Below are 60,948 nucleotides of genomic sequence, written 5' to 3' on the forward strand. Positions count from 1 at the left end.
TATAGTCTTAACAACAGATTTCTGATGGTAGTTCCCTTAAGAATAGAGGTGCTCCAGTATTCAGATCAGGCCATGCCTATGCTGGGAACAGTAGTGTATTTAGGTTTTGTTCTGCCCTAGGCAACACAAAAATTGGCCCCCCCCCCCTTCGCAGAGAGACCCTGACACCGACCAACGCCCCCCTCCCCTACGAAGGGAGCCTGACATTGACCAACAACACCCCACCCAGGAGAGCCTTCCATTACCACCGCCCCCCATACAGTGGTAATCTCACCCCACCCTGGTGAGTGAGAAGACACTCCCCTTCACAGTTTTTGAACAAGAGTCAGGCTCTGCATACACCATCAAGCAGCCCGCAGCCTCACTGAGATCCCACCTGGTCCCCATGCTGCGTGTGTCCCATCTTCCATCCATTCTTTCGGGGGCAGCACTGCCTCCCTGAAAAATGCTGCTGCCCCCCTGAAAAATGCTGCCCTAGGCAAATGCCTTGTTTGCCTTGTGGTAAATATGCCTCTGGCTGGGAAGCTATTGTATATGTGACAGCTTCCGGCACAGGGCTGCATCCGCTGCTCATTTAGCTGTCAGCCAGAAGATTTCCCAGCCGAAAGCTAAATATGAAGCTGAATGTAAACAAAGGGCAAGGGATAAAGCTGCTGTAATTATTCAAATACGGCCAATGCCCATATTTGGGAAATGATCCGTCAATGAGTGCCCAGAGTCTGATGAGGAACTGAGAGACTAATTCCCCATCAGTTTCACTTTTGATTGCCAGAACACAGCAATGGGTGGATACAAAAACCACTATTGGACTGCATAGCAGCAGTGGATCCATCCATTCCCATGCACTGTCAATCAAAAGTGAAGCAGACCTTAAGGGGAACTCAGTTCCCCATCAGGCTCCACCCACCCCTAATGCAAAACTCTTTGGCCATGCTCCTGTCAGTGTGACGAATGCAGTGGACAGGGAGGACATGATTGAGGACACTCCTTCCTCAGTGCAGACACTGACTGTGACAGGTACATGAATTGGGAGCAAGCACTGACACTTTTGGTGCTGCACGCCAGCAGAATTCTAAATGGTGTCTCCGTAGCAAGCTGATTGTTTTGATCTATAATGTGCCTTTGTATTCTGAAAAATAGTTTCATAAAAATGTCACGATAGTGATGTGTTTTTAATTGAAACAAATGGAGTTCTATGTGATTTATTTAATAAAATCATATATTTAAGGGGCAATTTTAGGGGAGATGTGAATATCTTCCTGGATAAATAATAGTAATGTCAGCACATTAACACCAAATATAAGGGACAGGAGGTCTGTTCCATTTTTTGTTTTTGTTTTTTGATTAAAGGTATTATTTTTACTATAATACAGGATATATTTAGCACCAACAGTTTGTGCAACACTTTACAATATAATGGGAACAATACAGCTGCAATACAATTTAAGACAAAGGGGTTAAATGGGACTTAGGGGCAAGTGATTCAAAAGATGATAACTGTGGGGGATGAGTTGATGGAGAGAGTAAGAAAAGTAAGTTCACACCTAGCATTTCACAACATGCATTTCTGGGTGCTTTTTGTTTTTTTGTATGTTTTACTGTGCCCTGCTTTGTAGTGCCATTAACAATGAATGGTATTACAAGCATGAAACACATTTTTCATGCATTTTATGAACATGCACAAAATGCATGCGTTTGCACATGTTCATGAAATGCTCAGGTGTGAGCCCAATGTTAATGTTCAATTGGGCTATGCTTCCATGAGAGGTGTGCAACAAAGGAAGGTGAGATGAGGCTTCCCAATGGAGTGGCTAGAGCTTGAGTGTAGTTGACAACTGAACTAGTATCTTACTGATAACATGTTGCTTACTGGCACAGGACAGAACTGGAAGATAGGTCAAGAATAGGCTGTGCAGTCTCCAATGGCTCCAGACCTGTCTTAATTTAAAAATCACAGTACCTTAAGGTAGGATTATATTATGCACCAGTTGGCACCATGACTGACAAGAGCGTATGGACCCTGGTAATGCAGCAGGTGGTTGGACTCAAGGACCACAACCCCACACTCACCTCACTGAGCACCAAGTCTTCTTCCTTTTCTCTAACAACATTTTTGTCTCTTCATAGAAATTTGATACAAAGTGCAAATCAACAGATTTACTTAACTGCCACTGTCTCTAGTTTTCCAAACATACCTATACTGCCTTTGTCTCCATTTAGGAGAGAACATTACAGAGATTGTATGACTCGCTCCCCTCACACCCAGTAACATCACTGGTGATTAGCCTCTTAAGCACCCAGTGTTGTCACATTTGAAAGAGACATAATGCTCAACCCTCTGTATGCTCCAAGTCATTACATAGGACTTACACAGGGTTTTCTTTCTTTGCTCCTGGGGGCTGAACAGGGCGATGGGGGTGGGGCATGAGAGAGAGTAATGCAGGCCATAGATGGGTCGAAAATCGGCCGATTTTTCGGCCGAAAATAAAATCAGCCGATTTTCGGATCGTTAGTGGGTTAATAGGTCGGCCGTTTTTTGGTATTTTGGCAGATTTTTTTTATCGGCAAAGTTGGAAAAAGATCGGCCGATTTTGCCGATCGGCCGATTTTTGCGGCAATTATGGGCAAATCGGCCGATCTTTTTACCGATGAAAAACCTGCGCATGAGCAGTGACCTGCAAGAGGAAGACAGAAAGAAGAGGATGCAGAAGAAGAAGAAGAGGAAGAAGAAGAGGAGGAAGAAGCGGAAGAAGAAGATGAAGAAGAAGAGGATGAAGAAGAGGAAGAAAATGAAGAAGGAGAGGATGAAGAAGAGGAAGAGGATGAAGAAGAGGAAGAAGAGGATGAAGAAGAGGAAGAAGAAGAAGAAGAGGATGAAGAAGAGGATGAAGAAGAGGAAGAAGAGGATGCAGAAGAGGAAGAAGAAGAAGAGGAGGAGGATGAAGAAGAAGAAGAGGATGAAGAAGAAGAGGATGAAGAAGAAGAAGAGGATGAAGAAAAAGAAGAAGAAGACGATGAAGAAGAAGAAGAAGAGGAAGAAAAAGAAGAGGAAGAAGAGGATGAAGAAGAAGAAGAATTCCAGTCTGGTAAAATGTGTACCTGCAGAGAGCTCCGCTATTTCTTTGACATTTATAGCGGCTGCAACATTGTATCTGTTTCCGAATAAAAACATCTATATCCAAAATGGATACAAATAGATACAATGTTGCAGCCGCTATAAATGTCAAAGAACTGTCAAAGAAATAGCGTAGCTCTCTGCAGAGACACTTTTTGCTGGCTGTAGACGAGATGAAAATAGGCCGATTTTTTTTACCGTTCCTGGTAACGTCGGCCGATTAAATTACCGATTTTTCATTTTTTTAAAGAAAAATCGGCCGGTTTTCTCCCCATCTATGGCCTGCATAAGTATGTACACCCAGAAAGGGACAGTAGATAATTGATCCTGTTGCTTTACCCTGTTCATACAAAGCGAAGTAATAGTAAGCACGGTATTACATTTATACTATTTTACTTCATGGCCATATTCCCCTGCATTCATATACTTAAACCTTCCTGTGCCTGCTTATACAAATGATAGCCTGATATACTTGATCAACATTTGGACTTGTAAGATTTTTGTGGCTGTATAATAGGAAAGATTTTACTAGATTTTCACTAAGATTAATGTAAGAAAGAAGGCTTACGACTGAATCAGATAAGATCTTGTCAAGTTGGAACCTGAACTTTCTGAAAAGAACCCCATTAGAGCAATATTATGTCAATAAATGCTATCGTTTGCACAGGAAGTACCTGGTGTGACTCATGGCCTGCTCTATGAAAATGCTGTTATGACAGAGAAATTGGCATAAAAATTACATCCTCTGAAGTGTGCATGAATCACTTAATTCTTAATGTATTCCTTGCCTTGTTCCTTGAATTTGATATACATAAAAGTCATAACATGAAGACATTTTATCTGCCTCTAATTTCCACAAATTAGGCCAAAAACTCACTTATTCAGTGAATATCTGGCTCAAGTATTGCAAGCCACCAAAATGTGGTTTCTGTGGGGGGAGAAGAGAGCACCTGTATAGTAAATTGGGTGAGTTTAAAGTCACTGGTTACCTGAAGACTCACAGGCCCTGATTTACTAATGTGCATAGACGACATCTAGGTGCATTTCCGTGGGCTAATGTCTACTTTTCATTAGAACCCGTCTACTTTTAGAAGGCAAAGACAATTACTAAAGAAAGCATCTAACAAATAGACGCGAAAACGAATTTACTAATAGCCACAATACAGGAATCCATCTAAAAAAACCAGATGTCCTAGAAGTACGTCTAAAAGAACGAAAAATCACTGAAGAAACATGTTCACATTGAAATTTGGTTTCCCAAATATCTGGACTTCACGTTAAACAATATATTACTTTTCAAAAAAAGTTTTCAGTGGGTAAAAAATAGTTTTTTAAGGAATTCATGACAGTCAAGAACTAGACGCTTTTCCATTGTCTATGCAGGAATAGTAATGCTCATGTGCGAACACAATTTAGCCATCTACCGTGGACGCTTTCTTTTTAGATGCTGTTTAATAGTAAATCTCTGGGTGGAGTCCTCTGCAAGACGGCAATCGATCGCGTCTACTGTGTTTAACAAACAGCAGTATTTGTAACTAGGCATATCTTTATGTATTCTAATTTGATTTCCTTAGTTCTTTTGATTCTATTTTTGTTTCTTATCCTTTATAATGATTTCTGTAATGGTTTTACATATTTCGAAGATCTAGATAATATATATTTTGACAGCTGAATCCAAAAATATAGGTCAGCAATTAAAAAAGAAAAAGAAAACGGCGTGGGGTTCCCCCTCCCATCCATACCAAGCCCTTCGGGCCTGCTATGGAGTTAGAGGGAAAGCCCCACGCCAAAATGTAAAAAAAAAAGTGGAGTGGGGTCCCCTCCCCCAAAATCCATACCAGACCCTTATCCAAGCATGCAGCCCGGCAGGTCAGAAAAGAGGGTGGGACGAGCGAGTGCCCCCTCAGAACCAGGCGAACTCATGCCCTCAACATGCTAACCACTAAGCCACTGTAACACACAGAGTTTGAGCTGGAATGTAGAATAGTTACATGATTAAAGAGAATTAAGATATATAATTAGATTGGGGAATTAGAACTAGACATTCAAATTATTTGAGATATGTTTGAAAACGTTTGACGTTCGAAAATAGGATGTATGACTTTGTAACATTCAGTAGGAAATGCATTAGTTGGCCGATCATTTTTGGAGAAAAAAAGGGCAAGACAATTAACAGAGGCAACAATAATAGCAGAACCCCCCCCCCCCAAAAAAAAAAAAAATAAACAGCCATTAAAACAAGCACACTTGCAAGTATTCTCATCTGTCACGTAAATAAACGTGAACCGGACAAAGCCCGTGCTTGTGCGCCACCTGGCGACCATATCCGACATTGCTCCTATAAATGCATCTATGCTGTTTCCATATTTATGAAGAGAATTCCATCTACGTAGTAGACTCTTTTCAGTCTGCTTGCTAGACGTTTTTCAGACCACTGAAAGGTCTCAGTTGATTGAATTGAGTCTGGCTGAATGTTCAGCGTCTGCTGTTAGACGCTATTCTTAGTAAATCAGGGCCATAGTCTCTTTCTTCAGGAGAACAAAACAGAAGGATCTAAACTACAATAAATATAAATGGCATTAAAGAAATTACCAGACTTACATTTATGTAAACATTTACATGTGTGGCATCAAGTAATTCACAAACTCAAGTAAAATCTTGCACCACTGTCCTGCATGCTATACCACTCCAGCATACAGAGGAAGGACATATATAGGAGGACAAAGACTGGCCAGACTTTTTGCACAATGATAGATAAAGCTAAATCGATTATATAGTCTATATACTAGTGATCTTTTATATGAATGGGTAACATAAAAAGATGTTCCACAGAGGACAAACAAGAACAAAACCAATTACAGTTGGCACAAGAGGGTCAATGGCAAGAGGTCAACTACTGCAATAATTCACAGGGTGCTAGTTTCTAACCATAAGAAGTTTTGAAATCATAACAGTTTTGAATATAGTTGCCAGGAATCGTATCTTAAAGGTGATGTATTAGAAAGATAATAAGCAGTCAGCCTGCACTTTAGACTCATATGACTGCTCTCAACTCTCTAAACGTCGACTGCCTAACGGTAGAGCCAGGGGTGGATTGACCATTTGGAAACTCGGGCACTGCCCGAGGGCCCGGGGTCAGTAGGAGGCCCCATGAAATGCCCCTGGTACCTTTTTTATAGGCTTTTTTGAGTTTGGGCAAGGACACAGGGGCCCCATGATCATCTATTGCCCGGGGGCCCCATGAGTTGTCAGTCCACCCCTGGGTAGAGCTATTGGATGAAAGGTGAACACATGATAAACACTTAAGATTTGGAAATATTGCTGTAGGGGCCAACAATTCAAAAATAAATAAAACAAAATCCTTCTATACAGACAAAGCCCACTATATTTTGCATTTTCATGTTCAGTAACAAAGGAAATTGAAAAATTGATAACAGAAGATCATGCGGTACCCATTCTCTCTAAAAAGCAATCCCGAGCACTAACACAATTTAGTCAAAATACAGAAATAAATTAAAGACCAGATGGACCTCACTCAAATGAACTCATGTGCATATATACAACATATCTAAAGAAGAAAAAGTCCCACATTGGTGAAGGTGCATGTGCTTGTGCTCAACTTAATTGCAATATCTTGATTTCAGCAATCATCTCAAAAGAGCTCCATTATGTTCGACAAAGTGCCCCACATGGATTATCACTCACTCTTGGACAATGACCATCTATCTCCAGAGTGGTATGTAACGCTTTAGGGACAATTCCCAATGAGCCAGTTTTCTCCAAATATCCAGAAGTTGAAATATGTATATCACCACAGAAAAAGGAAAAAGAGAGGGTATCCCATAGTGTAAAACTGTTTAGTAGCTTTATTGTGGTAAATTTGATAAAAACTCACTCACAAGTAAAGTGCCTGTGCCTGGCACCTAGTGTACTCGGCCTTGTTACTCCTTAATGGAGTAGTTGTGTCATCAAACCTCGACGCGTTTCGATCAAAGATCATTCTCAGGAAGTGCAAGATCCACCATTTTGGTGATGATATTTATACCCTTAAATTGGATGTTAATTTAATAGATGCAAACCGCAACATTGCTGAGTACATTTGGTGTAAAACATTAATGGGCTTCATACTATTTAGGCTAACATACAATAAGCGATACAAGTGTATTCAGATTGATGTACAATAATAAACTATATAAACATTCCATCATATTCCACAGGGTCCATTCCCTTAAAGGGGAAAACACCTTGACTTTAAAATTACAAAATAATAAAGAAATTAATAGAAAAATAATAATAAAATGAATAGAAAATTAATAATAAATAATCCTAATATTTTTACGCATACAATCTGACAAAAATGTAAAAAAAAATAATATACAATATTAATAATAATTAAAATTTTAAAAATAAATATAGAATAGCCTCAGTTAGGAAACCAGCAGACTTGAACTTTATCTCTTTAAAAATCTGTCAAAAACCAGTTTAAATCTATCTCACAATTTTACCATTCCGGTGTTAAGCTTATATATCCACTTTGTTTCATTTTTTTATATTTCTCTGACCATGTGGGATCTTCTCCAATGTCTGTCTATTTTATCTATAGCAACGAAAGATAGATGTCAGGGGTCCTTGTTATGCAACAGTCTAAAATGATTCAAAACAATGTATTTCTGATAGCCCTTTCTAATATTAGTAATGTGTTCACTTATTCTTTTGGTAAGTTTCAGAGTGGTTCTCCCTATATATTGGTACCCACAGGTACATTGTAACAGGTAGGTAACAAATCTAATTTGGCATGTAATAAATGGTATAATGGAGTATTGTCTGATGGGACATAAACATAGTGATTTTTTTTGCAATTTTTTGGTATGTCTACATGGGCCACATTTACCACACCTGACAAAACCCCTTCCTGAAAGAAGGAGAGCTTCTTCTTGGGTGGGTCCGGAATATTATGGACCAATTTGGTTCTTAAACCTGGGGCTCATCTATAAATAAAGGATGATTTCTTTGGGAGTATAGTTCTTAATCCAGTATCTTTGCATAAAATAGGCTAGTGCCTTATAAAACACTTTTCTAGATCTCTATATTGTTTATTGAAGCCAGTGATAAAGGCAGTATCTTGCACCTTAACTACTTAATTTTTCCTCCCCTCCAATAGATCTTCCCTATTCAGGCAACCTGAATTTCTTCTCTTACTTTATTCGATTCCTCCGGTTTGTAACCCTTTTCTTTAAATCTATCTATGCGGATAACAGTTAGTTTAACATAGTCTTCTTTCAATAAAAAGTTCCTACAAAATACAGAAATAGTGATTAAACTATCAGATAAAGGTAACAATATTGTAATTATTGGGAAACCACAATATGAAAGTGAGTCAAAAAATTTTAGACAACTCAGTTGGTTTACAAAAATACCAGCCTCTTCAACAACATACTTTGAAAAAAATTATCATCAGATTAGTGATAGAGCATGGCAGGACTTCTGTTAGAAATCACGGGCTCTGTACAGCCTACTTGACAGACCCCCTCTGAAAGCATCAAACCGATATTTCTATTAAAAATACACTAAAATCATTATTATTGAACAGAAACACAACATAACTTGCAAGATTACTGCTAAATTTAACTATGTCCCACCCGGCCATTAGGAAAATGACAGCCAGGCGGAACTCTCATCAATCCGGGTGGGCATCATATGATGTTCTTCCTGGATCGCGCCTTGCACGTAACCGCAGGGCCATGCTGTGGTGAGATCTGTCACCGGCTGTGTCTGAGGTAACAGATCTGTTTACTGGCCCATTGCTAGTACCATGTGACCTGCTGTGACCAATCACAGCAGGTCACATTGTGAGATGGGGAAAACAGCTCTCATTGTTTGAACACTGTTGGTGTGCAGTAAATTATTGTGTGGAGTAAATTAAATGTTCTGGAGTGACATTCTGCATTTTAGCCACAAGATGCCACTGTTTTCCTAACACAGCTTCAGACTGCATAGATATTTCTATATTCATGAAGAGGTGGAGTTTTTCACACAGAGTTTAGAGAACAGGAAGGAGAGAGACAGCAACCATGTTTTGGAGGATGGTGAATGCAGAACCTGTGTGAGCAGAGAATCTGATGGCATCCAGGTGTGAGAACATCCCTCAGTAACCAGAGCTGCAGCTAAGTGAAGCTGATCGTGTCCAAGACCCTGATCCTGTTCAGAGAAAGGAAGATTGCTGCCAGAAATGCTGATGAGAGTAGAGGAACAAAGCAACATACACTGCGATACCGCATGCTTGTTGGAGAGACATTTGTTCTGTTCAGAGTCACCAGCGTATGAAAAGCAGACCTGGGTCGGTAAGATCGTGCACGCACCTCATTTCAGTGTTGGCGCCTAGAGACTGAGTCCAGGCCTATAGTTAGTTAGGGTCTCTGTTTGTGTCAGGCCACAAGTGTTATTACTGATCATTGGAAGGACTCCATAACTTAAAGTGACATTTCACATTGGAGAGCTGATAACATCCCACAAACTCAAGCCAGACTTGATTTTTGCTCAGAAGGAATACTCAGGCACGTGCTACAGGACCAGTTATGGGAGAGGGAATACTGTAGATTTGTGTAAGATTGTAAGCTGTTGTGCTGCACCGCAGGCTGGCCCATACCATACACCCATACACTGATTCCTGCTCTTTTAGGGTAATAACGGGTAAGGTGTGGCAGCTTAGTTGTGCCCGCCAGTAGGTAAATTACTACACCTTCTACCTTCATCCATCAGGAGGCGCCGTGCTGTGCAGCACAAGGGTCTCAGCCTTTGGGCTGGGTGTATGTAAATTTATTGTATGTTCTCAGCATTTGTGGTTGTGTTTATTTGCCACATCTAAGTAAAATTCTGCTGTGGCAAAAGCTGGTGTTGGGGCTGCTTTCCTCGTTCGTGACTTCACTGTATCCTGGGAGCCCACCCCGATACACGGCTTACAACTTGACAGTTGTAAACAATGAATGGCTTCCTTTTATGCCATCCATTGTATACAAGTGTGTCTAGCTGTGAATGGTCCCAGTGATCACATGCACAGGCTGGGCCAATCACAGCCCATCTGTGTCATGTGATTAGCCATGGCCAATCACAGATAATCACAACAAAAACACCTGAATGGATTGATTTCATTCAGGTAAATGCTTGCTTATAGCAAAGAAATTCTCAAATTGTGTAAAAAAAAAAAATACTGATCACTTCCCCACTTATTATTGTAACATTATACTACTTTGATCATAGTGTAGTATGAAAAAAAATCTTAAAAAAAGAAAAAAAGATTTAATAAAAAATAAAATAATAATAATAAAATAAAAAAATAGAAAACAAAGTATGTATTTTTTTTGTACTGTCACTAGTCAGTGTCCCTGTTCACTACGACACCAGTTATATGATGACACTGTACTTCACTGGTGACAGTATGTAAAAAAGGTTTGTGAAAATAATTTTTAAAATTTCTTCATTTTCCAATAAATTATAACAAAAAAATTACAACTTAAAAAAACTCACCATGCCTCTTATGAAATACATTGGACTGTCTACTTTGCAAAAAGGGGTAATTTGGGGGATATCTGTACTGTTCTGAAATTTTTTGGGCCTCAAGAAATTAGATTGTCCGTCAGTACTTCAGGATTGATCAATTTTCAGATATATCCCATAGTTTGTAAACTCTATATCTTTCCTACAGACTAAATAATAAATACTGATTTGGGTTATTTTCTTTTTTTTTCCAAAAAAGAGGTGTTTATTGAAAACAAAACACACAGATTGATACAAGACAGAATAAAATTTCAAACGGGTTGAACATAGGTCATGTGGCAAAACATATATCATACAGAAGAGCATGCAATCCAATGCAGAAATGAACAAATTGGATGAGTAAAACCACGACAAGGTTGTGCCTGCAATATTCCAGTGTGCTTGTCAAACGAATAGAGCAAGGAAGCACCAGGCATTCTACAGTAATGTCTCAAAGTATGGTGCTATGGAGGAAAGGAAGGTGTGTACAATATCTAAGCAGAAGTCCAAACTACAGGTTTGAGATAGTGGAGGTGGCGGAGAGCGTATATGGGAGTAGATTGTCATGGAAATCGCTAATGGGAAAGGAGATAAGATGTTGACATCATGCCTAATGCTCTGCGGAATAATTATCTGGAGCTTGTACAAGCATAAGAGAGGAGAAAAAAAAGAGGAAGGAGAGAAGCGCGAAGGAAAGAAGAGAAAGAAAAGGGGAAGAGAAGAAAAAAAAAAAAAAAAAAAAAAAAGGGGGGGGGGGGAGGGAAACATATGGGTAGAAGGGAGTGAGGGAGGGGGTGACTGCAAAAATTATTGGATCATCAATACGGGTCATATCAGGTGCGGTAGAAGTCTAAATTAACATTAGTTGCAAATAAATGTGGGATGTACACGAAGGAGGAGGAGTATGTTGACCACCATCGGGTCAAATACAACTGAGTTACAACAGTAGGGAACCTAAGTCAAGTCAAACAGGTTGGTCCATAAGAGACTGATATGCAGGGGTGTTCAGGAAATGAGTCCAACAGGCCCAAGTGTGGGAAAATTTCGTAGGGGTATCAAGTGCAGTCGCAATCAGTTCTTCCATAACTGCCGTTTTACCCACTCGGGTGAGCCAATCGCGTATAGAAGGAGGGTGTGTGGAACCCCACAGAACAGGGATGCAGAGTCTGGCTGCATTGATCATGTGCATAGCTAAGGATTTGAAATACTGCCCCCCGGAAAGGGAAGAGTGATGAAGGAGGAATTGAGCCGGAGAGAAATCCACAGGCAAGGTAGTTACAGACACCACTAGCCTGTGTACTTCTTGCCAAAACGGTTGCAGAACAGAGCAAGACCACCAGATGTGAAGGAATGATCCATCTGAGGTCCCACATCTCCAACAACTGTTGGGGAAAGCGGGGTTGAACCGATGAATTTTCCAAGGGGTTCGGTACCATCTTGAGGCTATTTTGTAGCCATTTTCCTGAGTCGAGACGTTGAGGGAGCATTTATGAGAATGCTTAAATACCCGGTCCCAATCTAAGTCCAATAGGTTAGTTTCAAGATCTCTATTCCACGCTCGACATGATGGGAGGGAGTCATAAGTCCGATTCTCCAGTAGGAGGGGATAGATCTCCGAGATCAGGTGCTTTCGTGGTTCAGCTTTAGCGCAGATAGTTTCAAAAGGGGTAAGAGAACGGCCCCAGTCGAACGGGAGTTTCTGTGAAAGCAGATAGTGTCTAATCTGAAAATATACCCAAAAAGGGAAATCGCGGACACCTAGACTTTCAGTCAGTTCTCTGAGTGTTTTCACCTTGCCTTTGTGGAGAAAATGTTTCACCAAGATCTGTTTATGCGGCCAAAATTTCAGTAAGAAGTCCTTGTGCATTCCTGGAGGGAAAGCAGGATTGAGACGAATAGAGGTTAACGGGTTGGGTGTTTCGGAGATGGATGCAAATTTACAAGCCAAGCGAAAAGTTTTTAAGGTAGGCCCCACCAAAGGGTGAGTGAGAAGGGTATGAGGCGTGTGCTGCGGCAGAAGCCAAGGAATCGATGCCAGGGGTAAGGGTGAGCACGCATCTTCTATATATATCCAGTCCTTGGAGGCAGTGTGAACGTGCCAATCAACTACCCGGGAAAGGTGACATGCCCAGTAGTAGCGGTGAAGGTCAGGGAAGCCAATTCCACCTCTAAGCTTAGGAAGGGTCATTTGGGAGAAAGCAATGCGCGGACGCTTATGATGCCATAGGAATGATGAGCAAAGTCTTTTACACGATATAAAAAAGACAAGGGGTAAATGAATTGGCAATGTTTGGAAGAGATATAGAAGGCGAGGAAGTATATTCATTTTGATTATTGCTGCCCTTCCAAACCAAGAGAAGGAAGGACGATGCCATTTATTAAGGTCTTCCTGCAGAGAGCGCAGAGCGGGAAGGAAATTTTTCACATAGAGGTCGTCCAGATTACGGGTAAGCTGAATACCGAGATAGGTTAAGGATTCCTTTTCCCAATGGAATGGGAATTGGAGCTCACAGGAGGAGACAAGCTCAGCAGGCAGGGTAATGTTAAGGGCAGCCGACTTGGAGAAGTTAATTTTAAAATTCGATAAGAATCTGAAGAGGGCAAAATCCTTCAGTAGGTTGGGCAAGGTGATGTGAGGATCAGCAAGAAATAGGAGAATATCGTCTGCGTAGGCTGCGAGCTTGTAGTCTTTGTCCGCTACCCTAATCCCCTTGATATCGGAATTCGAGCGAATTTTCCGTAGCAAAGGTTCAAGGGAGAGGACAAACAGGAGCGGAGAGAGGGGGCATCCTTGCCGTGTGCCATTCCTTAGATGAAAGGAATTCGATAAATGACCGTTCACCCTCACTCGAGCTGTCGGATCGGAGTATAGGGCCATTATGAAGTTAAGCATCTTCTCACCTAAACCCAGTGCTACTAGAGATGCCTTCAAGAAGTCCCACGCAATCCTATCGAAGGCCTTTTCTGCATCCAGGGAGAGAAAAAAACCAGGAGAGTTAGACTTATGGAGCCAATGGTTAAGGTTAAGGGCCTTAATGGTATTGTCCCTTGCTTCTCTCCCAGGGACAAAACCCACTTGGTCTAGGTCAATCAGGGAGGGGAGCAGGGGAAGAAGACGATTAGCGATGATCTTCGCAAATAACTTGATGTCCACATTCAGCAAGGAAATGGGTCTGTAATTAGAGACCTGTGTGGTATCTTTCCCACTCTTAGGGATAACTGTGATGTGAGCCTCCAAAAGGCGGTTTTGCGATCGGGAAGGATGAGAGAGAGTATTGAAAGCCAAAAGAAATGGGACACTCAGGATATCCAGGAAAGATTTATAGTAAGCTACTGTAAAACCATCAGGGCCCGGACTCTTACCCGGTTTCATCTGTTTTGTCGCGGACTGAAGCTCAGTTAGGGTCAGGTCCCCTTCCATAGCCTGAACCAGATCTTCGGAGAGGGCCGCAGGACCGTAAAGGCGAAGGAATTCGGAGATCAAGGAGGTTCTGGACCTGTCTGTATGTATAGGGGGACGTTCCGGAGAAAGATTGTATAAATCTCTATAGAAGCGTTCAAAGTGGGAGGCAATATCGGGGTCAGATGTAGCCTCGGTGCCATCAGAGCCCCTGATTTTATGTACCGTCATGCTGGCTCGTTTCTCACGAAGCGCTCTAGCTAGAAATTTCCCGCTCTTAGTTGCGAATTCGTAGTACAGTTTTTGAGAAAGAATGTATTTTTTCCTAACAACCTTACCCAATTCCGTAAGAAGTTGTGAGCGAGTATTCGTAAGGTCTGCAAGGGTCGACGCAGCCAGAGTCCGCTTATGTGCTCTCTCCAAGGAGTGAATCCTGTCTGTGAGGAGTCTCAGGCGCTCCTGCTTGGCTCTCCTACGTCTCGACGCAGTAGCCATGAGGATACCCCGTATAACACACTTATGAGCTTCCCACTGCGTGAGGGGAGAGGTGTCCGATGAGCTATTCAAAGAGAAATATTCAATCAACTTAGAGCGGATCTCTTGTTCAATAGCAGCGTCCGCTAGAAGGGAAGCATCCAGACGCCAATATGTTGAGCGTGAGTGAGCAGTGGGGAACCGTAGAGACATAGTGATGGGATGGTGATCTGAGAGAGTCATCGGTTCTATGGTAGCAGCATGGAGGAATGGAAGATCTGATTGCGACAGAAAAAAGTAGTCTATCCTAGAGTATTTGTTGTGTGGCGGAGAGAAAAAAGTGTAGTCTTTGACGGTAGGGTTGAGGATACGCCAGGAGTCGTGTAGTTGCAAGAGCTGAAGTTGTATGCGTATTTGCTTCAGAGCCTTGTAAGGCAAAAAAGAACATCCCGAAGAGGAATCTATCAGGGGGCTCAAAGGTACATTCAAATCACCTCCCAGTATCAGCATCCCTGATTGAAAAGCCGCTAAAGTGGAGGTAAGTGAACGCATAAAAGGGACCTGTTTAATATTGGGCGCATATACGTTAGCAAGTGTGATTGGTCTGTTGGCAAAGACTCCCTTTATAAGCAAATATCTACCTTCGGGGTCCGCCAGGGAATCTGTTATTTGGAACGGAAGGTGCCTGGCGAACAATATGGCCACCCCCTTTGATTTAGCTAGAGGGTTAGTGGCATGGAGGACCGTAGGAAAGTGGAAATTATATAACTTGGGAATGGAGTCTTGTCGAAAGTGCGTCTCTTGCAGAAAGACCACATCTGCTTTCTGTTTGTGTAAATAGGAGAGAAGCATGGAACGTTTTTCCGGTGTGTTCAATCCCTTTACATTTAGTGAGAGGATTTTCAAAGACAAATGACCCGCCATTGAGGTGGAAGAGAGCATGATTGCTATCTAGTGTCGTCTAAGTCAGATGTAACGGTGTACTACGGATCAGGAGGGGGGGGGAAGAAGGAGGAGGGGAGAAGGGGAAAAAAAAAAAGGGGGGGGGGGGAAGTAGAAGGAGAAAGAAAAAGAAAACAGACGTATGAGAACAAGAAAAGGAAAAAGAGGAAAATAGGTAATAGACGGCTTGGGGAACAGACCCGCTGTTCCACGTGAGAAGAAAAAAAAAAAAAAAAAAAAAAAGGGAAAGGAAGTTCAGGAAGAAAAAGAGAGAAGCGCGAGAAAAAAAAGGGAGAGAGACCAGAAAAGATATAATAATAGTAGCCGAATAGAGGAATCAGTATAAGCTCACTGAGCTCACTGTGTGGGGGTCAAAGTCGACGTAGAACTAGGAGGTGAACCATTGCCGGCCGGCATCCCTCTGTGAGCAATGATGTAGAGGGAAAAAGGAAGGATGCGGGGTACGAAGGGTGCAAATAGTGTCGGGAGTCCTATAGATTAAATAACCAGAAAATGACCACCTGTCCTCTGCGGGGAAAGAAATGTAACGTAACGCTCAAAGGGTGAGAACTGGGAGAAGGGGCATAGGCGCAATATGACTGGGGGGCCGCAAAACGAGGAGCAACAGTACACTATGTGTAGAAAAAGTGCGCGGACGCTTACAAACCAGGATAGCCTATACTAGTGTGAGATCAAGACCGGTTAGGGACTCAGCATTATGAGTAGAGTAGTGAGGGGCCCTCACAAATATTACAGGCAAACCGTATCATAAGGCGTAAGGAAAATTAGACATCAACAGCAAAACATGTGAAATCGTGTCATAACCGGCTTAACACACAGAAACCCCTAAGCAACCACCGGTGAGCGACTAAGCTTCTTAGGATCAAAACCAGGCATGCAAGCTTATAATCTGAAATGAGCTAGCTGATATGCATATATATATATACACATATACATACATGTACACATACACCTACAAGAACATATAAAAAAAAAAAAAAAAAAAAAAAAAAAAAACCCACACACCCATAGAACAAAATGACCTCTGAATCCTCCGAGTGGCAGGGGGGGCGGGCATCACCTCTCCCAGTTCAGCATAGTAAAGGGGACGAGGAGGCGAAAGGGGGATGTGTACGAGGGTAATCGAGGGCGTGATAGTCCTCAGGTTAACCTCGTCAGTCAAAGTAGTAGGTAAGGACAACCCGGAGAGAAAAAAGGAGGACTCAAATCCGGGTGAACTATCTAGTGGCAGAGGGAGGCGATGCTCATCCACACAGCCAAACTCCATGTACAGTAATTGCCGCTACCAACCCCTATAACGCTACTGCCCATCCCAGCATACAGTAACCATATCCCCTCAAACCGCCCCCCAAGAGAGAAATTAGGTCACTGACACAATCCCACAAAGAGAATACATTACAGATCAGGCAGAGGCGTCATCCGAAGGACCAAGATGTGCCGGGCAGTCCAAGGTGTAGGGGGAGCGAACAGCGTAATACTGAGCAGTCTCTTGCAGGCCGCAGGACATCTTCAGGGACGTAAGAGTGAAGCTCATTTAATACCATAAGGACGGAGCTGAAGGATGGAAGTCTTCCAGAATGCAGACGGATGGTCAGAGGGCCCAGGAGGCTGTGAAGAGGCGCAGGTCAAGAAACAGCGGGGGGCGGAGAGACTGCCAAAGGAAGCTGAGTGTGTTTGAGCGATGACCTGGATGGATCCAAAAAAAAACTGTTCCCCAATGTGGGGGGTGAAACCGGTTTGCATACGGTCAATGTCCGTTCCCATATCATGTAGGGAGAAGTGAGGAGGCCCTTTAAGTGTATACAGGGCCATAACTGTATGTAAGTTCTGTAGAGCAGAGGATGCCATCCTGGTGGAGAAGAGGTATGTGTCGCAAAGTGTAAGTTCAACAGGCATTGATCAGTGCACAAAGAGGTAACTGGAACTTTCGTGGCAAAACTGTAAGAAAGCGTTCGTGGAATTGGCAAAATATAGAAACCTGGCGAAAACATGCGCCGGAAAGGTATTGCTGTGTGGGGATTCCGGACTATTAGATTTCGCGCCGCGGCTTCCTATGTGCAGGAGAGGCCGTCGGGATGAGGATGGCTGTTGCGCCCCCTGTGGGGAGTCTCGGAGGAGTCGTCGGAGGCATCCGACCTCTACGGTTAGATTGAGCATGCCAATCCATAGCACTGTCCACCGATCCCGGGCCCTGAACTGGTGGCAATCTTATGGAGCTGTACCAGTCAGGTAGGTCAATCAAAGTTATGTCCAGGGAGGAACAAAACAATGGCAATTCTTCAGGGGATCTCAGGTTGCATGATTGTCCGTTAGCTTGTACAGAGAGGCAGAACGGGAACCTCCATCTATAAGTGATGTTACGTGATCGGAGCATGTCCAGAAGGGGACGTAATGCACGGCGTTGTTGTAGGGTAATGCTGGATAAGTCTTGAAACAGTTGTAAGTCTGCGCCTTCATATGAAAGATGCCTTCTGCCTCTAGCACATCTGAGGATATCCTCTTTGAGCGGGAAACTTACAAGGCAACAAATGACATCCCTGGGTGGGTCTGCGTCTCCCCTCCTAGGGCGGGTCGCTCTGTGTACACGTTCGATGTCAATTGGGGTTGCTGGCGGGCGACCAAGGAGGTCATTAAATATGGCCATTACCGCATTGGGGATATCGTTAGTTTCCACTGATTCTGGGAGACCACGTATTCTAATGTTATGTCTGCGGCCACGGTTGTCTAGATCCTCAACATGTCTGCAAAGTTCTCTGATAGTAGAAGTGTGCCTCACTGATTTTTGGTGTATGTCTAAAATGGCAGATTTGTTTTGCCTGGAGGTGGATTCCACCTGCTCCATGTGTGAGCCCATGGCCCTTATATCCTCCCTTAAATCTCCTAGGGCATTAGTGAGCGTGGCAGACAGGGTGGCCTTGATGTCTGCTGCCACTGCATGAAGATCCCTTAAGGACAGGGATTGGGATGCAGGATGGATGTCATGGTGTGGCACTGTGTCCGGAGCAGCCGACAAGGCAGAGCAGGAGGGAGCTGTTATATCAGTGGCAGCAGAGGGAGGGGGCGAGGGGGATGCAGAGGGAGAAGGAGATGACTGCGGCCTTTCCCTCTGCTGCTGGGAGCGGAAGAGCTCCTGTATATGCCGCCCCTGCGTTCCCTGGCTCCGTGGGGATCGTGATCGGGCACCGGCTGATGTCCGGTCCGACTTCCCCATAGTGAGACAGCACTCACTCACCCCGCTCCTCCGTAAGGCGGTGTAGAGGGATCCGGCCGGCGGGAGCTCTCACTCTAAGCGGCCATCATCCAGCCGCGGCAGACCACGCCCCCTGATTTGGGTTATTTTCACCAAGAAATGTAGCAGAATACATCCTGGCCTAAATTTATGAAGAACAATTATTTATTTGCAAATTTTTATAATAGAAACAAAGAAAAACATGTTTTTATTTCAAAAGTTTTGGTCTTTTTTTGTTAATTTAGCAAAAATTAAAAACCCCACAGGTGATTAAATACCACCAAAAGAAAGCTTTAGTTGTGTGAACAAAATGATAAAAATTTAGTTTGTGTACAGTGTTGCATGACCACGCAATTGTCATTCAAAGTGTGAGGGTGGCCTAGGCAGGAAGGGGGTAAAAGTGACTGTTATTGAACTGGTTAAAAGATAAAACTGTACTGAGTTAATAAAGCTCTGTGCATGAATGAGGTCTTGAAGCTCATTCACATGGATGCTGTGGCCTGTATAGTGTGAATCAACAAATCATCACTTTTTTATGTGGCTGAAGCTGTGTATAGGCAGCCTATGTTATTATTATTATTATTATTATACAGGATTTATATAGTGCCAACAGTTTGCTCAGCGCTTTACAATATAACGGGAGACAATACAGCAACAATACAGTTCAATTTAAGAGGGAAAGGAGGGCCCTGCTCCTTGGAGCTTACAATCCTATGAGGATGTAGCAAATGTACAAACACAGCTGCAGGTCCAGATTTGATAGGCATGTGGATGCAGGTGTATGGTCCTGAACACAGTGTGCATCAAGGGTCAGACCATTCACCAACACCTGCACTCCTGTGTTCATTCAGCCGCTGGGTCCCCAAAGAGTAACGTTACTCCAGCAATACAAACAAATCAGTTATTTACACTCTAGGGGTCCCAGAACCCATGTGAATGAGCCCTTATTTTTTACTTTTTTATGATGTTTTACATTTTGTATTATTTTTTACAATTTTTTTCACACTTCTGTTGGGGAGAGGGGGTTTTTGGTGAAATATCTGACTTTTGAGACAGGGAAAGGAATTGAGGTTATAGATCACCAATCCTGTATTTGCATCCACAGCTGCACTACAGATGAATGAACAGGACGCACTTTGCACAGGGGCTCCTGTTCATTCACAAACTGAAACATACAGTACAGTCATAAACACAGCTTACCATGCTTCAGTTATGCATGAACACAGTCAGTGATCAGCACCAATCACTTTTCATTCCGGAAAGAAAGGGGCCACTTTTCATCCTGAAACATCCCCCTGCTGTGTGCCCACAGCAGCTGGCAGGAGGCAGAGGACTGGAAAGCAGGTGTACCGAACATGTCACTGTCATGTTCCCGGCCATGAGGTGGTGCAGTATAAACTTTACACTGTGCAGGCACCTCAGCTACCCCAAAATGGCACTTCGGGCCTCTGTAGCCAACTGCCCGTATACATCAATACTCTAGTCTCTGTGTGATGACTACTTCTGACCTCTACACTCTTTGCATTACTTACTCCTGGCTCTGGACTCTGTGAATCACTTACTCCTGACCCCTGTACTCCGTGAATCACTCTCTCCTGACTCATGCACTCTGTGTGTCACTTACATCTGTCTGCTACATTATTTGCTTCACTTACTCCTGACCATTGCACATTGTATGTCTCTTTTTCTTAACCTTTGCTTTCCCTCTGTCACTTACTCCTGACCCTTGTACTCTGGGGCCCTGAGCTACTAAAGTGGTGTCTAGGCACACTTCCGTAGGCTGTCTAATTTTCATTAGAATCCGTCTACTTTTAGACGGCAAAGACATTTACCAAAGAAAGCATCTAACAAATAGACACGAAAGCAAATTTACTAATGGACACAATAATGGAATCTGTCTAAAAAAGCAGACATCCCAGAAGCACGTCTAAAGGAATGAAAAATCACTGAAGAAACATGTTCACATAGAAATTTGCTTTCCCAAATATCTGGACTTCACTTTAAAGAATATATAACTTTTAAAAAAAAATTTCAGTGGATAAAAAAATCAATTTTTTTAGGGAATTCATGATTGTCAAGAAATAGAAGCCATTCAAATGTCTATGCACTGATAGAAATGCGCATGTGCAAAATTTTGAGGAAAAAAAAACAATATTTTGGACTTTTTGCTATAAAACATGTCCAGTAAAAAAAAAATGCAAAAATCAAATTTAGTCATAAATTTCTGCCAAAATGCATTCTGCGACATGTCTTTGCTAAAAAAAAAAACCCAATACGTGTAAATTAATTGGTTTACGTGAAAGTTATAGCGTTTACAAATGGTGGGAAAGATACTGGGATTTTTAGTTTTTTTTTTATAGTAATAATGGCGGCGATCAGCGAATTATGGCGGCAATCAGGGACTTATGGCAGCGACCAGTGACTTATGGCGGGACTGCGGCGGACATTCTGACATTGGGGGGTACTGACTTGGGGTCACTGACATTCCCAAAAACACTAAAACAGTGATCAGTGCAAAAAAAAAACACTGACACTGTACTAATGGCAATGGGGAGGAAGGGGTTAACTTTATTTTGCAGGGAAGGGTTATAGGAGTGAGGGGAGTGTTTTACTAGGGGGCGGGGGTGTGTACTGGGCGGGACAAGGCTGATCAAGAAAGTGAAACTGTTCTTTCTCGATCAGCTCATCCTCGAGCTGACAGGGAAGTGACAGACAGCACAGCTACTGCAGCTGTGCTGTCTGTCTCAGTTTGCCGCCAATCGCCGGGAGAAAGCCGCTAAGGAGTGGCTGTGACCGGGCGACTCACATCTGCGGCGGTGATCGGCAGGACAAATAGGGGGGCGGCACGCCTCACGCGCGCCCCCTATTTGTTTACAAAACACACGTTTTAAAACATGGTTTTGCCTGCGAGTGCCGCCCTGCCGCCGTATATGTACAGTGGCTGGGTGGCATGCGGTTAACCGTCTACCGAGGGTGCTTTTCTTTTAGACTGTGTCTTATAGTAAACCTCTGTGTGGAGTCCTCTGGATGGCAGCAATCGCGACCATCAACTGAGTTTCAGAAACAGCACTATTTTTAACAAGGCATATCTTTATGTATTCTAATTTGATTTCCTTAGTTCTATTCATTCTATTTTTGTTTCTTATCCTTTATAATGATTTTCTGTAATGGTTTTACATGACATTTATTCATATTTGTGTATATTTTGCTCGAAATGTGAATTTGATATATTATATTTCGAATATATACCAGAATTGATGCACATAGACACATAACCAAGGGTTAACACCAGTGGAAAGAGTATTTGTGGCTGCTAATCAGGTGCAATCACTTTCTCAGACCAAATGAATGACAGTGGTGGGTGTGCCCTTCATTGGACGTGGGGCCTTGTTTGGTGTGCTCCAAATCCAACCTATGTTATATAAAGAATAATATAATGAGGGGGTGCAGCGCTAATAAAAAATCTCAATAATAATGCATAAATAACCCAAAACAATAAATTCATAATTAATACGCAATCTGCATATGCCCCACAATTGTAGAGCGCATGCAACCTGAAGTATGGATTATGAGGCAGTGAAGGCTACATGACCAGATCTGACCAGACCTATGCGAGGGCATCTGATGTTTTTTGATATACAAATGCGCATAAAGATTGCGTATCTGGTGAGTGCGCAGTCTTTACCCTATTTTCTCACCTCATCCACGGTTCCAGTCATTGAACGCCTAAAGATCATTTGTGATCTTACTCACATTATCACTTTGGACTTATTTTATTAATTTGTTTATTTAATTGGTTTTATTTTATTGGTTATATATCTCTCACGATATTAGCCACAGATTACAGTGGCATATATACTTGCACAATGTCACTTTACTTATTAATTATTTATATATGAATTCATTGTTTTTGGCTATTTACGTCTGTGATCTTATCCTCATTATCACTTTGGACTCACTTCATTCAATTGGTTTTATTTAATTGGCTATATATCTCTGACTATATTAGCCACAGATTATAGTGGCGTATATATTTGCACTATGTCACTTTATTAATTATGAATTTATTGTTTTTGGTTATTTATGCATTATTATTGGGATTTTTATTAGTGCTGCACCCCCTCATTATATTATTATTTATCTTAAGGATTTATATGGTGCCTTTGGTGCATAGCCGCTATTATATTATGTTAATTTAGCGCTCACTTATTTCCATCCTTGTATGTTATATAAAGGGCTGCAGTAGACAGATTGGCCTGGCCTGGTAATAGGCCAGGTTATTTTCATCAAGTCCTTGCCTGTGGTGGTTTGGAGAGGAAGAAATATTATGCCTAATTGCCCCAGACCACAATAAGGCTGTGTTTTGATGTGACCTGTAAATGGTTTGTATTTTGTCCCTCTAAAGTGTGTTTTGGTGTGTGTTATTCTACAATGATCGTGTGTTTATGGTTTGGGGACATATGATATTTGCCTTGTTTGTAATATTACCAAGTGTCAATTGCTCTGCTCTTCCATATCCTCACTTGGCTATAATTTGCTTGCTTATTTATACTGAAATGCAGTTTTAGGACATACATAATCAGAAATGTATGTGTGGGATTTGAGGAGGTGGGAGGTGTTGTTTGTTTTTGTCACTTTATTATGCTTTTTTATTTTGATATTTTGATCTTGGGACTGTTTGTGGATAGATAATCCGGCATCTAACTGATGGTGTGTACTAAGTTTATGGCCCTGAAAATGTTGCCCAATTCATTTTAGCTGTTTGGATACCTGAGCTCATGTGGTTTGGGTCCAAATATTTCTGGCCATTGCAACATATTGACTAATGCAGCTCAACATAGATCAGGCATAAAGAAAAGTGTAGCTTGTCCATAGAATAGCCACTGGGAGGTCCTATCTGGACACACAGATCTGGCCTATGAATAATTGGGTACATTCTGGAAAATGAGAATTCAGGATGCTTTATAATATTAAGGGGTTAGTTCATGCTTGCTTCAGGGGAGACATTACTAATAATTGTTGTATTTTTAGTAGAAAACGTGTCCGATTCCTAGATGCATTGCGGTACATAGCAGAGGTTCAAGGGATTCCATAGAATAAGTTATTGTTCTTCCAAACTATACAGGTGGCACAGACACAACAGACACAAGCATACACCCAGGGCCACTGTTAGATATCACAGGGCCCCGTACAGCCCACCTGACAGCACCCCCCCGATCACCAAAGGAAATATCCAAATTATATTTATGGTAAAAATACACTAAAATCTTTTTTAATGTACACAATCTTAACAAAATTCCTGTAAAATCTAAATGATAAAACTGTACTGAGTTAATAAAGCTGTGTGTGTAATTGAGGTCTTGGGGCTCATTCACATGGGTACTGTGGCCTGTAGAGTGGGAATCAGTGGTTTATTTTTGTGGCTGTCGCCGTTTGCAGGCAACCTATGTTACACAATGTAAACACCGCAGGTCCTAATTTGACAAGCGTATAGGTTCAGGTGTACAACCCTGAACTCAGACTGTGAGCATTCAGGGCCACTTCCCCACACCTGTCAGATGAAAACCTGTGTTTATGCAGCTGCTGTGTCCCCATAGTGTAACAGGTGGCTCCAGCCACATGAACAACCCACTCATTCATACTGTACAGGCCAGAGGACCTGTGTGAATGTGCATTTTTATGGCATCTGTGAATGCATCTGTGTTTACCAGATGTGTGGAGGTGCAATTAAGTTTTCCTCATGGTACCTGAGCACATCTGCAAAGGGCATTGGGTTTATTTGCTGTGCAGAAAAATGCTTATTCTTGCATGCAATTCTGCACCAAAAATGGTGTGAACAAGTCCTAAGGGCCAGTACACACTTTAGAAACACAGTCTAGATGTGTTCCAGATGCGTTTTTGCATGCACATGTTTGATGCATTTTTAGAGTGTTACGGAGCGGTTTTGATGCCTTCCAGTGCGTTTTTCATGCATTCCAGTTCATTTTCTCCCCTCTCTCGCTTCAATTTAATTAGAGACATGTGCATTTTTGTTGTGTTCCAGTGCGTTTTATCGCGTTATAGTACAGTTCTGTGCAGAAACAATGCAGCCTGTTCTAATTTTTTTTCTGCACCCGGATCGCACTGGAACTGCAAGCACTGATATGAACTTTAACATTGACAACCATATAACCCACTTTCTTTGTGTTTTGGATGCAGTAAAAAGCAGCTGAAACTGACATGTAGTGTGAACTGGCCCTAAAGGTTATTATAGGTAAGGAAACGGAACTGACCAGGAATTGTGAATTCAATCAGACTAGTGGTGAGATACAATTAGGAATCTTATAATAATGCTAGATCTGAGCTGTAAGTGATAGGAAATGGAACACATTAACTAAATCAGTAAATAAATATATAAATATAAAGAGTTGAGCAGTGATACATAGATTTGCAGATGGAACAGGTGATGACAGTGGGAGTGGGATGTCAACTGCCTGGGCCCCCCTTATCTGTGGCCCTACATACATCAATCAGCTCTTCTACTCCCTCTCCACTTTCTAGTCAGTAGACAAAATCTTAATTAATTGGTTAATATTCCTGGCACTGACAGAACCCTAGAAATTGACCTCCATATTTTGGGCCTTCACAATAGTTGGTAACATCAAGGAGCTTACAATCTAAGGACACAAATTTATACATATACAAGGCCCAATAAACCTAACAGCATGTCTTTGGACTATTGGCAGAAACACACCCACACCTAGAAAGCATGCAAACTCCAGACAGGTGTGGCCATGACCGGGATTAGAACCCATAACTCAAATGCTGTAAGTCATGAGTGCTAACCACTAAGCCACTGTAACAGACAGAGTTTGAGCTGGAATGTACAATAGTAACATAATTAAAGAGAATGAAGATATATAATTAGATTGGGAAATTAGAACTAGACATTCAATATAAGTTTGAAAATGTTTGACATTCGAAAATAGGATGTATGAGTTTGTAACATTCATTAGGAAGTGCATTAGTTGATTTACTTGGGTCTGGCTGAATGTTCAGCGTCTGCTGTTGAACACTATTCTTTGTAAATCAGGGCCTTTGAGTGTTCTGAGTATGGATTTTAAGGGGGACTCCATGCAAAAAAAAGGAAAAAAATGCCTAACCTAAAATCCATATTAGATTTCTAATCCGAGCATGTGCTGGCTGGCCAGGAAAGGGAGGGATGAGCCCCTACGCCCCTCCTCAACCATGCCAGGCCACATACCCTTAACATGGGAGGGGTGCCTTGCCAGGGAAGACCTTCCCTGGTAAATCACCTTGCCCCCATGTTGATGAGGGGACCAGGGCCTCTTCACCACAACCTTGGCTGACTGTTGTGGGTTTCTGCAGGTGTGGGGTTTATTGGAATCTGGAAGCCTCCTTTAAGAAAAGAAGGGGCCCTCAGATACCACCCCCCCATGTAAAAAAAAAGGAAAAGAATTCTAAACCAGACGTAAAGACAACCAAGCAATTGACAAGGCCTTTATTAAAAAAATTTAATTAAATAAAAATCCATAAATCATGATGCCTGCCAACTAGCCAAAAAAAGACAGCATGGCATTCATGACCAATCCCAACAGTAACACTAGCAAAACAAAAACTCCCAGAACTATCAGCTATATAAGAGAAAGGGTGGGAATGGTGACACCATTGACCACCTATTTGGTCAATGTAATTTCCCAAATATGACCATCATTATCATTGGAGAAAAGAGACTGATCACTTTGCAAGTGCTACAGTTTCTATACTTGGATACAGAACTACCAAATAGACATAATATGGACTCCAATATTATTATTTTTTTTAAAGTGCTAATAATAAAACTTTTTTGTTATGTTTTGTGCTGTCAGTTTAGGTAAAATCTACCACATTGTTTTTGTTCGCACTACTTACGGGTTCACATTCATCTTCATCCAAGCACAGGCAAGAGATATAGTATGTGAAACAGGTGAGGCAAACTGAGTTTTGATCACAGTGCAGCGTTACAGAGCACAATTGTCATTTTCTAAATGCACCATTTCTCCAGGATAAAAATGAAGAGATGAGGCGACTTAAGAGGCAACATTGGTTCCCTAATCTCATCATTTCTTATATGTAAAAATGAGAAGCCAAGTAACCAGAGAACACTGACTTACAATAATCAATAATCCCCCCAAACAAGCACATGAAATAAAGTGTGTGGTCACACAACACAGCATTAAAGACTAACAAGCTTAAACTTAAAGCCGATTTTTATAAAATGCATACTTATTTGAAAATATAGTATATTTGAGAAAGTATATTTTACATTGTTTTGAGATATAATTCACTGTATCTTGCTGTTTTAACCTGCAGTCATATAACAGAAGGACACTATATTCAAACTCACATAAGCCTAAAAAAGGCTAATCATAGAATGCAATATTAAACCATACAGAAAACATACTCTAATGTACCATGCTTTGTCATGTTAAGAACTTCTACATATGCACTTACACTATAGTGGACCTTCATAGCTAATACTGATCTCAACTTTTTTGTCATATCCTTAATACATTTTCAACCAAAAATGTTGTATGTTTTATAAATGTATTATCTATAGTTAGGACTAAACAAATGTGTGTATGTATATGTGTGTGTGTATATTTATATATATATATATATCTATATACTCTTAAAAAGCCAGTATGTGGAGCTCTAGTCTTATCTCTCTCTCATTGCAAACAGTCCCAGGTTTACTGTCCACTGTTTTGTGACCTCAAGACTAACACCTCATGTACATTCTAATTAATGTATTATATACACTATATTACCAAACGTATTGGGACACCCCTCCAAATCATTGGATTCATGTGTCCCAATCACCTCCATGTCCACAGGTGTATAAAATCAAGCACCTAGGCATGCAGACTGCTTCTACAAACATTTGTGAAAGAATGAGTCGCTCTCAGGAGCTCAATGAATTCAAGCGCGGTACTGTGATAGGTTGCCACCAGTGCAATAAATCCATCCATGAAATTTCCTTGCTATTAAATATTCCATGGTCAACTTAGTGGTATTATATCAAAGTGGAAACAACTGCAAACAACAAAACCAAGTTCATGGACTGGAACTGTGTGGAAGATGTACATAAAATGACAGAGTGAGGTCAGTGCATGCTGAAGCACACAGTGCGCAGAAGTCGTAAACTGTCTGCACATTCAATAGCTAAAGACCTCCAAAGGTCATGTAGCCTTCATATTAGCATCACCAAAAGTGCATAGAGAGCCTTGTGAAATGGGTTTCCATGGCCAAGCAGCTGCATCCAAGCCTTACATCACCAAATGCAATGCAAAGCATCGGTTGCAGTGCTGTAAAGCGCGCCACCACTGGACTCTAGAGTAGTAGAGAAGTGTTCTCTGGAGTGACACTTCTCTGTCTGTAAATCTGATGGACGTGTCTGAGTTTGGCAGTTGCCAGAAGAACGGTACTTGCCTGACTGCATTGTGCCAAGTGTACAGTTTGGTGGAGAGAGATTAGGGCATGGGGTTGTTTTTCAGGGCTTGGGCTTGGCCCCTTAGTTCCGGTGAAGGGAATTCTTAAAGCAGGAGTCCTCAAACTTTTTATACAGGGGGCCAGTTCACTGACTTTCACACTGTTGGTAGGCCAGACTATAGTTTGAAAAATAAATATGAACAAATTCTTATGCACACCGCACATATCGTATTTATAGTGAAAAAAAAACAAGAAAAAACAATACAATATTTAAAATGAAGAACATTTTTAATCAACAAAAACCTGAGGTGGCAGTCAGACTCGTCCAACCAACATAAATTTATTAGTATTTCAATGGGAAGTATGGGCCTGCTTTTGGCTGAGGTCAATATCCGGTTCCATATTTGTTACTGCTATTTGTAACAAGAGATGCAAGTGTGCATCAGTTAGTCTGGATCTGGTTGGAGAGTTCAGATGTTTCATTCGGGAAAAGTCTGTTCACAGACATAGGTGCTGCCAAAGATGGTTGCCATTTTGAGTGCATGGTTCCTGAGATTAAGATATGTATCAGAGGTTAGAGATGCATAGAAATTAATAAGGCTGCTTGACTTGAATGCATCTTTCAGAGAGTCAAAATTCTGCAGTTTGGCCAGTTCCAATTGGTAAATCGGATCAACAGTTTCAATGTCAACAGAAAATGGGTTCCGGAAAAGCTGTATGGAGATGAAGCTCTTTAAATCTAATTTGAAACTCCTTTTGCAACATTTCCAGTGAATCCACATGTTTTGTTTGGGAACACAACTGCTGGTTTTTCTGACAACATGTTTTGAGTAGTGGGGAGATGGCAGCAGTTTTCCTCCTTCATTTGTTTAATTAGGAGGTCTAATTTTACTTCAAATGCTTTCACATGTGAATGCATATCACAAATGAGCTTCCCCTTTCCTTGAAGTTGCACATTGAAACTGTTGAGTAACTCTGTTATATCTGTGAGAAAGGCAAGTTGTCATTTCCATTCTACATCTTTGAGCTCTGGTACTTCTTTGTTTTTTTTTAAATTAGAAAAGCAGAAACCTGTGGAAGGAAGTCATAAAAACATTTCAAAACTCTCCCTCGACTCAGCCAATGGACTTCTATGTGGTACAGAATATCTTCATAGGCAACATTTAGCTCAGACAGAAATTCCTGAAACTGTGGTTTAGTGCATGAACTCTAATGAAGTTAACACAAGATACTACAATTTTCATGATAGAGTCCCATTTCAGTGATTTACAACACAGCGTTTGTTGGTGGATGAGACAGTGTATGGCTATTGGACGAGAATGGTTATGTTTTTCCATCTCTTCATTAATGCGTGCAACCACTCCTTTGATAGACCCCACCACGCTAGGAGCACCGTCAGTTGTCACACTGGCTAGTTTAGTCAAGCTCCAAATCATTCACAGTTTGGCGAACCTTTTCATAGATATCCTCTCCTGTTTTTGTTCATTTGATGCTTTTCAGTGCAGCAAGCTCCTCTGTGACTTCAAAACAATTATTTGTCCCACAAATTAAAATTAAAAGTTGTGCAGAATCACGAACGTCATTGCTTTTGTCGAGTGCCAATGAAAAACAGCAACTTTTTTTGAGGAATTTTGCAAATGCTGATTCAAATTGTCCCCCATTTCTTCATTCTGTCGTTTAATTGTAGGTCCTGAAAGACTCACTGTGTTAAATAAATCAGCCTTCTCTGAACACATCTCTTTGGCAACAGAAAGAAGGCATTGTTTAACAAATTCTCCCTCTATGAATGGTCTGCCAGTGCACGCTATTAGCTTGGCAACTTGAAAATTTGCTCGCAGTGATGAAGTATTTAGCTGCTTCTGCTTCACAAAAGTATTTTGCTGAGTTGTCAATTCATTTTTCAGCTTTAATATTTTTTCTTTTCTCACTTGTCCAAGCAAACAATTACATTTATCTTTATGTTGAGTTTCATAGTATCAATGCAACTTGTATTTCTTGAACACAGACACTAAATTCTGGCATATCAGATGAACAGTTCCTTCCTTGTACTGCATGCGAAAGTAATTGTAAGTCCACTGTTCTTTGAATATCTTGCACTCAGAGTCAATTTTTCTTTTTCTAGACATAATTGTTTCCTACGGATTCAAAATTTCTATTAGTAAAATACTAATAAATACAGTGCTACAAAAATAATATACCAGAAGTAATAACTTTGCCCATACAGAGACATCCAGAGAAATCCAATGATGGCAGTTTATTAAAAGCTAACAGATGACATACCCTATATTCCCCACTCCAGCCCCAGCCAGACAGCTACAAGAAAAGCCACACTCCACACACATTATATGCACTGCACTGTACACTGTAACGCACTGGACACCGCAATGCACTGTACTCTTTAACGCACTGGACACCAAAATGCACTGTACTCTTTAACTCACTGGACACCGCAATGCACTGTACACTGTAACGCACTGGACACCAAAATGCACTGTACTCTTTAACTCACTGGACACCGCAATGCACTGTACACTGTAATGCACTGGACACCAAAATGCACTGTACTCTTTAACTCACTGGGCACTGCAATGCACTGTACACTGTAACGCACTGGACACCAAAATGCACTGTTCTCTTTCACTCACTTGACACCAAAATGCACTGTACTGTAATGCACTGGACACCAAAATGTACTGTACTCTGTAATGCACTGGACACCACAATGCACTGTACTCTGTAACGCACTGGACACCACAATGCACTGTACTCTGTAACGCACTGGACACCACAATGCACTGTATTCTGAAATGCACTTGACACAAAAATGCACTGTACTCTTTAACGCACTGGACACCGCAATGCACTGTACTCTGTAATGCGCTGTACATTAACAGGTTCCCGCCCTGCCTATAGCCAGATGGCAGCCTGCAAAACCCCTCATCCCTCCGGGTGGACGCCATATGGCATCCTTTCGGGCATGCGCAGTTACCATGCCCACAGAGCCGCGCAGCAGCACGATCTGTCACCGGCTGTGTACCTCGTACACGGCCAGTGACAGATCTGAGTACCGGCCCCATTGCCGGTACCAGTTGACCTGCTCTGACCAATCACAGCAGGCCACATGACAGTTGTATACAATGGATGGCTTCATTCATGCCATCCATTGTATACAAGTGTGTCTAGCTGTGATTGGCCACAGCGATCACATGCACAAGCTGGACCAATCACAGCCCAGCTGTGTCATGTGATTAGTCATGGCCAAATCACAGCTAAGCACAAAAAAAAAACCCTGAATGAATCGATGTCATTCAGGTAAATATTTGCTTATAGCAAAGTAATTCTTTGCTATAAGCAAATTGTGTAAAAAAAAAAAAAAAATACTGATCACTTCCCCAAAGTAGTACAATGTTACTATGGTAACATTGTACTACTTTGGTCATAGTGAAATATGAAAAACAAATCTTAACAAAAAAAAAAAAATTAATAAAAAATTAAAAATAATAAAAAAATTAAAAATATATTAAAAATTATAAAAACAATTTTCATACTGTCACCAGTCAGTATCCCTGATCACTGCCATGCCAGTTATATGATGACGCTATACTGCACTGGTGACAGTATGTAAAAAAAAAATGTTTTCATTTTCCGAAAAATTATGACAAAAAAAATACAACTTCCAAAAACTTGCCATGCCTCTTATGTAGTACGTTGGACTGTCTACTTTGGGGTCATTTGGGGGATATCTATACTGTTCTGACATTCTTGGACCTCGAGAAATTAGATTGGCCGTCAATACTTCAGGATTAATCAATATTCAGATATATACCAGTTTGTGAACTCTATAACTTTCCTACACACTAAAAAATACATCCTAATTTGGGTTATTTTCACAAAGACATGTAGTAGAACACATCTTGGCCTAAATTTATGAAGAACAATTATTTATTTACAAACTTTTATAACGTGGTTTTTTTTTCAAAATTCTCGGTCTTTTTTTGTTTAGCAAAAAATAAAAACCCCAGTGTTGATTAAATACCACCAAAATAAATCTCTAGTTGTGTGAAGAAGATGATAAAATTTTAGTTTGGGTACAGTGTTGTATGATCGCGCAATTGTCATGCAGAGTGTGAGAGCGCTGAAACCTGAAAAATGGCCTGGGAGGGAAGGGGGTAAAAGTGCCCGGTATGGAAGCGGTTAACACACTGGACACTGCAATTCATTGTACCTGGTGCCTGGTGTGTTCTCCTCACCTGGGCCGGGTCTAGCCTGTCTGATATGGGGGTTTAGTAAAAAATTTCAGGGGGGCAGAGGATGCAAGGTTAGCAGGGCAGTGTTTAAGAGTCAGTAGAGCAGTGTACAGGGGGATGGCAGTTTGTAGGGCAGTGTACAGGGGATAACATGGCAGAGGACAGGGGTCAACAAGACAGAAGATAGGGGTCAGAAGTGCAGAGGAGAGCGGTTAGCAGGGCAGGATACAGGAGTCAGCATGGCAGAAGACAGCGGTCAGCAGAGCTGAGGACAGGGTCACTGTTGGCAAGACACTTAAGAGATCTCTTCCTCCCCACACAGCACATAGCTGAGATCAGTATCCCCTTACACAGTGTGTAGCTGGATACTGCAGCTGCCAATCCAATCAGGGAATTTCACTTGTCAGAACTGCAATTGCATCCAGCTACACATTGTGCAGATTGCTACTGTGGGGAATCTGATCTCAGCTATGTGCTATGTGTGGGGAGGAGATCTGTTGAGTGCCTTGTGTGCAGTGTGGGCAGTTCCGGGACAAGGTCGTCTAGCACTCAAGGTGAAGGTAACAAACCCTCTCCCCCAAATCCCCCCTCCTAGTACAAATTCTCCCCCAAATCACCCCTCCTGGTACAAATTATCTCCCCAATCCCCTCCAGTACAAATCCCCACTCCCAGCTTAAATCCTTTACCAAATTTCCCCTTCTAGTTCAAATTCCCCCCTCCCTCCCAGCACAAATTCTCTCCCCATATCACCCCTCCTAGTACAAATTTCCCCCACTCCTAGCACAAACCCTCTTCCCCAAATCCCTACTCCTAGTGTAAATCCTCTCCTCAAATCTCCCCCCAGTACAAATATTCCCTCTTAATCCCTCCCTCCTAGCACAAATCCTCTCCCCAGAACAAATCCTCCCCCCCAAATCTTCCCTTCTAATACAAAGCTCCCCCCAATCCCCCCTACTAGTACAAATTCCTCCCACCCCCCTTCTACTATAAATCCCCCACACAATTCCTCCTTCTAGCACAAATGCCTACACATTACCCTTCCCAGCCCAAATCACCCTAGTAGCACATATCACCCCCAGTTCCCCCCTCCTAGCACAAATCCACCCCCCTTCCAAATCCTCTTTCTAGCACAACCCCCCCCACCCCCCCCCTCCTAGCACAACCCCCCATTCCCCCTTCTAGCATAAATCTTTGCCATTCCTGCCTCCTAACACATCCCCCCAATTACCCTTCCCAGCACAAACAGCCCCATCCCTCCTCCACAAGCTCCTCCTCCCCCCCAATCTTACAGGAGCAACAGGAGTAGTGAGATGTGGACTCCCTGTGATCTCCCTCCTCCTGTCATAACACCGGTCCTCCATACAGCAGGTTACATAGGATCGCTATTACATCCAACAGTATACGACTTCATTACTCCCCCATCTCCTTCAAAGACTGCTCAACTCCTGGAAATGTGCATGGGGGCAGGTAATGAAGCTGTGTACCGTGGGATGTAAAAGCGATCCTATGTAACCTATGTAACCTGCAGTATTGAGGAGCGCTCTTTTGGCAGAAGGGGGAGATCACAGAGAGCCCTCATCTCCTCACTGCTCTCTCCTCTCTGCCACTCCTGTCTGGAGTGATATCTTTAGATAACTGTGGCCGGCTGTGAGTGAAGGGATGGGGGGGAGCACAGCGGGCACAGCACAATGTAAATGGGAGGAGGGGGGCACCAGGCCTGGGGAGGCAGAGCCCACCCCAGCACCCCCCTAGATCCGGTCTTGGTCCTTACCTGGCTGCCACTCGCTGAGTCCTCGTGTCCGAGGACCCAGCGGGCAGCTTAGCTATTTGTTGGCACGGTTCCGTTTTTTTTCCCGATTTTTTTTTTTTTTTTTTTTCTGCCAGCCCAGAAAACTAGGTAAATGTCTTTGGTGAGCTGTATGTGGCCTGCGGGCCGTAGTTTGAGGACCCCTGTCTTAAGGCGTCAGCATAGCAAGACATTTTGGACAATTTCATGCATCCAATTTTGTGGGAACAGTTTGGGGATGGCCCCTTCCTTTTCCAACATGACTGCACACCCGTGCACAAAGCAAGGTCCATAAAGACATGGATGAGCGAGTTTGGGGTGGAGGAACTTGACTGGCCTGCCCAGAGTCCTGATCTCAACCACGATAGAATACCTTTGGGATGAATTAGAGTGGAGACTGCAAGCCAGGCCTTCTCGTCTGACATCAGTGCCTGACCTCACCAATGCGCTTCTGGAAGAATGGTCAAACATTCCCACAGACACACTCTTAAACTTTCTGAACAGCCTTCCCAGAAGATTTAAAGCTTTTATAGCTGCAAAGGGTGGGCTAACTCAATATTTAACCCTATGGACTAAGACTGGGATGTAATTAAAGTTAATGCGTATGTAAAGGCAGGCGTCCCAATACTTTTGTAAGTTACAGTTTGTTCAGTTATTCTTTTTGTATCAGACTGTAATATGTATACACACAGTATTCAATGATGCTTAATAAACTGTTTTAAACCTGTTAAAACTTTAATGAAATCCTATTGGGTTAAAGCTTTAGAGGTGTGAATGCAGCCTCAAGCTCACCATACACACTGCAAACCTGACCATACAAACTGCATATCAAAAACAACTATCTGTTTAATTTATATTCAATCAGGCAGGTCATGTGCTACATACTGTAGTTGTTGGTGGTTCTAAAGCAGAGTGTATAGTCAGATTGTAAAGTTTGTAATGAGCTTTAGAGTTTACCAGGAGATCATGCTCAAGCGATCCACTTGTGCATTTTTTTTTTAATTATCTATATACCATAGATATTGTATAATGAAAATAAAGTATAATGCACAGAGAAAATAAGTGCAACATAAAAACATCATATGAGAACTTGCTTATAACAAGTATATACAGAACATGGGCAATACAAACGTAGAACTTACTAGCCTCCAAGGAATGGAACAATTTGAGAAGATTTACTAGGAAATATAGATGTATGAGCAAATCCCATGGACATTTCCCTTGCCCATAATGGAGGCTTAAGATTAACCATTTAACACTGATGGGTGCTTACAATGGTCAGCTATTATTTCCTTATATAAAATCTTTATCCCAAACAGAAAAAAATATTTCTGTATTTATCTAAAAAGAGTTACCTTGAGTTAAGTCGGCCATAGATGGAGCAATTTTGCAGGAAAGAAAATCACTTGATTGCCCCATCAACACATTCAGGGTTGATGGGGAAATCCCTTGGAGCCAGGGGTGGACTGGCAACTCATGGGGCCCCCGGGCAATAGGGGATCATGGGGCCCCTGTGTCCTTGCCAAAACTCAAAAAAGCCTATGAAAAAGGTACCAGGGGCATCTCATGGGGCCCCCTACTGACCCCGGGCCCTCTGGCAATGCCCGAGTTTGCAAATGGTCAGTCCGCCCCTGGGGCCCCACGATCCCCTATTGCCCGGGGGCCCCATGAGTTGTCAGTCCACCCCTGGTCCGCCCCTGCTTGGAGCCATTGTGTTCTTCCAGTGGGGGGGGGGAGCCTGCCTGGAAAACAGTGATTACTGCTAGTGGCTATACTATCCACTAGCAGTAATCACATGTAAAAATCGATCACTCACCTTGGGTACATTCAGCTTACCCATACATGATTTGAATCTCGGCTGGTCCCTGCTGAGCAGGCCAAGATTCAAACCATCTATTGCCATCTTTAGGCTATAATTTGTTAGTCACCTATGTAAAGTACAGCTAAGTCTACTAGTTCATCTAGCGCACCCATCTCCAGAGATTGACAGTGCTGCTGTCCATAAATAAAGGGGAGGAGTCAGGGCAGTGATTCTAGGACAGGAATTTTACTATTGGTGGAATCACCGGGTGAAAATAAGGAGGAAAAAGCCTAAAAAAAAAGAAAATGAATCCAGCCACCACATGGAAGGATTGGTAAACTGCAACGGATTACATTTTTGTTTGGGGTTTAGATACACTTTAATCTTATACAAATGGTCTTGCTTTCTTCACTAGCGTATTTCCTTGCTCCCTGTGGACCTTACATTTTCCTGTTCAGTAAAAGTGGTGACACCTATCAACCTGTCTAGTGTGTCTCCACTTTCTCCAGCATCAAGTATAACCTTATAACATCAGGGAAGCCTTACTCTAAATAGAAATATTGTTTGTTCCCTTTTGGCAAATTCACATAAAAAGTTGTATTATTATTTTTGAAAACCCATGCATGTTTTAATGATATTGATTTTTCAGGTACCCTTCTATGTATCTTTGTTCACACTTGGGAGCATATGGATACTCAGAAATATGGCTTGTTGGAAATCTCTTGCAGGATGTCTTTAGTCTATATATATATATATATATATATATATATAGACTCCAGTACACAAAGTTATTCTATGTTTTCATGCACATGAACCAATGAATGCCTTCCTTACTTAGTTATTTGATTTTCTGCATCTTTTTTAACTTTGAACAAGTTCCAACATGAATGAGTGAAATGAGGAGGAAAATATGTTTGTATAGATAATATAAAAGTGTATAGGAACTCAAGTCTCTGTTATCTCTCCCTATTCATTTGTAGGGATTGTAGTCTTAATAGCTTCTGGAACATACCATCTGGTGTGCTGGGAGTGCTTTTACGTGCTATCAACTGGGACTTAAAGTGGAACATTTCTGCATCTGAATACCACAAACCAAATATGCTATATAATTCATTTTTAATGTTGAAAGCAAACTACTCCATCCATCCATGCCTCCATGCTTTATTTTGCTGAGAAATCATTTTGAAAAACACCTTCTGGCATTTCTGGCAGTGGCCAGATTGAGTAAGGGCAAATGATCCAAGTAGCAGTTACATCCTGGAATCCGTCTGTCTTTAGCTCAAGCATTGGCTGAGCTGAGAACCCTCCCTCCCTCCTGAAAACTCCTGGGATGTATGACATCGTTTGCCTAGGCATGGAAACCAAGTAGTGAATAAAGGAATGCAAACAATGTACATAAACGGCCGGAAGGGAGCAGTGCCGAAGCGGGTTGCCGTTTATAAACGGACCCCGCATTCACTGCCTGTGCGCGCTCCCTGGGAGAGCACGGCACCGCAATCCGGTGCCTGCTGTGTCCTCCAGACACAGCGGAACACCGATCGCTGTACGGGACCTCTGTGTGATTAGCCAATCAGTGATCACATAAATAGTAGTAAGCAATATGTCACTTCCTGACATCATTGCTTACTACATGTGAAATCTGTGAATGATCACAGAGGTCACATGGTACAAGGCTACTCACAACAGCCTTGTACCATGTGACAAGCTTTGACCAACCACAGCTCTCACAGTATTTCTCAAAGAAATGATTGCTTTTACAGCCTTTATGGGTGTAAAAGCAATTAGTGTAAAAAAAAAAAAAATCTTCATCACCCCCCACAAGTAGTACAGTGTCACTATTGTTACACTGTACTGCTAGGGTGACAGTATGTAAAAAAAAAAAACATAAATAATATAAATAAAATAAAAATGTAAAAACAAATTTGTAAAAATTATAATTTTTGGTTATAAACTAATTTAGGTTATTTTTTTTTTTCTACTAAAAAGATAGCTGAATACATTTTGGCCAAGATTTATGAAGAAAGAATATTTCAAAATTTTATAAGAAAAACACTTTTTTTTTTCAAAATGTTTGGACTTTTTTATTTATATAGCAAAAAAAAAAAATCCCAGTGGTGAATAAATACCACCAAAATAAAGTTTTATCTGTCTCAAAAAATACTAAAAAATTCATATGGGTACAGTGTTGCATGACCGCGCAATTGTCATTCAACGTGTGATAGCACTGAAAGCTGAAAATTGGCCTGGACAGGAAGGGGGTGAAAGTGTCCGGACTTGAAGTGGTTAAAGGTGCATTTACACAGTCCAGTAAAGACAGCTTGTGCCGATGAAGTATAGAGGTTGTTGTTGTGGGTGGGCAACTTACAGTAGGTGCAGGCATTATAGTTTTTCATTTGTGTGCCTGGAACTGATTCTTTTTAAAGAGAGACCTGGAGGAAATAAATGGAGGGGCTGCTGGGAGTTCTTTCTGAAGAGATTGATGTTGTTACACTCACCTGTCTTTGTTTAGGTTTTTTTAGGTGGTTATCACAGCATCTTTATAGGTTAGGGGGTCTTTGGGTGTCTATGAAAAGGTGAAATAGTTACAAAGTGCCCATCTGGTAGTATGGGCTCCCCACAACATCAGTTGTTTAAGAGGGGGCTTGTTCCCTCTTAAATCAGAAGTAGTCAATTCTGGAGCTGTCCTAAAGCCAGCAGGGTACAGCTGGGAACAAAGGTGGATCTTAATAAAGCCTTTTTTGGCTAGCAGGCACCAAAGACCCATTCTTGTAACCAACAATTGGTATTTTTTTTTATGGTATGTTTTAGTTGTGGTTATTTTGAAACTGGAACTGGTAATTGTTTAGTGGATAAAGGACTGTTGTGGCCATTTAAACCAATGCCAAGTAGTAAGTGTGTGTTTTTTTAATTTCACTAAAAGGACACAATTTACAAATTCATCAGTCATACATTTATGGAACAGTATGCTTGGTATTAAACTGGTGGTTTTATATAATACAGGGCAGAAGAGGCTGGGCACTCTCATAAACTATATATTGGATTGCCATGGCTTGCAATTAAGATGATAAAATAAACAAATGGTCATGTAATTAGAGGATGTGCAGACTGGGCATTGTTATACACATTCCACTCTGTATAGTCATAGTCACCTATACTGCATGTTTAAAGTAGTGCACTGGAACATCTATTATTAAAAATAAAAGCAGTGTCACACTCGCAAAGTCTGCAACATTCCCAGACCTGTTTTCAGCACTCTCTGCATTTCATACAATTTTCCTATAAAACAATTTGTCACACAGTAAAAACAGTCTGACAATAACATGAACACAGGTAAAAGGAATGGTAGTACAGTGTAGGTGGCTACAGTGTAAAGCTCAAATTCCAGCCATGCCCCCTTCCTAAAGTCTTTTTACATACCATTTTTCAGGTGTATTTGGACCAGTTGCAAGGCATCATGGGTCCTCTTCTTCCTCTGCTTCCTTTAGTCTGAGAGGATCCTGAATGCTGCCGGAGGCGTAATAACATGGCGTCTCACACTGCTAAATGGTTAGCACTTCTGCCTGGCAGTACTAGGGTTGTTGGGTCAAATCCCAACCATGGCACCACCTGCCTGGAGTTTGCATGTTCTCCCTGTGCCTGCGTGGGTTTCCTCTGAGTATTCCGGTTTCCTTCCACAATCCAAAGACATGCTTGTAGGTTAATTGGAACCTGTCTAAATTGGCCCTAGTATGTGTATGAATGTAAGTTAGGGATCTTAGATTGTACGCCCCTTGAGGGTTAGGGACTGATGTGAATGTACAATATATATATATGTCAAGCGCTGTGTAAATTGACAGCACTATATAAGTACCTGTAATAAATAAAACTAATAAATAAATCTGACCAAGCGTATTTGGTTTTTGATGAGGAACCCTTGTTAAGTTTTCAATGTTATCTGGGGCCCATTTAAAGAGATTTCCCCTTCCTGTTCCATTGGTCTAACCAGAAAGGAATCGCATCAAAATCTAGAACTAGGCTAAAACCTTGTCATCTTTGTATTGCTGTTTTTGTCCCGGTTTTCCTCCACTTCCTGTCTGGTAAAACTGTTGTCATTGTGAGAGTGAGGGGAAACCTCATGGAGAGTGCTGGGTGGCAGTAGAGTTCTGAAAAGGAAGGTTTAATCCCTCCTCACGCTATCCAAAATGTAACAAGTTTTGATTGGGCTGACACTTTAACACCACTTGCCGACCGCAGATAGCCGAATGACGGCTTCACTGTGACCGGCCAGTTCTGGGAGGGCGTCATATGGGCGTGTGTCCTATGGACACAGCTGATCACGTGATGTGGTAAAAGGCCAATCACAGAGGCCTTTTACCACATGATCAGCCGTATCCAATGACACAGCAGATCACTGGTAAATGCAGTTGCCAGTTATTGGCTGCGCTGCGACAGCGTGAGGAAAGTACTGCCGATTACTGGCAATTGTCAGAGGAGGGATTGGCACCGATCATCAGGGCACTGATGATCAGTGCCCTGATGATCGGTGACCAGCAGATGATCGGTACCCACCAGTGCCACCCACCTGTGCCACCCATCTGTGCCCAGAAGTGCCACACATCAGTGCCCCCCATCAGTGTCGCCCAGCAGTGCCACCCATCAGTGCCCGGCAGTGCTGGCTGTCAGTGCCCAGCAGTGCCACCAGTCAGTGCCATCTATCAGTGCGACCTATCAGTGTTTATCATTGTTTCATATCAGTGCCAGCTCATCAGTGCCGCCTATCAATGCCGCATATCAGTGATGCCCATCAGTGCCGCCTATCAGTGCCCATCATGGTTGCATATCAGTGCCAGCTCATCAGTGCCACCTATCAGTGCCCATCATTGTTGCATATCAGTGCCAGCTCATCAGTGTCACCTCATCAGTGCGACCTATCAGTGCCCATCAGTTTTCCATCAGTGCTGCCTATCAGTGCTCATCAGTGCTGTCTATCAGTGCAGCCTCATTAACACACATCAGTGAAGGAGAAAAATTATTTGTTTGCAAAATTTTATAATTTAAAATTTTTTCGTTTATTGTTTGCTCTTTTGTTGTTTATAGCTTAAAAAATAAAACACGTAGCGGTGAATACATACCACCAAAAGAAAGCTCTATTTGTGTGAAAAAAAATTATAAACATTTCATATGGTTGCAGTGTTGCATGACCACGCAATTGTCACTCAAAGTGCGACAGCGCTAAAAGCTGAAAATTGGCCTGGGCAGGAAGGGGTATAAGTGCCTGGTAGGCAAGTCGTTAAAGAGATTCGGTCACTTTGCCCGTTCAGGTCTGTGTAACATCCAACTCCCAACCACCTTATACTAACTTTATTAGCTCTATTTTAGCCTACTACTTCATCTTCTTTGAATGCTGCTGGAAAATGCCCAGTGTTTCCAGATATGGAGAAGCATGTGACCTCCTCCGTTGATACAGTGCTGGACGTATCAACCAATCATTAGGCACAAGCATTATCTTGTTATGAAGAGGGAAACCTTATTGCTTCCTCTAAACTCGGATACAAACCAATATCAGACATTTTGTTGGCTGCAACACAGGAAGGAGGCATGGGAGTGTTTATTTGGTCCTGGGCAGAAGGGCCAAGTTTGGGAATCAATGTACTTGTACAGAAAAAAGATAACTTTTCTAACTGTAGACAACAGTTTCTTCAAAAGTTATTCTCTCTTCTCTCCCTTTTCTTTTTAATTCCGGTGTGACAGTTCTTGTTCTTAAGTATATAACCTGAAAAAAGTTGATCCCCTGGTTTTCACTCCACCTTCAGGTAATGTTCATGACACACCCAGGCATGCTGCTTGATTTAGTATTGAGCCTAGAGAAGGCATGGATGACAATTCGAGAGTATGAAGACTGAAAGAGAACAGTAACAGCATCGAATCGCAAGTTTCTAGTAAGTGATTTAGAGTAAATGATAGATATTTAGAATTATCAGACTTTTAGAAATGTATCTAATCCCCAAAAATAGGGAACTGAAATTGCAATGTATATATTTGAGAAAATTCTTTAAATATTTTAAGCATGCCTATACTTGTACAAGTTCTACGGGTGATCTAACTGACAATCAGTACACAATACAGTATTTTCTTCTGTAATTATGTCTTTATATAACTGCCTGAAATACTTACAATACACCTTTACTTTATGTAGTAATGTCGTACACAGTGTTACACATAGTTAACATATTTGCTGAAAAAAATCTGTGTTTCCTGAATACATAAGCTTCTACTATACTGATCTTTACTAAATTGTATACCATCCACCATTGCAAAGATTTTATCTTTTAAAGAGAATAACTTGCTTTTCTGTTATCTTTCTATATGTTTCTTTTATCACTTCAGTCAGTAATATTCTCCTGTATTACATAAACAAAGAAATCAATTTCCAAGAACTCAATCTTATCAAAAAATTGTTGCTTACTGGGAAAAATGTTTCTTTGGTATGTCCTGTAATCTGTTCAAAAAACTATATATAAAGGTTGTTATACAAGATACACACAACTTACATCCAGGATTCACATTTTATTATAAATGAATCCAATAAAACAATGTGTGAATCTTAGAAGAAAGCTGTGTGAAGCTGTTAAAAACATTTTATAAACAGACACTTCATTATTGCACACACAATATGGCTTAAAAACATAAATACATAGGTTTAATGATTTAGATAATAATTTTAATGGCCCTCCTCTAACATTTCAAAGCATTTCTTCAGTAAACTGCAAGAAAAACAATAAGTCACTTAAAAAAATGTTTACTTTTACTGATGTAAGAATTGTAAAATTGTATTTGTTGCCCAAGTTTATAGCATATTTATGATACATGCAGGTTATATTATTCAGCTTTATTTTCTTATGAGTATTAAAGCCCAACTCCAGTAAATTTCAAAAATTTTCCAATACAGTGGGACTGCACCCGTACTTCAAGGGTTAACTGCTTGTTTCTTCTAGGGGAGAGCAAATTCACTTTTACTTAGCCGATCCTCCACTCCCCCGGCAGAGGGCATTTCCCCATGCTCTGGCAATGGATTGTCACTCTGCGTCAGGACATCAGGGCCTTAGACCACTGGAGCACCCGGCTGAAGGCACTTGTAGGAACTGGTCTAGCAGTGCAGAGGAATGGAGGATTTGGTAAATCTTCTTTTTGATGCCTCTTAGGCCAAAACGAACACTGCGGGCACAGCCTAGCTCTAGCGGGCAGTTTTCATGCTTCCCAAATTTGGCCTTTAACATAATGGCTAAATGGAATTATTAGAGTGACTGATCACAGGAATTACATTTGGCTGGTGAATATGAAGTCAGGGAGATTTTATTGTATGCTATTAATGTATAAGTGGCAATAGCCAATGGTAAGATGCGTGTTTAGTGGGCACAAGGGACAGACAAATGAATTCCTGCCAAATCCTAAGGAAGACTTTGTATGTAAATTTCAGTTGAGGGGAACAAGTCCGCTTGTCCCCCTTCCTGGCAGACATGAAGCCAAAGTGGTTAATGCAATGAGCTTTGAGCCTGGATACATCCAAATTGAATACTTAACCACTTCAAGTCCAGACATTTTCAACCTCTTCCTGTCCAGGCCAATTTTCAGTTTTCAGAGCTGTCACACTTTGAATGACAATTGCACGGTCATACAACACTGTACCCATATTAATTTTTTAGCATTTTTTGAGACAGATAAAACTTTATTTTGCTGGTATTTATTCACCACTGGGATTTTTATTTTTTTGCTATATAAATGAAAAAGTCCAAACATTTTGAAAAAAACGTGTTTTTCTTATAAAATTTTGCATATAAATCTTTCTTCATAAATCTTGGCCAAAATGTATTCATCTATCTTTTTAGTAAAAAAAAATAACCCAAATTAGTTTATAACCAAAAATTATAATTTTTTAAAAAATGTTTTGACATTTTATTTTGTTTTTTTTTATATTATTTGGTTTTTTTTTAACATACTGTCACCCTAGCAGTACAGTGACACCATAGAGACACTGTACTACTTGTGGGGGGTGATGAAGATTTTTTTAAATTTTTTTTACCTATAGAGGCTGTAAAAGCAACCATTTCTCATTTTCTCTGGCTGCATTCTTGCAACCATTGAGAAATACTGTGTGAGCTGTGATTGGTCATAGCTTGTCACATGGTACAAGGATGTTGTGAATATCCTTGTACCTTGTGACCTCTGTGATAATTCACAGATTTCACACGTAGTAAGCAATGATGTTAGAAGTGACATCTTGCTTACTACTATTCATGTGATCACTGTGGAGGACACAGCGGGCACTGGATCATGGTGCTGCACGCTCCTAGGGAGCACGCACAGGCAGGGAAGCGGGGAGGATGTTGTTTAAATGGCCACCCGCTTCTGCAATGCTCCCGTTTGGCCGGACGGGAAGAGGTTAAAGCTGAACTCAGTATAAGAAAATAATGTCTAAATACAGGTTATGTGTGTATACTTCAATCTTTGTGTGCTGTGTGTTTCTTTTAGATCTGTGCAGTAATCCAGTGTTAACATTTTTTTTGTGCAGGAGCTTCCTGTATTAAAAAAACAGTCACTCCTGCTCTCTCTTCTTGTGCTGGTTGACTGGTCTTGTATCTTATATCTGCCCCCTCTTCCTGATGATTTTTTTTTGGCAAAATGTAGCTATTACACGATACATGATGTCACTGCTACCATTACAAGGTAATATCTGAGTTTGCAAATGCATTTGGAGCACGCAAAGTGGATTTATATAACTTGTGGCTAATTTTTTTTTTTGCCTGACGTTCAGCTTTAACCCAGTGGCCCTGTGAGTGTTGCCCAAGCTACATTCCACCACATTTACAGTATGTGGTGTGAGACATTAGGCAAAATGGGTTACTGTCTTTCAGAGACAACTTTAATAGCTAATCAGGGGTAAAGAAAGTAAAAGAAAGTAAAAAATCACATATGTGTAACTTTGTCAAAGACCCAGGCAGAGAAAAGGTGGAAGCATACAAAAAAGGGACTTTCTGCAGCATGTAAAGAAATTATACAGTAAGGAGGTTCCAAAACAAATTCTGTTGTATACTGAATTATTTTTACATGAAGACATAAAAGCATATTTAATGACATAGTACAAAGACAATTGTGTGCACTAGCGTGTGACAACAAATCAAAAGCCAGGCTTTAGCAGCTTGAAGATTAATTAAAGCTAATCTGTGAATCATTGCCAGGCGTGTTCAGATTAAACTTCAACATTATTTGAAGTACACTGGATTATTTTATAAAATGTGCAGCAGAAAGCAACTGCATTTGCATGCATTTATCATTTTACTGGAATAAAGTCACTCATGTTTTATCTGCTTTGGTCTATATCAGCACTGTACAATCAACAATGTGCTAGTGATGATAAATGTTAGTGTTTTGTTACTGATCGCTTTTTAATGGCTATACTTTTGCTAGATTGCCCATACAGCCATATGATGTGTACCTCCCAATTATGTAAGAAAGAGGGACATATTATAATATGCAGTATTTAGGCAACGAACACACCCCTGCCATGCCCCAGTAATGCAAACTGTGAAGATTAAGGCATACAAATGGAAGGGTGAACCCAATATAATTTTTTTAATAACTACTTTTTATTTTTTAAAACATAAAAAATAATGTGTAGGTTGGATTAAAAGGTTTATTGTAATAAAACATTTGAGATTTGAGAGTTCAATAATATAATTTTCACAGAGATCTATACATCAAGACAAAAATATGGACATCTGGGAAGGAAAGAGGGTCAGAGGGATTTGGTTCCAAAAAAAGGACCGTCCCTCCTGAGGGGAAGTTGGGAGCTATGTATGATGGTCTGATATAATCCACTTAGTCATTCTCAGGTGAGTTGCAGACTTCAAATTTACTAAAACTTGAGCACTCAGAACTTGGTGCAGCTGTGCATGGTAGCCAATCAGCTTCTAACTTCAATTTGCTAAATTAACTACTAGGGACCCCCCACAGTACATATACTGTGCGCAGGATAACGTATATAAATGTCATCCTGCATTTCCGGGTAGGGGGCGTGCGCTAGCTACCCACCCACACCACAGATCACGGCCCTGGGAGTCAATCACCGGGTCCCGGCCAGTGATTACCCGCCGTTGCCCAGTGATTACCTGCAAACACCGACAGGGAGGATGGCTGCATTGTTTAAAATGCAGCTCTCCTCCCTGTCAGTTTGGGCACAATGCGCGGGATGGCTGAGTACAGCAGACCAAATCAGTTTGCTTACAGTGAAGCACACCCCCCCGCCCCCTAGTAAAACACTCCCATCACACAGTAAACCCTTTGATTGCCTCTCATTGTTAACCCCTTCATCCCCAGTGCCATTAGTACAGTGTCGTTTTTTTGCACTGATCACTGTGTTGGTGTCACTGGGCGTGTCAGTGACCCCAAGTCAGTTCCCCTCCAGTGTCAGAATGTCCACCTTAGTCCCGCTATAAGTTGCTGATCGCTGCCATAAGTCACTGATTGCTGCCATAAGTCGCTGTTTGCCGCTATTATTAGTGTAAAAATAACAAACGTACAGGCGATCAAATACCACCAAAAGAAAGCTCAATTCGTGGGAAAAAAAGGACTTAAATGTCATTTTAGTGAAGCGTTGCATGACCGCGCAATTGTCAGTTAAAATAACGAAGCGCCATAACGCAAACTGCTTCTGTAACTACTTCCGGACCGCCCTATAGCAGAAATACTGCTACAGGGAAGTACGGGTGCGCAAAATCACGTATATATACGTGATTCATGCTCCTACAGTTTTCACGCCCCTCCCAGATAGCGTCAGATTGCCCGTCAGTACACCAGTAATCACATTAAACCCCTTGATTGCCAGGAACACGCTCATACACAATAAACCTCTATTGTTGGTATAGTGTCTGAACGGATCAATATCTTTAAACAGACCAGCACTATACCAGTGTTCACATTAGTATAGTGTCCCCAAAAATGCAGCATTAGCGGGATCAGCCCCGGCACATGCCAGCACCTGCGTTTAGCCCCTATGCTTACCCTTCCGCCTTCTCCCCCAGCAAGTGCATACATTGCACACAAAACCGCAGTGTTCACAGAATCAGGCCTGATCTCTGTTAGCATTTGCCGGTAAATTTTGATGACTCTCATATGCAGCAGTGCCAGTACTAGTGCCGCTCTACCTTTTTGTGAACTGTCGAGCACCAGCAGCCTAGTACATCTTGATCTTTCACATACCAGCACTGCAGTATGACTTGGTGATGTGGCGAGTCCCATAAGTGCAGTACAAGATGGTGCGGTGGCGAGCACAAGTATTGTCCCGCAACCACCAAGAATTCGCACACAGGCCCGTAGAGCCCATAGTATCCTTCCAGATGTGCTTGCAAATCCCAGTTGGCAGCCCACAAATTCTGCAGCAACTTTACTTCCCCCATTCACTGCCCAACCCGGAATTCAAATAGAAACAGCAAATATAACTACTCCCTTTTTTTTATTTTTTTGTAGCTGTTTTTCATGGAATATCTGTATGCATTGATTGTGGATCAAAGCAATTTATATGCACAACAATTTATTTCCACCAACCCAAATTCAAACCTTGCCAGACCATTCGCATGGAAACCCAATACGGTTTCCGAATTTAAATTTTTGGGGGGCCTAACCCTCAACATGGGCATTACAAAAAAAATTGAATTGCGATTGTATTGGTCCACAGACCCAATTCATCATATGCCTGTGTTCTCTGCTGCCATGGCCAGGCATAGATATGAGAGTATAATTTGCTTTATGCATTTCAACAACAACTCACTCTGTCGTCCTCAGGGAGACCCTGAATTTGACCAGCTCCACAAAATTTGGCCCCTCGGAAATCACCGTAACCAAAAATTTGCAGATGTCTATACTCCCCACCAAAATATCTGCGTTGATGAGCACCTCATTAATTTTTCTGGCTGCCTTGCATTCAAACAATTTCTCCCCAGCAAGCGTGTCAGATATAGGGTCAAGATGTATAAGACCTGTGAGAGGGCAACAGGCTATACATATAAGTTTCGGATTTAGGAGGGAAAAGATAGTCACTTGGAGCCCCCAGGATGCCCAGACTACATGGGGATTAGTGGCAAGATAGTTTGGGACTTGGTGTCATCCTTTTTCCATATGAGGTACCACTTACATGTGGACAATTTTTATTCAAGCGTGTCACTATTTAGACATTTGTACAATCTTGGAATTGGTGCATGTGGCACCGTGCGACCTAATATGTGCCCCCCATTAGAAGTGGGTGGATGCAGGGCAGTATATTCTAATGGTGGGCATACCACAAACTTTTATGGCAGAGATTTCTTCTCTTTTTTTCATTCAGCCCACAGACTGCATACAAAAAAAAAGAACATAGCATATATACCCAACAAGGACCAGCGACGTACTGGTACACCACTGGACTTTGGTTATACCAGGATGATGCCTACAGCTGCAGGCATCATCCTGGTATAATTTTTTTCAGCTGGCAATCGGCTTTCATATAAACGCAATCCTAGTGGCTAAGTAGCTGCAGGATTTCTTTTAAAAGCTGATGCCCCCACTCCCCCGCTGCCTTCCACGGCTTTTTCGGGCAGTCCCGTGCCATCGGGGGAACCTGAGAATGCAGTCGGTGTTTCTGCTAGCAGATCATAGAGCTGATTGGAGCCCGGATTGATGCCAATCATCTCTATAGTCTAAGAAATCGGAAGCTACAAGCATTTCATCACTTCAGTTTCACAGAATATAAACAGCGCCATTTGTAAATTGGGAAAGCATCTGATCACACCGATCTTGGTTTGATTAGACAATGTAAGGGCAGAGGAGATATCTAGAGTCTGATAGACCCCAGATTTCTCAAAAAAGAATCTGACAATGCCCATTGAAGTTATAAGGGATATTTGAATTCCCTGTGATAGCAGTAAAAGTGATCAAAAAAAAAAATGAAAGGTACAGTGTAAAAATAATTAAAAATTCTAAATAACTTTTAAAAAAAAAAAAAGCACCATCACCCCCCCCCCCCCCCACGCATGCACACTTGCTTGCGGGAGCGTTGACCCTGTGCCGGTATGTAAACAGAGGCTGCAGCATGCATGTGAGATATTGCCATTAATGTCAGATCTAGGGCAGTAATTCTAGCACTAGACCTCCTCTGTAAATCTAAAATTGAATCAATAGAAGAATTTATTTTTTACCACAAGTTTTTGGAAAATGAAAAAATCTTTTTTTTTTTTACACAAAATTGTCACTTAAATTATTTATCACTCACACATGCCATGAGTATATGTGGAATTACTCCCCAAAATACATTCTGCTACTTCTTTTGAGTATGGGGGTACCACATGTAAGAGACTTTTTGGCAGTCTAGTCAAGTACAGGACCCCAAAATCCAATAAGCATCTTCAGGCTTTTAAATGGCTTTATTTCCTCATTACACTTCCTGACTAGCTATCACAGTTTTGGAGGCCCTGAAATGCCAAATAGCACCAACCCCCCCAAATGACCTATTTTTGGAAAGTAGACACCCCAAGGAATTTAATAAGAAGCATGGTGAGTATTTTGCAGATCTTGTTTGTTGCCACAAGTTTTTGGAAAATGAAGAAAGAAAACAAAACATATATTTTCTTTTTTTTTATATTTCAAAACCTTGTGAGAAAAAATGAGATCTGAAAAATACTCACCATGCCTTATTTTAAATTCCTTGGGGTGTCTACTTTCCAAAAAGGTCTCATTTGAAGGGGGGGGGGGGGGTTGGTGCTAACTTGACATTTCAGGACCCTTTCGAAACTGTGATAGGTAGTGAGGAGGTGAAATGAGTAAGTTACGCACCTTCAGGCTTTCAAAGTGTTCATTGGATTTCAGGCTCCTGTATGTGGCTAGGCTCCCAAAAAGTCTCACACATGTGGTATCCCCATACTCGGTAGAAGTAACAAAATGTATTTTGGGGTGTAATTCCACATATACCCATGGCTTGTGTGTGAGATATATCATTTAAATGACAACTTTCTGTAAAAAAAAAATGTTTGTCATTTTCCAGAAACTTATGGAAAAAAAAATAAATCTTCCATGGACTCAATATGCCTCTGAGCAGATCGCTTAGGGTGTCTACTTTCCAAAAAGGGGTCATTTGGGGGTGTTTGTGCTATCCTGGTATTTTAGCACCTTAAGAAATATGATGGGCAGTTAGAAAGTAAAAGCTGTGTAAATTCCAGGTGATAATATACCACCAAAAGAAAGCTCTATTTGTGTGAAAAAAGGACATAAATTTAATTTATGTACCATATTGCATATCCGCGCAATTGTCAGTTAAACTAGTGCAGCGCTGTATAGCAAAAAAATGGCATAAATTGCAGTATCTATACCATAGTTTGTAGACGCTATAATGTTCACACAAAGCAATCAATATGCACATATTGGTATTTTTTTACCAAAAACATGTAGCTGAATATATTTTGGCCTAAATTTATGACAAAATTTGAGTTTTTTGGATATTTTTTCTGACAGAAATAAGAAAATATTGTTTTCTTTTAAAAACATTTTTTTCCAAAGCCTTTTTTTCGTTTATAGCACAAAAAATAATAAGTGCACAGGTGATAAAATACCACCAAAAGAAAGCTCTATTTGTGTGACCATGCAATTATCAGTTGAATTAGTGCAGTGCAGAGTAGCAAAAAGAGGCCTGTTCATTAAGGGGGGTAAATCCTCTGGATGGCAAGTGGTTAAGGTTTGGCAATAAAACCTAGAAGCAGATCGGTTCTTTTGCACAGCTGCACCAGTTTTAGCAATAACTTCCTTTGTGTCTCAGAACTTCAAAACATAGGCATAATTCTCCATATGCTTTATTTTCAAACATTTGTCTGTCTATATCCAGTTCTAGTTTTTTTTATCATCATTTATTATCATTTTATGAAGGAATGTCTACTTCTGGGCTAGCAGGTTATCAAACTATTCATATTTTTGGCACTGACCATACATGGACAAAAAAATCCAGACCATATAAGCATGATTCACCTGTAGTCACCCTTTCCTAAGCAAAGATGGCTATCTGAATTTAGTGTAATGAATGGTAAAGTCCAAGCTGATTTGTAGTCTGTGCTCATTTGGTCTTACCCTAAGCTCAGCATTGCTGTTGCTTCTCCCTGCTGCCAGTAGGTGTCACTAGAACCTCTGGCAATAACATGCTACAGTAATGCTGAATTATGAATATTTATGTTCCCGCTGGCCAACCACTAGGTTTATTGACAGTTGTGCATGCTGGGGGAGAACATAAATATTGGACTGACCTTGTGAGGCTCTCTTCCCCCCCAGGTTTCAGTCTGGAGCAGTGTGCTGTCTGTAGTCTGACCTGTTAAGCAGATTAGACACATTGAGGTGTTTTTCGTTCAACCAGCCAGTTGAGTATAAAAAAAACTAATCTTACTTCAACACAAATTATGTTGATGCAGAGATCTCTCCTGCTGTGCTATTCTGGTAGGAGGCCCACTGGCTGGAAACACTAAGCAAATGTTGGTTGTCCAGAATGACTGTTTGACAGAAGCCAGTCGATAGACTGTTGAACAGACAGCGGTATACACATATGTAAAGTCGGTTAGTTTATCCTGAACCGGCTGAATTTTGTTATGTGTGTATCCAACTTTAGGACTGTAACCTTTATGGGGCCTAACGTGCTTTGTGAGAGCTGGAAGGAGACCAGCAGTAATCCTAGGAAGCTGTCCTGCCTGGTCGAAGGAGAAGCTAAACCTAGACTGAGAACCCAGAGGAGGACCCTGAATAAGGAAAGATGTCAAAAAGTTATATCCTTGCAAGGACTTGGTGACTCTCTTGGAAGGATGCACAGAAACAATGAAGGATGCAGAGAGACAGAAATCTGCAAGCCAGCTGGAGATGCTATTTAAAGGGATGCTGGTGCGCTGTACAAGTTGATCTGGAGTCTAAAAGTTTTGCAGAGTATATGCAGCCCTTAACCCTCTCCCCCGTGTGTCTGGAGTAAAAAAAAAACTTAAAAAGACTCTAAAGTGACTGGTGCCCAATGTTTCCCAATCTCCCATTACTAACCATGGACTAGTCTGGGTGTAATATCAGCTCACTCTGCCACCGTCAGGAACATTCATAAAACTCAGTACTGTGGGGATATATATTTTCAATACATGTGTGTAAGATTTAAATTATTTCATTTCAGTGCAGCAGTATACGTCAACGCATCACACAGATTGAACCAGCAGCTTTTGAAGCATTGGATAACCTGTGTGTATGCACTGATTTGCATTATACAGCCATAGGTCTGAATGAGCTTTTAGATCACAAGTACACTACGTATATACAGTGCTGTTTTACAACCAGTGCAAATATATACAAAAAAAATCATCTATATGTAAACATTACCAATGGACTTCTCTTATTTTTTCTCTTTTGGTCTGTTAAGTATACTATTAAAAGTGTTTTGTTATGTCTGATTGATAAGTACTTAAGAAATCTTATTAGCTGATAACTTCTGTATTCTCTCTGTCTGTGCAAAATGAGAAGCTATGGAGATAAAGAGGGAGAAGGAGATATGGAGAGGTCTGTGCTTTAGATATTCCATTAGAAATGAAGTAGGCATGGCTGACACCACATGCTTAACAATTCAAAGCTGTATCGTCATGTCAAAGAAGAATATAGACTTAAACTATATTTTTGGCACATCAACAATTTAAAGGGATTTACGCTTTAACCACTTGCCCTTCTGAGGATTTACCTCCCTTAATGACCCGGCCTCTTTTTGCTATTCGGCACTGCACTATTTCAACTGATAATTGCACGGTCATGCAATGCTGTACCGAAACAAAAATTTTCATACAAATAGAGCTTTCTTTCGGTGGTATTTGATCACCTGTGCTCTTTTTATTTTTCATGCTATAAACAAAAAAAGACCAAAAATTGTGAAGAAAAAAAATTTGGGGTATAAAAAATATATAGTAAACTCAGTTAGTCATAAATTAGGCTAAAATGTATTCTGCTACATGTTTTTGGTAAAAAAAATCCCAATAAGTGTATATTGATTGCTTTGTGTGAAAGTTATAGCATCTACAAATTATGGTATAGATACTGCAATTTACACCTTTTTTTTGCTTTACAGCGCTGCACTAGTTTAACTGACAATCGCGCAGTCATGCAATATGGTACATAAATTAAACTTCCTTTTTTCACACAAATAGAGCTTTCTTATGGTGGTATTTGATCACCTGTGTGCTTTTTATTTTTGGCGCTATAAACAAAAACATTTTGAAAAAAAAAACAAATATTTTCTCATTTCTGTCATAAAAAATATCCAAAAAACTCCAATTTTGCAATATATTTAGGCCAAAATGTATTTTGCTACATGTTTTTGGTAAAAAAAATCCCAATAAGTGGATATTGATTGATTTGTGTGAAAGTTATAGCATGTACAAACTATGGTGCTGGCAAGTGCTAGCAGAGATCAGGCCTGATTCTGCGAACATTGCGGTTTTGTATGCAATATATCAAGTGACAGTGACCAAATGACACTGCACTTGCTGGGGGAGAAGGGGGGGGGGGTAAGCGTAGGGGCTAAACTCAGGTGCTGGCAGGTGCTGGGGCTGATCCCGCTAATGCTGTGTTTCTGGGGACACTATACTAATGTGAACGCTGGTATAGTGCTGATCTGATCAAAGATATTGATTCGTTCAGACACTATACTAGCAATGGAGGTTTATTGTGTATGAGCGTGTTCCTGGCAATCAAGGGGTTAAATGTGATTACTGGTGTACTGACAAGCAATCCGACGCTATCTGGGAGGGGAGTGAAAACCACGAGAGCACAAATCACGTCTATATATGTGATTTTGCGCAGCAGTTAAAGAAGCAGTTTGCGTTACAGCATTACGTTACTTTAACTGACAATTGCGCGGTCATGCAACGCTGCACCCAAATTAAATGTATGTCCTTTTATTCCCACAAATTGAACTATTTGATTGCCTGTGCATTTTTTATTTTTTGCGCTATAAACATGTCCAGTAAAAAAATGTAAAAATCAAATTTCATCATAAATTTAGGCAAAAATGTATTATGCGACATGTCTTTGCTAAAAAAAATCTCAATACATGTTAATTTATTGGTTTACGTGAAAGTTATAGTGTTTACAAATGGAGGTATAGATACTGGGATTATTTTTTTATACTAATAATGGTGACGATCAGCGACTTATAGCGGGACTGCAGTGAGCATTTTGACACTGGGGGGGAACTGACTTAGTGTCACTGACATCCCCAGTGACACCAATACAGAGATCAGTGCTAAAAAACAGCACTGACACTGTACTAATGGCAATGGGCAGGAATGGGTTAACATGAGGGGCAATCAAAGGGTTAACTGTGTGCTGGGAGTGTTTTACTAGGGGGCAGGGGGTGTGTGCTTCACTGTAAGCACACTGATCGGGATGGCTCTGCTCAGCCATCCCGAGCAGTGTGCCTAAACTGACAGGGAGGAGGGATGTTGGTAAACAACGTAGCCCTCCTCCCTGTCAGTGATCGCCAGTAATCACTGGGCGCCAGCGGGTAATCACCGTCTGGGACCCGGTGATTGACACCCGGGACCGTAATCAGCAGCGCGGGTAGGGCTCACACGCGCCCCCTACCCTGCAATGCAGAATCACGTATATATACGTGATCCTGCGCACAAGGGCCGCCCTGTAGCAATAAAAGTACTGTGGGCGGTCCCAAAGCGGTTAAAAGAAACAGTAGTTCCTGTGATTTTAAATTTACTCAAAAAATGTATCAGACTATCACTGTTAATTGTCAATGTACAATTACTTGCAACATTCATTTGTAATAAATGCTATTTTTTTTTGTTCTTGGATGACATGAGTAATGAAAATTGTATATGTACATCACATATATGTATGTATATGTATCATGTACATTTTGCCATTTTGGTTAGCATTTCCACCTGGCAGTTTAGTGTCATCAGTTCAAATCCCAACCATGGCAGCAACTGTCTGGAGTTTGCATGTTTTCCCTGTATCTGCATGGGTTTCCTCCAAAGACATGCTGGTAGGTCAATTGGACCCTGTCTCAATTGTGTATGGTTGTTTTAAATTAGGGATCTTAGACTGCAAGCTACTTGAAGGCAGGGACTGATGTGAATGTACAATATATATGTGTAACATGTTGCATAAATTGACAGCGCTATATTAGTACCTTTAATAAATTATGTATATATACAGTATATTTGTCTAGCTCAAGACCTTTAAGACTGTAGAGTAAAATTTTCAATGAATGTCTTTTCGGCAAAACTAAGATTTTTTTTAAACCCCTTTGTGCCTGTGCCTCCCAGCCCTTTAAGGGGTTTTGGTGCTGGGAGGCGAGGCGGGTTTTCTAATCATGTGATTGTTGCAATTGGCTTTAACAGCGGTCACATGATTGAAAGCTCTCGATCGCCAGTAGAGATTGGGAGTTTTCTGTTAACCACCGGTAACTGTGCCTGGAGCACGCACAGTGCGTACGCTGAGCACAGTTCTGTTTATCTTTAGGTACACATATATGCGGCCTCACAGCATTAAGGCCCACCCACCGAGAGACTGCAAACATGCTTATGGCCAGCACAAAGGCGTTAATATTTTCTAAGTGTGCAATGTGCTTTAAATAGCTACTCATGGTTAGGGGAGACCATCATGGCATCAATAGCGACTCATCAGAATTGGGAGGTAAGTAATAGATTACCCAAGGGCACCACAATTTCTCATATTTGCTCACTTTATCCAGGTAAACAGCTTCCATTTTAGCACAGATCATGGCCTGGGTATATATGTTTTTAGTCTAGGATATGCTAAAGCTGGGAGAGTCCCAAGCCTTTGCAATGGTTTGTTTGCAGGGAAGATCCTTTCATCTATCCTGGAACCTTTCTTGTACCAAAAAATGTTAACCCTAACCCTAGTAGTAACCCTTATCCTAGCTCTAATTCTAACAATAACCCTAAATGTTTATTTATAGTCAAAGTTAATTGATTGGCATGTTAGCATTACGAGGCAAACTAAATATTTTGTTTATCAACCGACCCACATGTTCACATGTTAAAAACAAAGCTAAGTTCAAACAGTAATGGAGTATGTTATGGTTTCTCTATCAATTAAAAGCAAATTTTGACAAAACTTTGGCAAAATCATTAATTTTGCTGTGAGATCAACGTCAACAAAATTAGTCACTCATCCCTGTTCGGTCTATTAATGGAATAGAAACTGATCACTTAAAAAATTAATGTTCACTTAACTTTGTGAATAAAATTAAACTGTTTTATTTCAAGGATGCAATCATGGGCAAGCAAATACAATGTTATATTTACTTTGCACTTGAATCTTTAACGTGAACATTCACATTGTCAAGTGGACAGCCTCTACTACTTTAGTAAGTCACCACTTTAACTATGAAGAATAACAGAGCAGGCTAGAATGGTCAATAACCATCTGTCAGATGACATACTTGTGGGGAGGTGCAGTGTGGTGCGGGCAGTAAATACACAGAGTTCAGTTGCAGTATAACTTGGAACTTGTAATAAACAAAATGCCAACATTACAAACACCCAGGCGGCAGAAAACCACTAGGGTAATATCTCACAGTTCAATGTAGTCAGATGTAGAGGAGGAGATGTGCTGACAGCGTATGTTTCAGAGGGTGAAGTGTGGCCTGACCATCCTGTCCAAAGAGGGAAGTTCCTTTCCAGGATAGGAAGCCCCTAATCTTTCCCTCCTCATCAGGAACCTTCCCCTACCACTAGCTATTTTCCCTAACAAGAGAGGTCTCTCTACCTACCCTAACCACATGCCAGAAGCATGCCAAAACCCGGAAGCAGGGAAATGGACCCTCTGACCCAAAATGGCCACCGATGGTCAATGGGCGCAGTATGGCCAACTGGAACACTGCTCCATTGGCCCAAGAAACCATAGATGAATGTTATTTCTCCTGGACTTCCTCTCCAGGCTGAGGCATTACTCGATTTGAGCGCCACCTTCAGTGGAGAAAACAAAGCTCACCTGCTTACATACTATATATTATGATAATGTAAATATTAGAACATGAAGGTATAATTATTTACAAAAGCTCAGCTTTCATAATCAAGAATGGTTTCATGTGTGATTTAATATAATATCAAATTTATAACAATAATATTCAGTATTTATATTCAATATTTAGTATACAAATCCAGAAAGCAGGAAAGTTTAAAGTATAATTTTTAAGCATAAACTGCACAAATAAACTAAATACTATATATTTTTTTTTAATTAACAGAAACTTCAGAGAAACCAGAGGCGGAACAATGAACTGGGGTGTGTATGAAGCTCTGCTGACCGGTGTAAACAAATTCTCCACAGAATTTGGTCGGCTTTGGCTCTCCATTGTTTTTATATTTCGCATCTTGGTATATGGAGTAGCTGCAGTCCGTGTCTGGGGAGATGACCAAAAAGACTTTGACTGTAACACTCGGCAACCAGGGTGTTCTAATGTCTGCTATGACAACTACTTTCCCGTGTCTCACATTCGACTGTGGGCTTTACAGCTCATTCTAGTCACCTGCCCTTCTCTTCTTGTTGTGATGCATGTTGCCTATCGGGAAAACCGAGAAAGAAAACACAGGGAAAGATTGGGGGAGAAATGTGAGAAGCTCTACAAAGACATTAGCAAAAAGAGAGGGGGCCTATGGTGGACCTATCTCTTGAGTCTTCTAATCAAAGCTCTTGTGGACCTAACTTTTATTTATGTTTTTCATCGACTGTATAAAAATTTCTTCCTTCCTCGATTAGTGAAATGCACACTTAGTCCGTGTCCGAACACAGTAGACTGCTTCATCTCCAGGCCATCTGAAAAGAACATCTTCACTCTGTTCATGATCATTACAGCTGCTTTGTGCGTCCTTCTGAACCTTGTGGAAGCTTCATATCTTGTAGGGAAAAAATGTCGAGAGAACATGCAAATAAGAAAGCAGAAGGCTTTGGGAGAGAAATGTTCTGATCATTGTGTCAATGTTTGTAAGAAGCAACAATGTACTGGCAAAAATTGAAAGACAAAAAGTATTGGTTCTTAATTATGCCATGGAAATGAGGAGAAACATGGCGCTCAGTGTACATGGACATTATCGACCGACAATTAGTTAATTTCATGAACTGAATTCAGATACAGTCAATATACATCTAGAAACATCTTTTGCAACATTTTTATTGTATATAGCTTAACATATTTATGCCATTCACCAAAAATGTTATGTTAGATTTGTAACAAGCCTTTTTTATATATAAATATTTATGTTAAACAGCTTATTAAAGTATTAGGAGGAGTAGGAGACAAAACACACATAACTGTAGCCCTCTTTTGGGGGTTATGACAAATGACCCTCCCCAGACAGGATATTGTGCTAAACCTGTGGGTAAATAAGATAACCAGAACCATCGCTAAGTGGAAGAGTGGGTTGGATAATAAAGTTGGCAGTGCCTCCAACCAGGACAGGAAATCTGTGAACAGAGGGGATTCCCTTCCTGCATAATGAAGCAGTAATCTAAATAAAGTAATTAGGAGCAGAATAACTACTTCAACCAGCATAAAACATTAATCATAAGCATATAGATGCACTCTAGTATTGAGATAATGCAAGCTTTATATAGGAATACATTAATAATAGTAAATACATAAACTGTGCACAATTGTATTATCAGCAAAGGGCCCAACAAGAACCCTGGTGGAATTGTGCATATATACCTAGTATAAAAGTCCAGTTTCAGGGACCCCTGAGGATGATCATGATGTGGCATGCACCTTGGTGTATTGTCTAAAGACAGGACCTACAGTGAAAAGTAGTACATCCAGCCTGGAATGTAACTTCTCTACAGCAGGAACCCTGGTATGGCACTGGAACTCAGGATCTGGCTATTTACTCTGCTCTTAGTCCCCAGTAGTGTCTAATCTGCCATGCAACCGAACCAGAAGTTGCTGTCGGATGCCTAACCAGACTCTAGCCTATGCTGGTTATTGAACCCTGTGCTCAAACTAGCTAAAGATCTCCATGGCAGGCCTAACTAAAATAAAAGGAGCCACAAGTAAACTCTATAGCATTAAATACTAATATACTGGAAGGTGACCACTAAACACATACAGTAGCACAGACCTAGCTATCTGGCATTGTGGATGTGAGATAATAACAGTAGAATAGAGGTAAGTCTGTTACAAGGATTTAGATACAAACTCAAGAAGCTATGGGCAGCTGCAGTTAAACTAGTAGAATACTTGTCTAATAGTCTCTGCTTCTGGTCAGGGTGAAAATACAGCCGCCCCTGTGTTTATAAGCTCATGTGACTCAATTCTCTGCATCTGCTTCCTGAAAAACTCATCGTTATATAACAGCACAGTCTTTCAATCAGGGTTTTTAGGCTGTATACAGTAATACAGCAAAAGTGACATTTACAAAGCTGTCACCCCAACATGGAGGGGGTCCCTCTCCTCCACAATACTGGCCCAGTGGTTGTGGGATGTCAGAATCTGGAAGCCCTCTTTAATATAAGGGAGCCCACATATTTGACCAGTGATATCCGCCACCATCGTTTACATGGTCAGGGATTTCAAGACAGCATATGAATGAGCTAGGTGACATTACTGGATGCTAAGGAGTGCCAGCGTTCTTAACAATCTTTCAATAGAAGAAAGCTATCATATATAGTAGTGGTAGAATTACTTCCAATTTAATTGCTGTCAATTTAAATGATTTCATTTTTTTCTTTGTAAATGCCATGTTTGCTGTAGCATATCCTGCAGCAAGAATGGAAAAATTGTGTAACGTGTAGGCAGGTGCAGTCTACTGTCTCCACTGTAGGTGGCACCTGACCGGAGTGGTATCACAGCCCAGAGAGGAAGTCAGGAGAAACATAGGTTCTCTATGGTTTCCTGGTTCCTGGAGGCAATATTCCGATTTGTGATGCTGCATCCAGGTGACCTCTGGCAGCCATATTGGGTCAGCAGAGCCTTTATAAGCCCCCGATCCCAGTTTTTCGTGCGCTATTGGGAAGTGGCTAAAGTAGGGAAAGTGCACCCATTTGTCAGGTTCCAGATGAGTATGGACAAAGAAGCCTCCCCATTAAGACCAGACTGGCTAAGCTGCATTCCACCCTTTGAAAATAGATGCATCTTTTCTGTGTGCATCTTTTCCCACTGCATCTCTGCATTGAACTAAATTGTGAGTTTCACCCTAGGTGTTGCACTTCCACTGGGGTTGTTTGTAATTTGGCATTCTCTTTAATATAAGTTTCAAGTTTTACTGAAACTGGACTGTGTCGCCCCTGGAGGACGGCAAATGGTGAAATGTCACAACGCATGGCTAGGTCTGTGCTCGCAGTTTGGAGATTGCGGCTGCAGACAACCCGGCAGTTGATGATTGTGCCTGTACACTTGTGTCAGTGGCAACACATGTAAATGTGAATTTAATAAATGTTTTCATGCAATAAAAAGTTTTTCAAAATGGTTTTATGCTATGGGAGCTTCCCTCTTCTTTCTTCCTCCCCTTTGCAATTTAGTGACCTTTTCTGAGAGGGCCCTTGAGAGAAGGATTGTGAGGCGGCAGATCATTACTTCCACAGTGGTACACGCTATAAGCTGGTTTATGATTTTACCAGTATGAACCTGAGTGAGTTTATTTAGGATTTTTAGAGCAGAGAATTGGTGAACACTAAGAAGATTTGATTAAATACGGATTACTTAAATTTCATGGTGTAAGTTTTAATGTTGATGGTGGACATTACAAGCATGTGGGATATATACAGTGCCTTGAAAAAGTATTCATACCCCTTGAAATTTTACACATTTTTGTCATGCTACAACCAAAACGTAAATGTATTTTATTGGGATTTTATATGATAGAACAACACAAAGCGGCACATAATTGTGAAG

The 60,948-nt window shown here is 41.2% G+C and overlaps 1 protein-coding gene across 1 annotated transcript; it reads left to right on the top strand.

The window, feature by feature from the left end:
- Nucleotides 1-41,579: 41,579 nt before the first annotated feature.
- On the top strand, nucleotides 41,580-60,523 carry LOC149464917 (gap junction beta-5 protein-like). Its single transcript, XM_089673881.1, has 2 exons — nucleotides 41,580-41,938; nucleotides 57,310-60,523. Exon 2 carries the CDS (start codon nucleotides 57,338-57,340, stop codon nucleotides 58,076-58,078), a length of 741 nt encoding a protein of 246 aa, XP_089530007.1. The 5' UTR covers nucleotides 41,580-41,938; nucleotides 57,310-57,337; the 3' UTR covers nucleotides 58,079-60,523.
- The last annotated feature ends 425 nt before the right edge of the window (nucleotides 60,524-60,948 follow it).

Source organism: Staurois parvus, unplaced genomic scaffold (assembly GCF_062004578.1).
Source record: "Staurois parvus isolate SC_StPar_1 unplaced genomic scaffold, SC_StPar_1.0 ptg000145l, whole genome shotgun sequence".
Taxonomy (NCBI): domain Eukaryota; kingdom Metazoa; phylum Chordata; class Amphibia; order Anura; family Ranidae; genus Staurois; species Staurois parvus.

Excerpts from the sequence above, each read along its gene's own strand:
- LOC149464917 (XM_089673881.1), top strand. The coding sequence starts at position 57,338 with ATGAACTGGGGTGTGTATGAAGCTCTGCTGACCGGTGTAAACAAATTC.